Genomic DNA, 66,555 nt, shown 5'->3' with positions numbered 1-66,555 from the left:
ATGAATTTTAAAGACATTATGCTAAGTGAAATAAGCCAGACACAGAAGGACAAATATTGTGATTCCGCTTACATTAAATATTTAGAACAGACTAATTTATTAAGACAGAGATTAGAGGTTTCCAGGTACTGGAGGGAGGGGGGAAATGGGAAGTTATTGCTTAATGGGTACAGAGTTTCTATTTGGGATGATGAAAAATTTTGGAAATAGATCATGGCGGTGGTTGCGCAACAGTGTGACTGTAATTAATGCCACATCGTACACTTAAAAGTGGTTAAAATGGCAATTTTTATGTTTTATCCATTTTCTTTATTTTTATTTTTATTTTATTTTATTTTAAGATTTTTATTTATTTATTTGACAGAGAGAGATCACAAGTAGACAGAGAGGCAGGCAGAGAGAGAGAGAGAGAGGGAAGCAGGCTCCCTGCCGAGCAGAGAGCCCGATGTGGGACTCCATCCCAGGACCCTGAGATCATGACCTGAGCCGAAGGCAGCGGCTTAACCCACTGAGCCACCCAGGCGCCCCTCTTTTTTTTTTTTTTTTAAAGATTTTATTTATTCATTTGAGAGAGAGAGTACGAGCAGAGGGGAGAAACAAACTCGTAAACACGCCATTGAGCAGGGAGCCCGACATGGGACTCGATTCCGCAACTCTGAGATTAAGACACTTAACCATCTGAGCCACCCAGGCACCCCTATATATTTTCTTTTACCATAATTAAAAACACCCCACAAAATTATGGCCTCTTTTTTTTAAAGATATTTATTTGAGAGAGACAATGAGTGCACAAGCTAAAGAAGGGGCAGAGGGAGAAGGAGAGAGAATCTCAAGGTAACTCCCCGCTGAACGAGGAGCCCAATGTGGGGCTCTATCCCAGGACCCTGAGATTATGATCTGGGCTGAAGAATCGGACACTTAATGGACTGAGCCACCCCGGTGTCCTGATGACTCCCTTTGAAAACAAAACAACTTATGGGCCCAGTATTCAGTGCAACAAAGGAAACATCTACTGGAGGATTTCTCAGATAACAACGAACCTCTCCTGTGTACTTCCCTTCTCAGTTTACAAAGAAAACACTTAAATTTTATCCTTACAAGAGGCTGAGATAGGCATTGTCATATTCATTTCACAGATGGGGAAACTGAGGCTCATTAAAGTCCCAAGGGCATACTGTGACAGAGCAGTACCCAGGCTTCTGGCTCCCAGTGTCGTACTCCTCAGTGTGACCTCCTCCCAGCCCTCAGAGCTGTGTTTGGGCTTCTTTCTAAGCAGAAAGGCCTACTTTTCTAACCAGAGCTTCCTGAGCTCAGTATTGCCTCTTGGCTGTGACCAGGGGCCCTCATCTGTTGCTTTACTCGGCTTGATGTTTGCTTCTCCGGTCTCCTTCCTCAGCTGCCATTCAGGCTGCTTGGCTGGTGACAGGCTGGGGTGGGGGGTGGGTTCTGGCTTATGCCTCTGGCTGGCTGGAGATGACTGAGGAGGACAAGTCTGGGTGTAAAAGTATAAACTTGGAGTTAGATTTGTTGAATTTGAGGATTTGTGGGGCAACTGGGTGGTTCAGTCGTTAAGTGTCTACCTTCAGCTCAAGTCAAGATTCCAGCGTCTTGCCTCATGCACTCTGCTCGGCAGGAGGCCTGCTTCTCCCTCTCCCACTCCCTCTGCTTGTGTGCCTTCTCTCACCACGTCTCTCTCTGTCAAATAAATAAATAAAATCTTTTTAAAAAAAGAATGTGAGGATTTGTGAGATAGCCAAAAAATATCACAATTGTATATGTAGCTGGCATTCAGAGTGCTATTTGGAACCTATAAGATGTGCAGATCGGGGGCACCTGGGTGGCTCAGTGGGTTAAAGCCTCTGCCTTCAGCTCAGGTCATGATCCCAGGCTCCTGGGATCGAGCCCCACATCGGGCTCTCTGCTCTGCAGGGAGCCTGCTTCCTCCTCTCTCTCTCTCTCTCTCTCTCTGCCTGCCTCTCTGCCTACTTGTGATCTCTGTGAAATAAATAAATAAAATCTTTAAAAAAAAAAAAAAGATGTGCAGATCGGGTCATGGGCAGGAGCAGTGGGTCAGAGGAGTGTGGATCAGGCTGCGGGGTGGTCTGCTGCTGGCCTCTGGTGTGCGTCTCCCATAGGGGGGCACTAGGGGGCAGCATGCAACAGTGGAAATTGCCAGAACTACTGAGCTACGCTCTGAGTCTGAGGCCCACATGAACATCTGTTTAGGGGCACTATGAATTGAAGCTCTTGCAACCTCAGCATGTCTCATCTGAAAATGGGTTTCCTGTGAGGTAGGATAGTATGGTGGCTCAGAGTGTGAATTCTGCAGCCAGGGGGCCTGAATTTGTGTACCTGTTCTGCCGCTTGCTAGCTGTGTGACTTTGGCCAAGTTATTGAATTGATTACAACAGAGACTGGCAGGTAGTAAATGTTAACTAGATGATAGCTATATTATTTTAACCCCTTCTTCCTTCTCTGCCTCCCCAGCCATGCTGGGGGCAGGACTCTCTGGGGCAAGGCCACCGCCCCTGAGAATAAGCAGGAAAACCTGTTACTGCCCATGACCACCTGTTACGTGTTAGGTGTCTTCTGTGCCTTATTCCGTAATTCTCACCATCACTCAGTGAATAGGTCCCAAATCCCCATTTTATAGCTAAGAGATCAGAGGCTCAGAGATTTACGCTGCTTGCCCAAGGTCACACAGCCAGTAAATGTTAGAGCCCAGAGTTCATTCCGCACAGAGAGCCTGAGCTCCTGCTGGGGCTCCTCTGGATACGCCAGAAATTGGGCCCTGGACATTGTTCCAGGCCCCCAGTGGGGGAATCTGCCCTCAAGAATTCCCTTTTGTAATCAGCTCTGGTTCCGCTCACCATGTCTCTCTTGTCCAGGTAGGATTTCCTGAGATTCCAAGTAGAATAAATGGAATGGAACCAGCGAAAGGGAACCCCTCCATGTGGAAGGGGACAGAATGGTGGAGCATGAGCGGAATTGGAATATGGGAGCTGAAGCCATCTTGGCTCCTCTGGTTAGTCAGATGTGTCTGTACAGATCAGAGAGTTGGCCAGTGAGTTGCCTCTCCCCTTTCCTTCATTGGCCAAAGGGTGGTGTGTCCTGGAGGCTGAGGAGAACCCAGGAAGTCCGAAAGTTACGTTGGGGAGTGAGGACCAGTGAGTTGGGGTCTGGGCTGAGAGGATGACGTACATAGAGATACATAGAGATGTACATAGGGATTCTAAGGAGCTGGGCTGTGGTGGCTTCTAGAACTCTGTAGACAGCTGGGTGGGAAATCCCAAGTCCGCGTGACACTGGGGGATTCCTGGGGCTCCCTGGCTTCTGTTAGCACAGCTGCCAGTTGCAGGTCCTCGAGGGACCTGCAGGCCGAGGAGCCCTCCTGTATCAGGCTGAGGCAAAGGCTGTTTCTTTGGTCCTGAATTTGATTCCAGTAGAAGTATTTTCTTCAGAGTCCTTGTGTTAAAAGTATCTTCATCCAGTTCCCTGGAAATGAGGCCCGTGAGGGGAATGACCTTAGCTGAGATTGGATAGTGAATAAGCAGCAGGGCCTGGAGGGGGTGGGCTTCTGCTCCCACACTGCTCTGTGCAATGGCAAGAGAGGTCTGGGTTCCAGTCCTGCCTTTATCACCTAGTGGCTTTGTGAGCTGGGGCGAGAGGCTCAGCCTCTCTGGCTTTGAGTTTCCACATCAGTAAAATCTGTTTATTCATTCCACCCTTTTCTTGTCTATCCTCCACCTCGCCCCGGTACTGCTCCCTCACTCTCTTCACACACACACACGCGTGCGCACACGCACGTGCACACACACACACACACACACACACACACACACACACACACACACAGTAGGCATGGATACCCATGGCCGGTGCTGAGTCTTCTGGTCACTTACAGGTAACAGTCAGGGCAGGACTTACAGGGCAGTCAGCTCAGGCCACTGAACACCAGCCCTACTTTCTGGCCGTCCCCCCCAACCAACCTGGCATCCCCATTAAGCCTTCCTGGAGAGTTCCCAGCTTGAAGGCTGCCTTCCTGAGGTATCCCCAAAGGCTACCTGAACCCCTCTGTTGCCCTTGACCTCCTCTGCTGCTTTCTCTGTTCCCAGATGGGAGCTCCAAGAGGGCAAAGTCTGGTTGAATTCATCTCTGGGTCCCCAGCACCCAGCCCAGGGCAGGGTCCAAAGGCTACAGCCAGGAGTGTTTTTAGAAGGAGTAATTGAAGGAGGAGGCCCCTCTGACCCCTCTCCTTTCTCAGGTGCCCACGACCACCACTGTCATCCTCCAAAACCGCTGATGTGGCAGAAAGAGCCCTATAGTGTGTGGGCGGGGTTGGGGGGGGCGGTCATACAGACCCTGGATGGACTGTCACCCCGGCCTCTTCCTAATTGTGTGAACATGGGAAATGACCTCACTTCCCCAAGCCTCAGTTTCCTCTTCTATAAGTGGCCTTCCTGAGGGGACATGTAAGCTGAGAACAGAAAGATCTAGACAGAAAGACCTACAGCATAAAGCCCCCAAGGTGGGTATATGCTTGACATGTTCAAGAAACAGAAAGGAAGCCGGTGTCGCTGGGGTGCAGTGAGCAAGGGGGAGAGATCCTGGGGTTGGGGATGGTGACGTGGCAGGCACGGCTCTACTACACAGGGCTTTGAAGGCTACAGAGGACTCTGTGTGGGGAACTGACTGGAGGGTCTTAAGCAGGTGTGTGGCTTGATTAGACCAAAACCTCAAAACCTTCATCTTGGTCACTGGAGGGTGACTGGAGGCAAGGGTAAGACTGGAAGCAGGGAGCCCAGTGAGGAGGCTGTGGCTGTGGTCCAGGCTAGAGATGATGGCTGTCTGGACCAGGCGGGCGTCTGGAGATGTGGTGTGAAGTGATCAGACATGACGTATTCTGGGAATGGATTCCACAGGACTGTATGTGGAGGAGAAGGACAGAGAAGAGGCAGGATTGGGCCTTGCTTCAGTTATCTATTGCTGGGAAATAAGCCATCCTAAAACGCAGTGGCTTAAAACAAGGATATATTATTTCTGGAAAGTCTGTGGTTTGGCTGGGGTTAGCTGGCCGGTTCAGCTGGTTTCGCCTGGGGTGGCTGCTGTGGTTGCATTCAGCTGAGGGTGGCTGGGGTTGGCTCACCAAATCACCCAGGACCTTTCCTTACCTGACCTGTCATCGTTCAGATGTCTAGCTGACCGTCTTACAGGGCAGCAGCTGGCTTCCGGCAGGACAGGCAAGTGCCTGTCGAGTCTCCCATTCACGCTTCTTGATGTCCCATTGGCTAAAGCAAGTCATAAAGCCAAGTCCGGAGTCAACATGGGAGGGTGCCCACAAGGGGCATCCATACCAGCAGACCCGGTTCATGAGAGCCACCAGTGTGACAGTTGGGCACCTCCCTCCACTCACCCCGAGTTTGTGGCCTGAGGAATGGGGTGAAATTCAAGGGTAGGGGAGAAAAACCAGGGTTCAGGGGTGCCTGGGTGGCTAAGTGGGTTAAAGCCTCAGGTCATGATCCAGGGTCCTGGAATCGAGCCCCACATCGGGCTCTCTGCTCAGCGGGGAACCTGCTTCCCCCTCTCTCTCTGCCTGCCTCTCTGCCTACTTGTGATCTCTCTCTGTCAAAGAAATAAATAAAATCTTTAAAAAAACAAACAAACAAACAAACCAGAGTTCAACAGAAGTCCTGGGGTGGTGCATTGTTCTTCCCCAGGACCTTCCAAGTGAGACACTGAGGAGGACAGTGGGCCCAGGAGACTGGCAGCAGTGGAGACACGAAGCCCTGGGGCAGGTATGGCGAGGCACGGGTTGGGTAGGTGTGGGAATCAAGGCAGAGAACATGAAAAGTGTCCAGGCCATTCTCACTCAACAGGTATCACGGAGCGCCTACTCTATGCCTTGCCCTGGCCTGAGCACTGTGGACACAGAGAGGAATGAGACTTGGCATGTGACCTCAGGGAATGCACAGTGTGTGGGGAAGACAGATCATTCCCAGAAGCGCCAACAGGGCGTGAGAGGAGACGGCTTAGTGTGGCGGTGGAAGTGTGTCCAGGGTCTCAGGGGAGGGATTCCTGAGTGGTTCCCAGCGGCGGAGTACTAGAAGAATACATAGTTAGTTGGTCAGACAAGATTTGGGAGCTGGAGCAGGTGGAATCCAGCCTGGACCCCAGCCTGGGTCAACTGCCCTCCAGGTCTGGCAGCGAAGGGGTGAAAGTGGACCCACAGGTGGGCTCTGGGAAGACCATCTACAGATGCTTTTCTTCCCATTGATGAGCAAACTGAGGTTCAGAGTGGGGAAGCCGTTCTACCCAGATCTGACTCCTCACATCTTGTGCTTTTTTCAACTATGTTCAATTCTTGCCAAAATCATAGGGAAGGTGTGGAAAGGACGGCTTTCTCCTGAACTTGCAGGAATGCCTGGAGGGGCTGGTGTGGGAGCTGTGGCGGGGTGCCCCTCCCTGCTGTGTGTCCTAGATTTGTGCTTCCTGAAGCAGGCAGAGCCCTGTGAGGGGACATAAAGGGAGGTGGTGACATGGACTGGAGATGGGCAAACCCAGACATGGAGCCCCCAGTCAGAGGAGGGAAAACCCCACTCTTGCCCTCAGGGCCCTCCTGTGGAGTCCAGCCCTCGGTGGGTGGGTGGGGGGCTTCCCTCTCTGTGGAGGTGGGAGAACATGGTCTGAAGGATGTAGGATGGAGGGGAACTGTGTGGAAGTTAGAGGTCAGAGGTCAGGGTCAGGGGAGGGCCTGGGGTACCTCTGGCTAGCTGGGAAGGGTCAGGGCTTGTCAGGCTTAGCTCTGGGTGCTCAGGGGCAGGCATAGAGGGAGGCTAGAAGCTTGGGGGCTGGTCTAGCTCAGCCTCAGCCTGAGTGACCTGGAGTTTGTCCCACTCTTCTAGGCTGGTGCCCAGAGTCCCCAGAGCTCTGCCAAGTGGAGCCACCAGCCCAGGAGCTCAGTAACACAAGAGCCAGCTGGGCCCCCCAGCAGCCCCCCCTTGAGCGCTGGAGCCCTGTTGCTCCTTCCTCCCAGCCTGTCTGGAGGCAGCAGGGCAGTGGCTGCTAAGTCCAGGCCCAGGCGGGGGAGGGGTGGAAGAAGATGGAGGGAAGGGGGAGGGCAGGTCCTGGCATCTGACGCACTCACAGCCAAAGCCTCTTTTCCTTGGACCCAGAGTGCTCTGCAGTGGGGCTGGAAGCCAGCCCCAGGGAGATACTGGGAGCAGGGTGCAGGGGCAGGGGGGGGGGGTGGGGGGGGGGGAGAGGGGAGTTGGGTGGAAGAGAAGGCAGAATCAGAGAAAGGCCTGGAGAAGGAGGTAGAGATAAAGAGTCTGAAAGAGAGAGAAGGGGGGAAAAGCAGAAGCAGGTGTAGTGGGTATGACTATGGGTACATGCATTCAGGTAGGCAAGAAAATAGGCTGTTTTTATTTACATTATTTTTTAAAGATTTATTTATTTCAGATATAGAGCGAGAGCTGGCCCTGGACACGAGCAGGGGTGGAACAGAGGGGGAGGGAGAGGGACAGACTCCGCCCTGAGCCCTACACAATCTGACTCTGTGAGATCTTGACCCAAGCCAAAATCAAGAGTCAAATACTCAGTCTGCTGAGCCACCATGTGCCTGAAAATAGGGTATGTTTAAAAATTTACTCAGAGGAGGGGCACCTGGGTGGCTCAGTGGGTTAAGCATCTGCCTTGGGCTTAGGTCATGATCCTGGGGTCCTGGGGATGGGCTCCCTGCTCAGCCAGCTGGGTCTAAAGTCTCCAGGCCCTGGAGGGTTTGCTGGGCTGGCTCTGGCTGCTCAGCGATAGGCTGCAAAGGAACAGGGACTCTGCTAAGGGACAGATAACCCGACTCAGGGGCCAAAGGGACAGACAATTGCCTAGGTCTTCTAGGGACCAGAATGCGAGAGTCTTCCCCATCCTTTTCTCTGGGGCTGGGAGTGGCAGTTCAGGCTCCCCAGTCCCTAGGAATAGGTGGGTCTAGGCCCTGGGCTCAAGGGGAGAAAACGGTATATGAGACAAATAACACACAAAATATGTGTTAATTGACTGTTTGTGTTATTAGGAAGAAGAGTAGGCTCTTAGTAGTTAAGTTTTTGGAGAGTCAGAAATTATACATGGATTTTTGACAGCACCCCGACCCCCACACCATTCAAGGGTCAACTGTATATATATTTATACATGTCTCTATATAAAAGCATATGTACCATTTAAAGAGTAAAGATAAAAGGAACATCCTGGGGGCGCCCGGATGGCTCAGTCGGTTAAGCTTAGGGAAAAACAAAAAGGAGCATCCAGGCACCCCCCACTAGTTTAATTGGACATGTCCGTACCTTTGAAGCCCATGTATGGCCCTCTTCTGTTGCCTCCCCTTTCTCATCCTCCCAGAGAAAAATACCATCTTGAAAATGGTGTCCATCATTCCCTTAATGGTGTTAATCATTTGGGCAGATTCATCCATTGGACACAGCACCTAAGACCCATAACACTTTTAGAAGCCCATAAAAATGTTTCCTTCTGGGGCACCTGGGTGGCTCAGTGGGTTAAAGCCTCTGTCTTCGGCTCAGGTCATGATCCCAGGGTCCTGGGATCCAACCCCGCATGGGGCTCTCTGCTCAGCAGGCAGCCTGCTTCCCCCTCTCTCTCTGTCTGCCCGCCTCTCTCTGCCTACTTGTGATCTCTGCCTGTCAAATGAATAAATAAAATCTTTATTTTTAAAAAATATTTTATTTATTTATTTGACAGAGAGAGAGAGAGAGAGATCACAAGTAGGCAGAGAGGCAGGCAGAGAGAGAGGGGGAAGCAGGCTCCTCGCTGAGCAGTGAGCCCAACACAGGGCTCAATCCCAGGACCCTGAGATCATGACCTGAGCCGAAGGCAGAGGCTTAACCCACTGAGCCACCCAGGCACCCCAGTAAATAAAATCTTTTAAAAAAATGTTTCCTTCTAAAATCAGAGATGATTGAACAAATGGGTTAACAGCGCTTTATGCTTAGGTTGCTAAGAATTTTTAACACAAATATTGAATTATCAAGTGCATTTTCTGTATAAGTTGAAATGGTTACTTGGTTTTTCTCCATTAGCATGCTGATATGATTAATTCTACTAGTAGATTTTCTGATGTTGAATCAACCTTCCTAGAATAAGCTCAACTTAGTCATGACATGTTTATTATCTTTTGAATACATTGCTAGATTGAAGTTGCTGATACCGTTGAGGAAATTAACATCTATATTCTTTTTTTTTTTTAAGATTTTATTTATTTATTTGACAGAGATCACAGGTAGGCAGAGAGGCAAGCAGAGAGAGAGGAAGGGAAGCAGGCTCCCTGCTGAGCAGAGAGCCCGATGTGGGGCTCGATCCCAGGACCCTAGGATCATGACCTGAGCCGAAGGCAGAGGCTTTAACCCACTGAGCCACCCAGGCGCCCCATAACATCTATATTCTTAAGTAACATTGCTCTGTAATTTTTCTTTCTTATACTGTCCTTGGCTGTTTTCTTTTTTAAAAGATTTGTTGATTTATTTTTATTTTTTTAAAGATTTTATTTATTTATTTGACAGATAGAGATCACAAGTAGAGAGAGAGAGGGGGAAGCAGGTTCCCCGCTGAACAGAGAGCCCGATGTGGGGCTTGATCCTAGGACCCTGGGATCATGACCTGAGCCGAAGGCAGAGGTTTTAACCCACTGAGCCACCCAGATGCCCCTGTTTATTTATTTTTAGAGAGAGAGAGACAGAGTCCACACGTAAGTTGAGCAGGGGTAGGGGCATAGGGAGAGGGAGAGAGAGAATCTCAGGCATACACCATATCCCCCACTGAGCTTGGAGCCCGATGTGGGGCTCAATCCGAGGACCCTGAGATCATGACCTGAGCTGAAATCAAGAGCCAGACACTCCATCGCTCCAACTGACTGAGTCACCCAGGCACCCCGTCCTTGACTGTCTTTGATGTAAATTTTTATTTTTCCAGGCATTTGCTGAGTTTACCTTTGATTCAAGTTCATTGTCATAAAACTATCTGCAATATCCCTCTGTTATCTTTTAAATTTCGGCTTCTGCTGCAGTTCCCTAGTCTGTTTTTCAAGTCCAACACTGTTGAATTGTGCTGCCTTCCTTTTCTTTCTTGATTTTTTTTTTTTAAGATTTAATTTATTTATTTCACAGACAGAGATCACAAGTAGGCAGAGAGGCAGGCGTGGTGTGGGCAGAGCAGGCTCCTCGCCAAGCAGAGAGCCCGATGCAGGGCTCAATTCCAGGACCCTGCGATCATGACCTGAGCCGAAGGCAGAGGCTTTAACCCACTGAGCCCACCCAGGCGCCCCTCTTTCTTGATTTTTGACCAGTCTTTCCAGGAATGTCTCAGTTTTGTTCCTGTATCAGTTCAGAATTAGTTTCAGCTGGAAGCAATAGACCCCCACTGTTCTACTATCCCCAGAATGAGACCTTTGTCTTAAGGTCCTCGCTGACACCCGTTTCTGGCAGCAGGATGGGGAAAAGGAGAAAGAGCTGCTTGCCAGTTGCGTGCCCAGGCTCAGTCCTTGGGGCTCACTCCCTCTCTCCCTTCTTCATCCCATGGTCCCACTAAAGACTGCCTATGTCGTGAGAATTTGGAATTCACATCTGTAGCCTACTCCTCTCTCTTGAGCTCCAGACATGCAAATCCAATGCCCACTCAAAATTTCCACTTGAATATCTGTCTAATAGGTATTTAGAACTCCACAGGGCCAAAATTTCACTCTCTAGGGAAGAAAAATCCAACAAAATGCTGGAACCTCAAAGGGTCCCTTTCTTCTGAATGCTTCCTGATTGCAGCTTGGAACTTGATCGTAGCTTGGCTCCCCCTTCCCAGAGAGAAGGCTCTGCAGCTCCTGGAATAACATCATTTGATGGAGCTCAACCAGAACTTTTTTTTTTTTTTTTAAGATGTTGTTTTTAAGTCATCTCTACAGCCAGTGGGGCTCAAACTCACACCTTGAGATCAGGAGTCACATGCTCCCCTGACTGAGCCAGCCAGGCGCTCCAACCAGCACTTAAAAAAAAAAAAAAAAAGAGGGGCGCCTGGATGGCTCAGTGGGTTGAAGCCTCTGCCTTCGGCTCAGGTCATGATCCCAGGGTCCTGGGATCGAGCCTTGCATCGGGCTCTCTGCTCAGCAGGGAGCTTGCTTCCATCTCTCTCTCTCTCTGCCTGTCTCTTTGCCTACTTGTGATCTCTGTCAAATAAATAAATAAAATCTTAAAAAAAAAAAAAAAGGAAAAAGAAAAGAAATAGAATAACACAGAATAGATTAGACCGGGAAATAGAAGTGTGTCTCACATGTGAATAGGGTAAAGTATTGTTCATGAATCTCCCATCTGCTTACTGAATCCTATTGTAAAATGTCTTATCCTGTGTTGAAGTAAAAAATTTTGGTGAGGCTTTGGGTTTCAATGGGTGCCTTTAGGGCAAACACCAGCTAAAAGGCTCTTTTATTCCTGAGGAATTGTCCTTGCTTGTCATTTCTGGCCTCTCTTATTTCCCTTACTTTGTGGGCAGCTCATTGATGCTTTACAAAAGATAATTTTTAAAATGTATCCACCGTCTTTTAAAGAGGATATATGGAGAAGTGTTTCTCTGCTTCCCTTTCTCCCACTTTGTTAGAAATGGAACTTTCTTCCTGTGGTTCTATCCCATTTCATTCCACCACTGAGTTCATTATACTCCAGCTTCACTTGCTTCCTTTGTGTTCCCCCCAATGGCCAAACTCTGTTCTGCAAAGAATCTTACACATCCTGCTCCTTGCACCTGGATTGTTTCTCCCTGGCACTTCTAAGTCTGGCTCCTTCGCATCCTTCAGAACTTCTTTATCAACCAGGATTTGTTCAGTTATAAGTGATAGAAACCCTAGCTCAAAATAGCTTAAGGGAAAACAAAACAAAACATTTAAGAGAAAAGGCCAAATGAGAGACTATGGGCTCTGAAAAACAATCTGAGGGTTTTGAAGGGGCGGGGGGTGGGAGGTTGGGGGAACCAGGTGGTGGGTATTAGGGAGGGCACATATTGCATGGAGCACTGGGTGTGGTACAAAAACAATGAATACTGTTACGCTGAAAAGAAATTAAAAAAAAATAATAAATAAATAAAGAGAAAAAGGCCAAGGGGCATGCCACCTTCAGGTATAGCTAGAATCAGGTGCTCATGAAGTCTCTCTGTTTCTGGGCTTGCCTGCCAGGCACCAGGCAGGTAGGTACTTCCTTTGTGGTGACAAGCTGACTTCCTGCAGCTCCAGGTCCAAAATCTGGTCAACAATTCCTGGGCAAAGAAAGTCTCTCTTCCCCAGAAGTTCTAGCAAACATCCTAGGGTTGAGTTTCGTTGGCCGGGCCAGGATCACAAGTCCATTCTGGAGATGGGCGGGGGTCAGTCCCACAAAGAACATGCATTGAGTTTGTCAGAGAGTTTGTGTCCCCTCAAAATAAAGGCACTGTTGTCAGAAGTAGGATAAGTGAATGATGGGAAGGCAAAAACCACAGTTGCTCACTCCATCATCCTTGACTCCTTGATCTAAAGGACATCCTCTTGGTTACTCCCTGTCACATCCCCCTGTTTATTTCCTTCAAAGCATGTAGGTAAGCTGATCTGAAATGGTATTTGTATTGATTCCTTGTGGCCTTCCTCTTTCCCTCTGCATCAAGAGTGCTCAGAGCACAGGCACCACGGCCCTCTTGATCACTGCTATATTCTAGCTCTTAGAGCACAGAGTAAGCACTTAATAAAGGCTTTGGGCAAGAATGAGCTTGCCAGAAAGCCATGTTCTCTTGCTTTCTTAAGCATCTCCCAAGGGGGGTTCATGCCAGGCAGCCCGATGCCCTTCGCCACTGGATCAATCCCATCAGCGTATCAAGGTGTAGCTTCCATTTTACAGAATTCCTTTTCAACCCTAGTTTCTTGCCTGTTATCAGCCCACTTCTCTGTTTCTTTCCAAAACAAAACTTCACAGAAGAGTAGTCTACTTTTGCCAGGATGCTTCCTCACTCTCAATTTATTCAGTCACTCTCTTATTTTACCTTTTTATTACCAACCACTCTTGCTCAGGGTCCTTTGCTGGTTCCTCACCATCACCTTGACATCTAAATATGGCACCTCTGCTTCTCTCCTCTATCAGCACTTTCTCCCAAGGCCATTCATCCTGCCCCATGCTTTCAGTGCCCTCTATATGTTGATGACAAATTTAAGCCTCCAGTCCTGACTTCCAGATGCATCTATACACCTGCTTACTTATGGATATCTAATTTGGGTGTTATGAAATAAAAGAAGAAAAAATATATATATAGGTCTGTACTCCTGGTTCCTGGGACAGGACTCTTAAAATCCTTGCAATTTCCCAAGTGATGAGAGCATAAGAAACATCCTTTTGCTCCAATATTCAATCTTTGACCCCAGTTCCTGGCACAGAGCTCCTAGAGCCCTTGGAGTTTCCTGGGTCACAGGAGCATATTTTACTCTAATGAGGTGACTCTTGGTGGGCTCCTAGATAGCTTCAGAGAGGGGAGCAGGTCACCAGAAACACCAAGCCATGATTAGAAGCTTGAAACTTTCAGCCCCATCCTCTGGGAAGGAGAGAGAAACTGGGTGGCTCAGTCGGTTAAGTCTGACTTCCGCTCAGGTTATGATCTCAGGGTCCTGGAATCGAACCTCACATCAGGCCTTTTGCTCAGAGGGAAGTCTGCTTCTCCCTCTCTCTCTCTCTCCCACTGCCTCCCTGCCGCCCCCCACCCCAGCACATGCTCCCCTCCCAAATAAATAAATAACATCTTTTAAAAAATAGATCATGGGGCACCTGGGTGGCTCAGTGGGTTAAGCCTCTGCCTTTGGCTCAGGTCATGATCTCAGGGTCCTGGGTTCGGGCTCTCTCCTCAGCAGGGAGCCTGCATTTCCCCCCCACACCCCCCGTCTGCCTCTCTGCCTACTTGTGATTGCTCTCTCTGTGTCAAATAAAATCTTAAAAAAAATAAAATAAAAAATAAAAAAATTGATCATACCTCCATAATGAAGGGTCCATAAAAATTTCCAAAGCATGGGTTTTGGAGAGCTTTGGGTTGGTGAAAATATCCACATGCTTGGAGGACAGTACACCCTAATTTCCGGGAGACAGAAACTCCAGCGCTTGGGGCCCTTCTGGATCTCGCCCTATATATCTCTCCTTCTTCTTCTTCTTCTTCTTCTTCTTCTTCTTCTCCTCCTCCTCCTCCTCCTCCTCCTTCTTCTCCTTCTTCTTCTTTTTAATTTTATGTATTTATTTGTCAGAGAGAGAGAGAGAGAGAGAGAGAGAGAGCACAGGCAGATAGAGTGGCAGGCAGAGGGAGAAGCAGGCTCCCTGCCGAGCAAGAGCCCAATGTGGGACTCGATCCCAGGACGCTGAGCCGAAGGCAGCCCCTTAACCAACTGAGCCACCCAGGCATCCCGTATCTCTTCTTCTGACTGTTCAGTGGTATCTTTCATCACATCCTTTATTATATAATAAACTGGTCAAGATAAATGTGAGCCTCACTTCTGTGAGCTAGTCTAGCAAATGACTGAATCCAAGGAGTGGCTCCTGGGAAACTCTTATTTGTCAAGTCCATCAAGAGCTGTGGGGAACCTGAGGTCCTAGTGCTTGTGACTGGGGTCTGAAGTGGAGAACAGTCTTGTGGAAAGGAGCCTTGTCCTGGGCAGTCTACAGATCTCCAGTTGGTACCAGAATTGAATCGAATTACAGGACTCCCAGCCGGTGTTGGAGAATTGGTGGGTGTGGAAACTACTAGGAACTGGTAGAATTGGTAAGTGTGGGAACTATTAGAATTTACCAGAAATATATTTTTCCCTATTTTTTTTTCAGTTTTGCCTTTCTACATTAGACTGATACTTAATGGACATGATTTTACAAGTTATATTTCCATTTTCCAGCGCACAGTAACTCAAACCTTATTCTCTGAATGCTGTGTTAATGCCACTTATTTTTTTTTTTAAGATTTTATTTATTTGACAGAAAGAGATCACAAGTAGACAGAGAGTTAGGCAGAGAGAGACGGGGAAGCAGGCTCCCCGCTGAGCAGAGAGCCCGATGAGGGGCTCGATCCCAGGACCCTGAGATCATGACCTGAGCCGAAGGCAGAGGCTTAACCCACTGAGCCACCCAGGCGCCCCAATGCCACTTATTTTAAATAATCTTTTGCCTTTGAAAATGAGTGTATAACCCCTGTAAGATATATTTAGCTGGGCTAAAAAATGGGAAGATATAATGGGTTATTCCCATAGACCCCCTTTGTTCTTATTTTTGTGATAAAGCAGTTAACATTTAGAGAAAATAAAAAGAGAAATACCTCTTGACCTTGATTTCTCCATGAAACCTGTCCCTCCCTTGCTCTTTTCCATCTCAGTCAAGGGCACCACAATCCATTCTGCTGCTCTGTCTACAAACCTGGAGGGCATTCTCTGCCCTAACCCCACCCCCACTCCCATTAATAAAGCTCAAATCCATCCTCCCTCCCACCTCTTGCCATTACTCCTGGCCTAGCCACATCCTCTCAGCTGGATTACTGCAGTAATCTTCTAACTGTTCTCCCTCATCCTCCTCCTGTTCCCTTGCAGATCACTCTCCACACAGCAAACAGCACAATCTTTTAAAAACAAATCAGATCATGTTGATCCCCACTTAAGCCTTTCAAAGGCTTCCCCTGCACTAATCCTCACCCTGACCTCAGCTCTGACCCCATTCTCCTATTGGTTTACCAGGCACTGAGCACACCAATCTTTCTGTCTCAGGACCTTTGCACGTTTTTGTTTTTGTTTTTGTTTTCTTCCTGCTGGGAAATCTCTTTCCTTAATTCCACAGGACTGACTCCTGCTCCTCTCTCAGGTCTCTGTTTAAATGTCACCTTCTAAGGAGAAGCCCTCCCTGACTCCTCTTTCTATCATGTCACCGGGTGATTCCTTGTTCATCATTTCTAGGGAAGCACTCACTGTAGATAGCATCATGGTTGAAAATAGATTCTGCAGGCAGACTGTCTGGGCTGAATCTTAGCTTGGCCACCCCTTGTGACCTTGGCCACACTTACTCAATCAGCTTGTTCTAAACTTTCTTCATCTGTAGAATGGGGTGTGCTAAGAACAGCGGCCGCTGGGAAGATTACTTCCTGGCGCAGAGTAACCACTAGGTAAAAATTAGCAGGTAGGGGCGCCTGGGTGGCTCAGTGGGTTAAAGCCTCTGCCTTTGGCTCAGGTCATGATCCCAGGGTCCTGGGATCGAGCCCCACATCAGCAGGGAGCCTGCTTCCTCCTCGCTCTGCCTGCCTCTCTGCCTACTTGTGATCTCTGTCTGTCAAATAAATAAAATAAAATCTTTAAAAAAAAGTTAGCAGGTATTTTCTTCCTGGCACCCTTCTTGGGTCTTCATTATTTTGATTTCTGAAATTTAAGCTTTGGGGAATTAGGGATTGTGCTTTTTTTATTTACTGCCGTGCACCTTGCCCAGCGGCTGGTTCCTAGCAAGTGCTTGATTCCGTTGTTGAATGAATGCATGAACACAGATGCAATCTCACTCATGCCTTTTGGAGCTCACAGTCTGGAGATCCCGGAGTCTGACTTTGTTCTACTTACCCTTTGACACCTGGCCACTTTAGAGATGTAGAAACAGAGATCCATAGAGATCGAGCAGTTTGAGCAGAACTTTGAGGAGGAAGGGGTAGTGCTCTTCCCAACTTCCCAGAAGGAAGTACCATTTCTATTTGTCAGAAATGTGATGGAGCCCCAAATGCATGTGCCCTGATATAGGGAAGACATTCGGGTTCGAAGCCAATGGCCAAGAAAGAATTCTTGAGACATCTTTGGTGTTGAAAGGTGGTTTTATTAAAGCACAGAGACAGGACCTGTGGGCAGAAAGAGCTGCACTGGGGTCATGAGGAGTGGCCTTTTACATGCTTTCAAGTTGGGAGGGGGTTAGGGATAGTGTAAGCCTCCCAGGTATTTTGGAAACAAGGTTTCCAGGATCCTGGGGTTGGGGGGGCTCGGGGGCTAGCTATTTTTGGGAAATGTCATTTATTACTGTTTAGTAAAAGCTGAGTCATGAGACTCTTCAGATATGTATCAGTGGGTCATATGCTTGGAAGATATTTATATCCTGGCATATATCCTGGGGTGGAGGAGAGTAGAGATAAAGGAATTTCCAAAAGAATTTTTAAAAAATACTTTATTTATTTGAGAGAGAGAGTGAGTGAGAGAGCACAAACTAGGGAAGGGTAGAGGGAGAGGGAGAGCAGGCTCCCGCTGAGCAGGGAGCCTGATGCAGGACTCCATCCCAGGACCCTGGGATCATTGTCTGAACTAAAGGCAGATGCTTAGCCAACTGAGCCACCCAGGCACCTCCCCCAAAGGAATTTGTGTATGTTGAAGTAGATTTATAGGATCCTGGAGGGTTGAGCTAAGATTGCCTTTTGTCCTTAGCAAAGTATTAACATGGGGGAAGTTGAGTCCCTAGAGGAAGATAGTGCACTGTTTGAAGGACTTGTCAATGGGCTGTAGGTAGTAAGGAAATTTAATAATTTTTCTTCTCCCTTTGTTTCCCACATCAGACCTGTTGCATCCACTGTGAACACAAGTCATAGCGTTTTTTTTTTTTTTTAAGATTTTATTTATTTATTTGACACACAGAGAGAGATCACAAGTAGGCAGAGAGGCAGGCAGAGAGAGGGGGAAGCAGACTCCCTGCCAAGCAGAGAGCCCAATGCGATGCGGGGGGGTTTAATCCCAGGACCCTGAGATCATGACTTGAGCCAAAGGCAGAGGCTTTAACCCACTGAGCCACCCAGGCGCCCCAAGTCATAGCCTTTTATCCTAGGAATACAAACCAGGGCAAAATTTTCATCACAAGAGAAATGAAAAACAAAGAAAATCTGTGAGCTCTCAGGAGGGAGCGGCAGGGTGGGTTGCAGTGTTGTTGACTGAAGCAGAACTGACACTGGACTTGTGCCTTCCTGGGAAAGAGGTCCAGTCCCCAGTCCAAATAATTGCCACCTTCCAGACATTTTCTTTATGCTACATCTAGGAATCTGGAGGCCTCATTTTCTGACTGTGCGAAGAGAGGCTTAGAATGATGGGACTTGCTCAAGGCCTTGTGACTTAAAGCCGAGATTCCTTTAAGCCCTAATTAATATGAAAGCTCTTAACATGAGAATGGAGAGAAGAAGGAGGTGAGTAGGAGGGAGGAGATGGAGAAGGAGGTGTCACGTGCTCTTGGCAGGCTGGGGAACTGACAGGTGTGGGGCACCCGGAAACCTTTCGGGGAGGGTAGGGGAGTCTGTTGAGGAAAGAGGAGATGGAGGCTGGGGCCTAGCTGGTTTATTTTCAGAGCTGCTATCTTTGTCTGCATCTGCTAAATTATTAAACTGATATCACATCCTAGGGGGGTGCCAGGCCAGGTTGCCAGGAAGAGACTGAAAAGGAGGGGCTGCATCTTTTGGTGAGGCCTTGAATCTTCTAGGCTGAGACTGGGATGCCAGCAGACTCCTCAGGCCTCGACCTCCTGCCCCACTCCACTCTCAGCTGATGCAGGGGAATCCTGTCTTGGGCCCTAGCTTCTGTCAGGATCTGTCTCTCTCCACTGGCTTCTGTCCTGGTAGGAGCGTGAATATAATAATGGACAGGACTGGGCACCCAGGTGGCTCAGTGGGTTAAAGCCTCTGCCTTCGGCTCGGGTCATGATCCCAGAGTCCTGGGATTGAGCCCTGCATGGTATCTCTGCTCAGCAGGGAGCCTGCTTCCCCCCCCCCTGCCTGCCTCTCTGCCTACTTGTGATCTGTCAAATAAATAAATAAATAAAATCTTAAAGAATAATAATAATGGACTGGACTCTAGAGCTGCCTCTTCTCTTACCTGTCTCTGACTCAGACCACAGACAGATATGACCAGCTCGTGGGACCTTGGACAAATCCTTGCATCTGTGTCCTTGTCAGTGTTGGGGGTATGGTCCAGTCCATTCCCTAGAGCCTGAAGGTCACAGAGAAGTACCTTTCTCAGGGCTGCATAGCTGGGAACAGACTGAGCTTCATTCAATTCAGACTGAAGTCTCTCTAATTCCAGATGTCTTTCCCCTCCCTCCCTATTCTTTTAATTTAATATGTTCTTTCTCATTTTTTCTATAAAAGGAATGTATAACTTTTATAAGATCAGAAAAGCCAGTAATCATTATAGTTTAAAAACCTGTTCCCTAATTCCAAATGTCATGTTTGCCAGGCTGGCTGTGTCCTTACAGGTGGTTGCTTATAGCCCCGTCCACTCCCAGGCGCAGAAGTGCAGGCCAGTTAAGGACTCCAGGAAGGAAGCTGGCAGGTGCCAAAGGTCTCTCACCTCTGGTCCTGTGTACATAGTTTCCCTTCCTCCCTTCCTGTCCCCGCCCCCACCCCCATCTGGTCACCTCTCTACTTGACTCATCCTCTGGTCTCAGTTTAAATATCATCTCCTGCAGGGAACTCTCTTGAGCCCCTCCCCATCCAGCTGGGCTCAGTGTCTGTTCTATGTCCCCATAGTCTCTGTGTCCCCACCCCCATCCCAGTAGATATCTCACTGAAATGCCATCACCCGGTTGTGTCCCCTCGACTAGACTGTGTGTTCCCTAAGAGCAGAGCCCCATCTGATCATGGCTATACCTCCAGCAGTCAGCCTGACAAAGAGATAATGATTAATTTTTTTTTTTAATTTTATTTATTTACTTGAGAGAGAGAGGGAGCACAAGGGGACAGGACAGAGGGAGAATCAGAGCCTGAAGCTGGTAATCCCAGGACTCTGAGCAAAAGGTAGACATTTAACCAACTGAGCCACCCAGGTGCCCCTCAAATTTGTTGAATGAGAGGAAGGAAGGAAGGGGGGGAGGGAGGAAGGAAAGAAAGAAGGGAAAGAGGTTTCTACATTCTTTTTTTTTTTAAAAGATTTTTATTTATTTATTTATTTGACAGATAGAGATCACAAGTAGGCAGAGAGGCAGGCAGAGAGAGAGAGGGCGGGGGAGGAAGCAGGCTCCCTGATGAGCAGAGAGCCCGATGTGGGGCTCGATTCCAGGACCCTGGGATCATGACCTGAGCCAAAGGCAGAGGCTTTAACCTACTGAGCCACCCAGGCACCCCGAGGTTTCTACATTCTTAACAAGCTCTACCCTTGCATTATTTTTCAACTCAAATAAACATTTATTGACTGTCTTATGGGGTCAGGCACTCTACTTAACTTGAGGTGATTCTAATGATAAGCAAACTTGACCTAGGGAGAGAGACTATTTAACAAGTAAACAAATATATAAACATAACCTGTGGGAAGTGCCATAGAGAATAGGAACATGGGACAGATCAGAATTATAGGGAGGTGAAGGCTTTGGAGTGGGTCAGATCCATGTTTGAATTGGTTCTTGGCCACTCATCTGCTGTTTGGTCTCTGGCAAACCTCTTCACTTCCCTGGGCTTTGGTTTCTTTTTCTTTTCTTTTCTTTTTTTTATTTATTTGACAGAGATCACAAGTAGGCAGAGAGGCAGACAGAGAGAGAGGAAGGGAAGCAGGCTCCGGCTGAGCAGAGAGCTGGATGTGGGGCTCAATCCCAGGACCCTGGGATCATGACCTGAGCCGAAGGCAGAGGCTTTAACCCACTGAGTCACCCAGGCGCCCCTGGGCTTTGGTTTCTTATCAGGAAGAAGATGTTGCCGATGCCTGTCTCTAGAGGATGCCTTGAGGATATAGAGAACATTCATCCATTCAATAAATATGGGTTGAGTATATCCTATTGAGAGAAACAACTTGCTTAAATAGGCAATCTGTGTGGGATTTGAACTCAGGTCCGGCTGGGTCTTTGGATCTGGGTGATGATGGGGGGCAAATTCTAGTCTTATTCCCCTTGATTTGTCCCCCAGAAGTTGGGAGCAGTGATCTGTCTGATGATGAGCCAAGCTTTCTCACGCACAAGTCCCCCTCATTCAGTCTAAGGCACCTGAAAGTACTAAGAGAACACAGGAGCGGGGGAGGGTCCTCCATCCTCCTCCTCCACAGGAAATCCTCCTCCTGGACATCAAGTGAGTGCTGCTCCCCCATCAGCTTCCTCTTCAGGCTGGGGCAGTAGTCACACTGGTTACACCTTTTTGGCAAGTCCTCCTGAGTCTAAGGTTTGCTGGGGTTCTTCCCAATCAGTCTCAGAACTGGTTCCTGGCCCTCCAGCCCCTGCCCCACCCACAACAGACATCTCCCATCTCTCATGGCATCTTGGAGCGGATGGAAACTGAGGCAGGGCCGTGGTGTCTGGGCCAGTGTTTGGAGGTGGTAGGGCAGGGTCTCCTCTAGTTCAGAGAAAAATGGGCTGAGCTCAGTCCTACTGTTTTACCAGGATGACTAAAGTCCCATTTAAGGAGGGTACCTTAATGAGGGGAGACGCAGGTATCTGAGTTCCCAGAGGGCATGAATGGTCCAGTTGGTCCCATTCAGTGGTCCAGATTCAGCCACTGACCTATAATGTGGCCTCGGGCAAGGCACCTCTGTACCTTCTGTGTATGTTTCCCTCCTCTGTTTCTAGATGTGGGGATGCCTACCTACTGGGAGGAGCAAAGAGGAACAAGGACGCAGAAAGAATTTTGCACACCGTCGGGTCTGGGGCTCCTTTGAGAAAACCGCGCCAGGCTCAGCGGCTGCGCTGTGGTTTGTTCTGCAAGCGAAGGGCTTCCTCGGTGGGGAACCAACCGGGCCAGATCTCCATCTGAACGCCGGTTACCGCTCTACATTAACCTTTTCACTGACCCAGGGAGACTGAAGATGGGGTCCTGGAGAGACTTGTGGCCCAAGAACCGATTCGGCCAAGCGGCAGGTGCGGTTCGGGAAGGAGCACTGCGCAAGGAGTCAAGTCTCTAGAGTTCTAGTCCAGACTCTCACTGGCACACAGTTGGCCTCAGGTACCCTCCGCCCGAACTTTCGCTGCGAGGCGACTGGAATCCATGATTTCTAGGCATCAACTGCCAGAGCTTATGACTCAGTGACTAGACCAGAGAAGATGCGGTCCTCTTCTACCCTAAATTTGGGGGAAGGTGGATGGGGACCGGATGCCCCGGCTCGGCAGAGCGGGACAGAGGACCAGGGACCCGAAGGGTTAGGGAGGTGTCCTGGGAAGGCGGGGCAGGGGAGGCGGGTTCAGGCAGGCCAGTCTCTGATTGGCTGTGTTGCCCTTCGCTCCGCCCCGTGTTCTATAAGATGCACCCGCGGCTCGCGCGGGGGCTGCCGCGGCATCTCTCTCGCGTGCGCGGCTTCAGTCCTCCCCCTCGCGGGGGCAGCTGGCCTAACCCGAGGACAGACAGCAACAGACCGCCGGGGGGCGGGGGATGCCGGGCTGCCGCATCAGCGCCTGCGGCCCGGGGGCCCAGGAAGGGACCGCGGAACCGGGGTCCCCGCCGCCGCCGCCGGCCCGGGAGCTCGTGTCGTCCCCTCAGCCCCCGCCCCCATCTCCGACCTTGACTCCGACCCCGGCTTCGGTCTCTGCCCCGTCCGACTCAGCCCCGGTGTGGGCGGGCTCGGCGGAGGGGCAGGAGCTGCAGCGCTGGCGCCAGGGCGCTAACGGGGGCGCGGGGGCTACCGCTCCGGCAGGGGGCGCGGCGGCGGGGGCAGCCGGGGGCCGAGCTCTGGAGCTGGCCGAAGCGCGCCGGCGACTGCTGGAGGTGGAGGGCCGCCGGCGCCTGGTGTCGGAGCTGGAGAGCCGTGTGCTGCAGCTGCACCGCGTCTTCTTGGCGGCCGAGCTGCGCCTGGCGCACCGCGCCGAGAGCCTGGGCCGCCTGAGCGGCGGCGTGGCTCAGGCGGAGCTCTACCTGGCGGCGCACGGCTCGCGCCTCAAGAAGGGCCCGCGCCGCGGCCGCCGGGGTCGCCCGCCCGCGCTGCTCGCCTCGGCGTTAGGCCTGGGGGGCTGCGTGCCCTGGGGTGCCGGGCGCCTGCGGCGGGGCCACGGCCCGGAGCCCGACTCGCCCTTCCGCCGAAGCCCGCCCCGCGGCCCCGCTTCCCCCCAGCGCTGACCTCAGCGTCGGGGGCCCTGGTCACCCCCGACAGGCCGTCATCGAGGGGCCGGCCGACGGATTGGGACGTCGGCTGGATGGACGGCGTCACCGACGCGGATGGAAGGACTGACGGATCCCAGGAAGACACAGTCGGGGGGCCAAGGGCCCAGTAAAGGAGGCTGAGGTGCGGTCTGAGCGGCTAGTGCATCTGAGGGGGCGGGGCGGGGTGGTACCGGGCCCCGGATCTGCCTTCCATGGGGCTTCTGGAGTCCTCTGGGTCCCCAGTAAAGCTGGCCACTTTGTAACGGCCTCTCCCAGTCCTCCCGGGGGGGTGAGGTGGTAGCACCAAGTCCCCATTATAGAGTTGGGGAAATTGAAGATGCTCAGATTCCAAGAGGGGTCTGCCGGCAAACTTTTATTACCAGTCGGAGCCTGCTGCACTGACCCAGGCCTCCTCCCCTCCCTTCCCCTCCCCGCCGCCCTCCCCCCCAATCCGCTTTGCCTTTCCTGGGTCCCTTGTGGCTGTAAGAAGAGTCTTGCCCTTGAGACTGCTGCTTTCTGGCACTGCCCAGCTCCACACCTTCGGGGAGGGCAGAATAAACAGGTCCCAGAATGGGGTGGGGTGCTGGGCCAGCGATGTACCACTGAATTCTCTCCTAAGCCCCTGCTTCCCATTTGGAGGGGGTGGCATCTCAGAGAGGTTATGGATTTGTTTCCATCATACTTAGGCCCTTCCACTTCGAGGAGACAGATCTTTTCTCATTGTCTCAAGCAGTTTTGCCAAAAGTAACTTAGATAACCAGGGTGGGGTGTTTGGTAACTGCCTAAGGCCTCACCTGCTCTCCTAGGGGACCCCCTCCCAACCTGTGTCTAAGATGGCTTTGCCAGGGATGGAACCAGGTTACATCCTTTAACAGGCCCCAAGGGGGCAGGTATGTCATTTGCTTCTAGAAAGGGGGGCCTTAAAGGGCCAGACCTGAAATGAGATTGACTTCTCTTCCTGTCCACATGCCCTTCAGGACCACCACCCCTCCCCCCCCCCCCCCCCCCCCCAATTTCCCGGGGGTGCTTTGCCCCCCCACCCCCTCCTTGGACTGCAGCCTCCCTTGTCAGCCTGTGAGGTGGTTGTCCTCAGCTCTGGGAAGGGCTGTCGTGAGGTTAACACAGGGAGAGGTCTGTCTTCTTCCCCCTTAAGTCACAGGAGGAATGGTTTATTCTTTCAAATCACACCTAGAAACAGACACTGCTTTTGCTGCTGGAGCTAGGAGCTAATTAAAAGTCCTCATTTTACAGAGTGGCAAGGTCACATGCCAGCACTGGACAGAACTAGGTCCCAGGCCTGTGTATGTCTTTCCCATGGTGTCTCCTTCCTGCCCAGGGGCAGGGGCTACAGGGAGCTGGTGTCCAGCCTGTCTGCTGTGAGACCTAGAACAACTCTGCCTCCTCTCTGGGCCAGATTTCTCAGTCCCTCTCTGGATATAGCTGTCCTTCCTCATGTCAGGGCTTGGGAATAGGGGAGAGGGGGTAGGATGAGAATGTCAGAGTCATAGGAATCTGGTTTAATTCTAGAGTCTTGAGGGTCAGGTGCACTGCTATGAAAGGCAGACCCCCGGGGGCCCTCACCTGACTCTCTTTAGCCCTTCCTTTTCCTCTCCTCGGGTACAAACTTTGGGGCTGGTTTCTAACATCCAGGCCTTTCCAAACCTCATTCTTAGCTGGAGTAGGGAAGTCCAGGAGGAGGTCTCAAGGGGTCTGACAGCATGGGGACCAGGAGAGCAATGAGGGGCCCTGGCATCCTCTGGCCTCCGTGGAGAGGAAGAACCTTCTGAAACTACTCAGTTCATTCAGGGTCTAGAGGCCCAGAGAGAACAAGGACTTCTTGGAGGTGACAGCGAGGAGCTCCAGCTGCAGCGCTGGGCTGCCGCCAGGACTGGTGGTTTTCTGCGTTGTACGGGAGAGGGATGCTTGGTCCAGAGAAGCTTTTAGCTAGTGGTGTAAAGTGCTCTGTGCCATCAGTGTTGCCTTTCTCTGGGATTTAGCATCATCAGCTTTGTCCTGATTTGGAGAGGGGGTGGGGAATGAGGGATTAGAGATGGCTCTTGATGGAGAAAGTGATGCATGTGTGTGGGAGATGGAGATTCGTCCTAGTGTCACAGGCAGCCCTGTCCCCCTCCCCCCTTCTAGATGTTCCACTGCCTTTCACCAAGGGCCTTGACTGGGGAATACAGTGCTCAGTGACTTGAACCTCAGCTCATGGTTCAGTGCTCTGCCCACTACTCCTCAGCCAACTAACAAAAGTCATTTTCCCACCCCTGTCTGAGCCTCCCAGCCTCCTCTAGGAGGCTCTGTTTTCTCCTCAGTCAACAAGCACTGGTATCTACTCAGTCCAGGGGCTCAAGAAGGGGCAGAGGGTCTCTGCTTTATTAAGGGTTCCAGCCTTCATCTAGGCAGCCTTCCCTGGCAATCACTATCCCAGGAGACCCTCTGGGGCTGGGCAATTTGTGTTGTTAGAGGGCTATTTTTAGGCCTTCACAAATAACTATAGCCCCTGGGTCTGGTGACTGACACCCCTCCAGCCCCCCACCCCCGCGCCGCCCGAACACTTTCTTGATGGCCCCAGCGTTGGGGGTCTTAAGAACTTCGATGGTCAGCAGGGAGTCTGGGGTTTCAGCAAGGGGAAATGAGATCGGGAGCCCTTCTTCAGGCCAGCTTTTGGGGCTGAGAGAGTGTTCAGTGTTCTAATTTAGAACTTGCCCTTCCCCTGGATGAGCCCTTCCCTTTTTTGGAGGCCCTTAGCCCAGTGAAGGCATCTCTGGGCGGTGCCACCAGAGGGCAGTGTGGGGCTGCTTCCCGGGGCTTGGGGGCTTGGGGGCGTGGCCTGGAGCAGGCTTGGTCCCCGGGGTCCCCACCCCCGACCGGCCCCCTCCGGTCCTGCCTAGCCTTGCTAGGCCTTGAGTTAAGGATCTGGCAGAATGATCGGGGCGTGGCAGTCGTTCGGAGAAGCGTAAGTTTGGGCCTGTGGTTGGGCCCGGCCCCGGACTTCAGGAGGAAGGTTCATCTAGAAAGACTTTCCTGGAAAAAAGGTTGCCCCTGTTGGCAGTCTCCGTCTGATTTGTTACACTGATAATTGATCAGAATACCGCATTCTGCAGCCATCTGGGGACCACAGTGACTTCCTAGAGATCAGGCTTAAACAGGTCACAACTGCGGTGCTCCAAACCTGTAGCGGGCAGTCTCAAGGAGGCTTCCACACCCGCACCCCTTCCCCCCAGCCCCGCGCCGCCCTCGCCAGGTCCCTAGAGAAAATCCAATAGCCCAGTCTTCTCAGAGATAAAAGAGAGGCTCTTGCTTTACAGTCAGGAGGAGGGGGGAAATCAGGGAAATCTCCAGCCTATTTCTTCCTGCATTAGTGCTTGACCGAAGCCTGGCCAGATTCCTTGGTTCTGGAATATATTAACCATCTCCATGCTAGGCACTGTGCTGAGCACTTTATCTGTTTTATTCCTCCCAGCTACTCTGAAAAGTAGGGGTTACTATCCCCATTTCCATGGATGAGGAAACTGAGGATCAGGTAGGGCAGATGACTTGCCTAAGGACCTAGAACCTGTAATGAGGGGTCCTTTAAACATTATGTAGCTTTTCATTTACCAGGATAGTAAGGGCTCCATTTGAGGGGCTTTTTGGACTCTTACCCTTTATGTCTGAATACCGTGGTCCCTGGTCCTCAGATCTGGGAGAGATGTGATGAAATGCTGGAAGGGTGGCCAAAGGTGTACCCCTCTCCCCAATCACCACCGCCAAGGTCTGGGCACATACCCAGAAGCTGGCTCCTGTCCCTGGTTGTTTGGGCTCTGGGGGGGGGGTGAGTCAGGTTGAGTCAGCACACCTAGCTTCAGGCAAGGGCAGGCCAATGATGCTCAGGGCCTGGGCTTGCCTTGGAGGGCTACCTCCTCTCCCTGCACACCTGGCTGTAAGGTTTCATGCCAAGGAGAGTAGAGAGCCTGGGATGGCAGGAGAGAAGGGTGACAGGCTCCATGGTGAGGGCAGAAAGCACCCCAAGCTTGGAATAAGACAGATCTGGGATTCAGTGTTTGCCTATAACTTCTCAGCTGGAAGAAGTTGGACAAATGACTTCCCTTCTCTGGGCCAGTTGTGTGTGTGTGTGTGTGTGTGTGTGTGTGTGTGTGTGTGTGTGTTTTATTGGGCAGCTGGAGAGAGGATAACTCCTGACTGTTGAATGAGAGGTCACACTAAGCACATAGTGGAGATTCATAAATGTTTGGTAGAGGCAATCTGCCTAGCCCAGGAGAGGCTGCTAGGACAGAGACCCCAGGCATCGCTTTGGGGCTTTGCTTTCCCAGAGCATCGCCATATCAGGAATCCCTGGAATGATCCTCCTCCCCCCACTGTGGGCCCTGGGGAACTCCATAAGGAGAGAGGTGGAGGAGGGGCAGGCTTTTCTTCCCAGGAACATTCCATTCCAGCTGCTCAGACCCGTGGGGATCTCAGCCAAGGAAAAAGGCCCAAGGGAACCTCTGCTTACCCAGGAGCCCCCAACTCTTCCAGGACGGGAGCCATGGAGCCCTGCTCCATAATATTATCCTGTACCTTGTCTCTACAGTGGGCCCTCTTGACGCAGACGTTGAAGGGTTTGGGTGGGGCTGGTCACTGTGGGAAGGAGGTAATTAAAGCTCTTGAAATTATTCTTTCCAGTTCCTCCCAGTTCCTCAGAGCCTCCACTCTACGGATCTGGACTCCTGGATTGAGCTCCTGCCGTGGGCATCTCCTTCAGGAAGACGTCCCACAACCCTACCCAACGGAATTGATCCCATACAATCTTGGCACTGTCCTCCCTTCACAGAGGCCTTGCACTCAACAATGGCAAGGCACTGGGTTCTGGGGAAGGTTCCTGTACTCTGAGTTAGTTTCCTTAATAAGCCACATTTGATTTTGGCTGGCACTGTATGCTTGGAAATGTTACAACAGGTCCTCTGAGATGCAATCAGATTATTTAAGAAGGCAGCAAACATTTCTAATGTGAACATGAAAAGGATTTCTTTTTAAATATAGTCGTCGTTCTTAAGTCACAGTGCAGCTGGGGTCTGCATTTTGGTCAATGTCACGGCTTCTCACTCTGACAATGCTGGGAGGCCTATTTGAGAGGAAACGTTGGTCTGAGAAATCCCTGCTTCCTTCCCTCATTGTCCTTGTCCTCTCTGACTAGGGAGTGGCTGTGGACTCTCAGAAAGATGGCCTGCTGCTGGCTCAGGGGGAGGGGCACCTCTTCCTCAGAGAGACACAGCGGCAATGGCAACGTAAAAATTGGAAGCAAAGTTTAAAATGAAAAAAGGGAGCATATTTATTCAAATATCCTGATAAAAAAGGGAAGGGGGGCACATTTACTCACACACAACCCAGAATCTGTATTATTCACGAAATGAATGTCTCTTGAATCAGTCTCCTGATTTATACATTCAGGAAGAATAAATTTCAATAATATGAGACAAAGGCATGTGATTTTGAGGTTTGCTTTGCAAGTGTCCCTACTGCCTTTCCTTTGTATGTGTCTCTCATGACTCTTTAGGTTAGCCGTTCCTTGAGGCAATCTGGCCCTGTTGACTGACTTCAGACTGCTTTCCCCCTGGATCTGGCTCTGGGCTGACCCTCTCCAGGAAGTCTCCCCCAGTGAAGGATGTGATGAGGAAGCTGGGGGAGGGGACTGGGACCCACGCAGGAAGGTGGAACCCATCTGTGATGACAGAGCAGTGTGGTGATCCGTGAACGATTGTGTGTGACTGTGCTGGTGACCACAAGGGCCTGTTTGTCCGTCAGGGCCCCAGTAGGAGGCAGGGCACCCTCACACTGGGAAGAGACTTCAAAAGGGATTATTTCCAAAAATGTGGGCTTAAGAAAGGGACAAGGGATGGTGCAGCTCTCCAGGGCTGGCAATAGTGGGGAGCCTTTACGGTGGGGAGGGAGGGCACGGGACTGAGGGTGTAGCTGTGTGGGGAGCGCCCCTGATGGGGAGCAATGGCCTTTGGTTGAGAGATGCAGCCAAGCATGGCAGCCTGGTGGGGAGGAAGCTGGCGGAATAAACACCCCATTCTCCTTTCAGTCTCCTGGCGGGGCCTCTCACTGGCCTGCCGAAGGCAACAGTTAGGCTGAGAACAAGGGAGTCATTGACGCACAGTCCACAGAGGTCAGCCTCCCGGGGCTCGGAGCTTGGAGAAGGGTGGAGAGCTTGGGGCTGGAGGGGCCAACACATCATATCGCTGCCTGAGGGCATGTCTTCTGCTCCCCAAAGTTCACAGCGGTGCCTCTTCTCCCTTTGGAGCTCCCCCACCCTCCGTGGCCCATAGGGGCGGGTGAACTGTGGCTGGGGAGCTCTGTGGTATGACGGGGGTGGGCTTTCCTCCCTCAGCCTTCCCCTCTCTGGCTCTGATTCCTAGTTCTGGATTTCCGCCTGTCCTGGCGTCTGAGGTGGCTGCGGGAACTGTCCATGAGAGAACAATGCCAGCCACTGAGTCATTGTTTTTCTCACACCCAGAAACACTGCACCAGCCCCAAACACACCCACAGGCGCACCTGCTGCCACCATGGGCCTTTGGCATCGTCACCCCAAGCCACGGCTGGTGTCATGTACATCAAGAAAATGTACCTCTCCCCACACTGCTCCACTGCCCTCCCCCAAATGGTCAATGCACAGAAGTACAAACCGTCACCTGCCAAGCACGCCTCATCATGGACGTGGGCGGGGGCAGAGGGACCCGCTCAGCCACATGGAATCGGAGCGGAGGGGCCGGAGGGCACAGGGGTTGACGGGAACATGCCCACACCTCCCTGACCCTCCGGCACCAGCTTCCTTGTCTGTAAAAGTGGAAATAATCGCTCTTCTCTCAAGGATGAAGTGGGAGGTAGTGACCGTGAAGACTTCAGCTTAGTGCTTGGCCCTGAGAGAAGACTCCAGAAAGGGCAGGTGCTCCTGGGAGCTCCGGGCTCATGCTCTCCCACATCTCACACCCGTGTGTGTCGCAGCGGCAAGAGTGTGCACGCCTGTGCAAGGCCAGCCAGACACCCTCAGGCACATGCGCCCTCCCCCAGACACGCCTGCTGGTTGCATGTGCCCATGAACAGATTCCCTCTGCCCGGAAGCTTTCTCCCCAGACATCGCAGGGCTTGCCAGCCACTGCCTTTGTGTCTTTGTTTGATCAAATGTCACCCTCGATGAGGTCCGCCCTTTTTAAAGTCACGTACCCTGGCACTTCCAATCCTTTACCCTGCCACATACTTTTAAGCATCATTGACCTTCTAAGACTGTATCATTTTGTTTATTTTCTGTCTACCGTATTGGAGTGTAATCTGCAGGAGAGTCGGGAATCTTGGTCTTTTGTTTGCGGATGGATTCCAGCTCCTACTGCTTGCTTTATATAAGGCGGACGTCCCCTCATGCCCACACCAGGATCTGGGAGAAACAATCTCTCCCAAGCCCCCAGCTGGGTGGGCGCAACCAGGGTTGGGGTGGGAGGGGCTGTTTTCAGTCACCAAGCCAAGAAAGTCTTAACTACTCACCCTTCTAGCCCTTTTGAGCCCTGAGGGGACTCACCGAGCAGATGAGGTGACTGGACTCACCCAGGTCACCTGGGGCCTCCTCGGAGGCCTTGTTTTTTTCAGCCTGGATGGAACCATCAAAGCCACCACTTCAGAAACCACTAATGAGGCTGAATATGTTAAGGGCTTTGCCATCCCTGGATCAAAGGGGCTGGGTAAACAGTGGGCAGCGTCCAGGCCAGTGACTGGCTGATGGCCCGAGGGAAGAGCTCCCAGGGAGCCTGGCATGGCCCCCAGCTGGGTTTGGAAAGGAGACCCTGCCCTTCTAGGGGACCCGTTTAGAACAGGCCAGAGTGTGCCCATTGCACTTGGGAGTAAGAGAGGACGGATGGAACCTTCCTCCCAGGTAGGGAGGCCAAACCTGGGCTCTCGCTCTGGAGGACGCTAGAAGTCCCCGAGTCTCAGAGGCCACAGCTGAAGGGCTCTCCAATCCACATTCACTCAGCTTGTCCTCCACCGGCTTCCCGAGAAGGACTGGGGCTGGGTGGGCCAAGGGTCAAGAAGCCCTGAGCACTGGAGTGTGAGGCCAAGCCCAGGGTCATTAGGACTCCAGGTGGGAAAATGCTGAAATATTTACTCTTTAACAAGAGACTTGCAATTTGCAGGTACAAGTCACATGTGTAGACATGAGCTCCTAGCACAGTTCTCCAGCTGGGGCTGGTGTTGAGGGAAGGAGGTGAAACTCCCCAGCTACAGCCCAAGACTCAGACTCCAAGCCACCCCAATGTCCCTAACCCCCAAATATAAGCCAGAGGAGGGCTGGGAGAGGCAGCCAGAGCCCCCACAGCCATGGAAGGTCCTTCTCCCAGGAGAAATCATGGTGCTAGGTTTAGTGTAGACAATCTTTATTGGCAGGTGTTAAGAGTGCAAAATGGTGACAAATCCAGAGGGATGGGAAAGGAGGTGGGGCATGGTTCCCCACCAGGCCACTGGGGTGGGAGCACTTGACTGGTCACTTTGGGCCCAGCACCTTTCAAAGAACGAACTCCTAGGCGGAGGGATCCCCACACCATAGGGGAAGGGAGCAATACTCTAGAAGGGGCGTGGGCCGTGTCGTACGCCGGCAGCTCAGCTCCTGCTCACCCGCACACCTGGATAGCTTGGGGTAAGGGTGGGCTAACCCTATCCCTCTGCAAAAGCTGCGTCCTGCCTCAGCTTCCCTCTTCCCAGTGCTTAGTCTGGTTGGATTGCCAGGTCCCGGCAGGGGTCTAGCCCAACCCAGAGTACCCAGAGTGAGTAGTTCCTATAACATACCATATTTTAGGCATTGTATGGGCTGCAGGCCTTCTGAGGCTGCTGGGATCACTGTGGGCTGGCTTTCCCCAAAAAGACCCTTTCCGGGCCACAGAAATCAACCTGAGACCTTCTAGGCCACAGAAATCAACCTAAGGTGATGAGCATTGAGGCTGCCAGCCCAAACATGCTTTGTCTCCTGAAGGCAATGGACCCCCAAGACAAACAGCCCCTGCACCCCACCATCATGCTGGTCCAAAAGTGGGGTACAATAACCCACAGGTCTATCAAGAACCCCGGCCTGGTCTGAACCCCCACCAGGGGCCTCATTCGGGGATGAGCCATGTCTGGTCTGTTCAGTCAAAGGCCCAACCCTGCAGCAGTGCTGGGCCACTCGGCACAGGCTGCTGGTCTCTGGTCACATCTCCTACACACTCCTGGGGGCCCCACATCCTGAGGAAAGGCCAAGCACCTTCTGGCCAGGGTCTGAGTCAGTTACAAGGCAGCCAGGTGGGATACGAGTGGGCCCGAGCCAGCAGAGGCTGCACAGGAGTCACGTAGTAACTGACGGTGGCAGGCACGACCCCGTCGGGGCCTGGGGGGCGCCAGGCCAGGGCAGCAGCTGCAGCCGGGCCCTGCTCGGCCAGCGCCTGGAGCGCCAGCATGGCGATGAGGTCCAGTGTCTGGCGACGCTCGTGGCTCATGAGGCACACAGTGCTCTCGTTGACCACCCGGTGCAGCGTCATGAGGCAGGCGTAGCGGCGGGCCGAGTCGGCTCCGCTGAAATGGGCCTCCAGGTAGCGCTCCAGTGTGCGCTGCTGCTCCACCAGGTCTGGGAAGTCGATGAAAAAGCGGGAGCACATGTACCGTTGCAGGGCGCGCGCGTCGGTGCCTGGCTGAGGCCGGAAGCCCCGCACCAGCAGGTGGCAGTACTTGAGGAGGCCACCGCCACGGATCTCTTCGGGACTGCGTGTGGCAATGATGCGGCGCCGCAGGTGGTCCAGGGCCTCGGCAAAGTCCCCGTACAGGCTCTCACCAGTCACGGTCGGGTGGAAGGCCTCAGACATGGGCGTGGATGAGCACTGGCCAAAGAGCAGCAGGGAGTCCAGGATGATCTGGAAGGAGTCCACGCTGAACTCAAACTGGCGCCGGACCGAGTCCACAAACTTGAGCTCCATGTTCTTGCCGCTCTTGTTGGACAACGAGATGAGGCTCCAGCGGTCTGTGTCTGTGCACACCTTCACCAGCTTCTGCACGTACGCCTCCTTGAGCGTCAGCGGGGTGATCTTGGCCCGGTTCACACCGGCCGGCAGGAAGTCCAGCAGGCAGGCCAGCACCACCTCCTTGGTCAGCTGGAAGGATGCCTCGCTGCGCAGGTCCACGCGGAACACGAGGTCCAGGTCCTTGTAGCCCAGGCCACTCTCAGGATGCAGCACGTGGCTGGCGGCTGAGCCATGTAACCGTACCCCGTGCACGTGTAGTCCACGCTCCTCCAGGCGGCTGCGGACCACCTGCGGAAGAGATGGCAGGGCGGAGAGGTGTCAGAAGCCTGGGCCCCTGGGTTCCCCTCCATGCGTCCATGTAATAATCACGCCAGCTGCCATGCCTTTGGAAAGTCTTTTAACCCTCTAAAGCTTTGATTTCCTAATCTGGAGAATGGCTCCTGGGAGCAAAGACTCCAGAAGAATAGCACTAATGACAGCAAACACATACACAGAATTTACTAAATGCCAGGTCCTGATCCAAGCACTTTATACATTTATACATATAAACTCGTATAATTCTCACAGTTACCTATGCTATAAGGTAGGTATTATTATTCTCATTTTACAGAGGGAAAAATAGAAGCACAGAGGAGGAAAGTAACTCGTCCAAGGTCACACAGCCAGGGAATTAAACTTGGGGAGTTCAGGTCTCACTCACTGCGGTATTCTACCTTTCTAAAACTTCAAGTAAAACACTTTGCTTTGCGCCAGCCATGATGCTAACTGCTCAAATGTGTTAGGCATGTAATTGCCATTCATGTGCATTACTACATTAACCCTCACAATAATCCTGCATTTAGGCATTATTGTCCCAATTTACAGATGGGGGACCACAGGCACAGAGAGGTTAAGTAACATGTCCAAGGTCAGAGAGTAGCCAGTCAAAGACTAGAACCCAGGCCAACTGGATTCTCCAGTCCACATATGTTGTTTTGACTAGCACATATTCACCTTAATGCATCTTTACAAGGACCCTGTGAGACAAATGTCGCCCTAGTTTTACAGCGGAGGAAACTGAGGTTTGCAGTGGTGCAACCCCTGAGATTCGAGGTGGGGAGGCATTAAGAAGTGGCAGGGCTGGCAGTGAAAACCCAGACCCTTTCTGCTCTTGGGACAGGAGACGGGTGATCATCTCAGAAAGTGCTCAGCGCCCAGCCCAAGTGGGAAGAGATGCCGCAGACCCTGGCAAACCAATCATCTTCCATCTTGAATCTGTTCCTTTGGCCGGAGGCATCTTTCTGGGCCTAGGACCATGTGGTGGGGTGGGGGGGGACGGAGCTGGGCCCAGAGATTCAGTTTTCTCAGCAACCCAGTGTATTCCAGGCACTGTCCTGAAAGTGACCAGGCAGCATTCCTGCCTTGAGTGATTCTGCAACCCCGCCTTGCTGCTAAGTCAGCGCCCAGCACTGAGCCGGGCCGCCCTCCTCTCTTCTCAGGGAATTACTGCAAAGAATGCACTTAAGTGCTGAGGAGGCAAGCCGCCGTGGGGCAATCTGAGGCGGGCGGCTCCCTCCAGGGCGGCTCCCTCCAGGAAGGCTTCCGGGAGGAGGACCCAGACTAGGGGAAGGTATTGTAATGGCTACCAGGGTAAGCAACTGGCCATCAGGAACATGCTGTGGGAGGAGCTGGGGGCAGGGAGGAAGGGGAGGAACACCCATTAGGCACCTACTGAATACCTGGACTTTCTCACCAGAATCTATGGAGGAATCAATGTTCTCTCTCTCTCTTTTTTCTTTTTAAAGATTTTATTTTTAAGTAATCTCTATACCCCACATGGGGCTCCAACTCACAACCCGGGATCAAGAGTTACATGCTTCATTGACTGAACCAGCCAGATACCCAGATGGGTGACAGCTCTCTATGATCTCCAAGTTATAGCTGGGGAAACCAAGGCTCACAGAAGTGTCACCATCTGCCCGAGATCACGTAGAGGCGCCTTCGAATCCAGGTGTGGCTGATTCTCCTCCCGTCATATTGCCACCCCAGGGTTTGGAAGGAGCAGAGACTAGACCCTAGGGTTCTAACACTCCCTCTCTTTCAAAACTTCAAAGTGAGGACGACCCTCCAGTCACTAAAGTGAGTCAAGGTAGTCAGGAATGGGAGGGTGGGGTTGGGAGATGCTTTGGCCAGATAGACTGGGAAAGCTGGAGGTAAGGGGCCAGTTAGTTGCTATAGCCCGGCCTGTGGGACTTCTCACCCATACCCTGGAAGCTGGCAGCTGTGCCCATGTAGGCCAAGGAGAGAAACAGGCAAGACCTCGTCCCAAGGACCCTACCAGACTTGCAAAGTGGACCAGCCCCTCCCCAGGTCCCAGTAGAGCTGACGGAGCCTTACTCAGCGCCAGCGCCAGCTCCCAGGGTGCTGCTCACCCCAGGGCATGGCATCTGGCCTGGTGAGTAGGTAGCAGTCCCCTTGTTAAACCACCTGCGTCAGGCTGTTGGGCTGGCAGCTGTTGTCCCTGTCCCAGGTGTGACTCCAGCCAGCTTGGCAGGCGGACCCCAGATACCGCCACACCCAAAGACTGCAGGGCAGCTTAGAGTCTCCTGAATCAGACTTTCCAGCCATGAAGGGGGCAGTGGCTGCACCCTCCTTTCTCCTGTGCCAAGGGCCTCCCCAGAATCACTCTGTTCCTGGGCCACTGCCAAGACCTGCAGCGGGTGACGGGGGGGGTGGGGGTGGGGGACTATGGGTGCTGTCAGGGAGCAGGCTCACAAAACTCCAATCTGGAGCTGACTAATGCAGGCCCTCTGGCTGCAGCTAGAGAGATCAGATTGTCTCATTCAGTTCCCTGGGCCCAGAGAGGGCGAAGGACTTATCCAAGGTCACACAGCTAGTTAAGTGGCTGAGTTTAATTAGAACAGGGCCTCTCAGAGCTATGGGCAGGGAAGACTCCTACAGGGGAATGGGTCCCTCTAGCTCAGGTCCAAGCAAGATGAGCATCTCTAGCTGCTCAGATTGCTGCTGTAGGCAAAGTCTTATGGGAATACAGAGGGAGAAAGGTTCTAATTCTTGAATCGTGGACAACCAGCATCCCGCACTACACACACCTAGCATCCTTCCCTCCACCCCACCCCAGCAGCCCCCACCTCCTTATATAGGCAGCCCGGATGGCCCTCATCACCATGCACACCAAGCACCACTCTCCACGCCCCATATACACCCAGCACCCGCACCAGTTTGTGAAACTGCCAGCTGCAGATTCCTGCCAGGAAATGGATCTTCTTCCCTGGGGATGCAACTGTACGGGCCAGGGGAAGGCACTGTTCCCTTTGGATTCTGGAACCTGAAAGGGTGTGGTAGAGTAGTCCAACCCCTCAGCATTGAACAGATAGGGACACTGGGCCCAGCAAAGGGAACAGACGACAGTCTAGGCCCTGAAACCAGATGTCCAGCCTCCTAGGCCAGCTCTGAAATATCGGCTGCCTCTCTCCACCACAGCCAGCAGCTCCCTGCTCTGTGATATCTTTGACCTTAGTCTAGAACACTCTCCTATTAGGGGCTCAGGAAGTCAGTTCCTATGGGCCTGCATCCTCACCACCTGGCAGGGAGCACCTGAAGGGCAGAGAGGCTGGGTCCCAGGCATATCTAGAGCCCTGGTGTCCCGACTAGGGATTGGCACAGAGCAGACACTAGTAAAGGCACTGGGCAAGGACTTCCCCTCCAGGGCACCCTTCATCCCTGCAGAGGGGAGTTTCCACATGGGGCTCCTCCTTCCCCCATGTCTGAAACAGTCCTGGAGAGACAGCAGTTGGAGCCCCAAGGTTGACCTGAGTGTCCTGGGAAGAAAAGCCTCAGCTGGTTTCCTAATTACCCCATGACAGCGGGCAGCAGAAGAATGCCTCACTGAGCACCACTGGGGCTGTGGGTGAGTCAGTCCTGGGGAATCTGCCCCCACCCCCTCCCATTCCCTGGGAGGGAGGGCAAGGTAATCCCTTAGCAGACACCCCTCCTCCTCAGTGGAGACTGAGGAGACAGGGGAGTGGCTGGCTTCACTAGCTTCTATGGATAGCTCCCCAGAAAGAAAGTCCGTCTACTGGCAGGAATACACAAGAATTGTGGCTGGATTTTCTGGTTTCTATCAGAAGACTTCCCTAATACTTAGAAGTTGAGTCTTGGGAGGTGGGGAAGAGGTAGGAAGCCTTGAACCTGAGCAGGTATCTCCCAGGAAGATCCATGATTCTCCAGGTTTGATTTTCACCTCTTCAGGTATTTTAGACAGCTCACGGCCCCCTTGGAGCCTCAGCTTCCCCAGCCACAAAATGGGTACAGTGATTGCCATTCTGGCATTTCAGAGTATACCAGCACCTAGGTTATACAGATAAAAGAGCAATTTGAGGGGCACCTGGGTGGCTCAGTGGGTTAGGCCTCTGCCTTTGGCTCAGGTCCTGGGATCAAGCCCTGCATCGGGCTCTCTGCTTGGCAGGGAGTCTGCTTCCCCCTCTCTCTCTGCCTCCCTCTCTGCCTGTGATCTCTCTCTCTGTCAAATAAATAAATAAAAATCTTTATTAAAAAAAGAAAAAAGAAAGAGCAATTTGAGGGGTGCTGAAAGTTAGATAAAGGGTAGAGGGAGTCTGAGGAAGGGGAGAAGGCTACCAGAATTCTCTTTTTCTGCTCCTCAGGAGACACCACGGCCAACGTTCACTTCCATTTCTGGGGAAGGGAAGAAACACCTACACTGGACACCTGATGTCACCCTCCACCATGCAGGCATCAGGTCTGGTTTGGTGCTTAGTTAATCTCCTGCCACAACCCCAGCTGAGAGGGACGGAGTCCTTTTTGAGATTTCTGGGATTTTCCACTTAGCCACAAAGTTCTTGAGCGAGGGCTGAGGAAGCACAGGACAAAGTCTGCCCCAAGAACCTCCAGAGAGGGAAGGAGTGAGTGTGTGTGTGTCTTGGGGGGGTGGTGAAGCCCAACGATGAAGATTTGGGGATGAAAAAAACCTATTTTGAACCCAAGCATGCACACCTACCCATCCAGGGCTTCCTGGTATCCTTAGTCTCAGCAGACAGGGCCGCTCTCCTGCTGGCCCCCCCACCCCCACCCCAAGCACCACCGCAGCCAAGTCTCTCCCCATTCTCCTCCCATTTCCTAGCCAGGGCCAGGGTGAATGGTGCGGGAGGAATCGAGGCTCTCCTGAGGCAGAGGAAGGGAAAGCCAAATGGAGGGAGCATGGTCTACTACTCATGCTCTGTGCGATTTTGTTACAGTCCCTGTCCATCTCTAAGTCTCATTTTCCCTAGCAGTGCAGAGAATCGAACAGACTCTGGGTGCCTCGGAGCACAAGAATCTGTCAGGCTGGAGACCCCATAACTCCCCACCCCCTTCCCAGGGCCCGCTCACCTGCACAATCTGCCGGGGCTGCACGCTCAGAGTGGGGAAGTTGCCGCGCCCGTGAATGGGAATCGGTTCTTTCAGGAGCGCGTCCAGTCGCTTCACCTGTGGCCAGCCTAGCCCACTCAGGTGCCGTCCGAGGGAGGCCGATGAGGCCTCCGGGTCGGGGCCGCCGCCTGCCGGGGCGGCCGTGGCCACCGCCGAGGCCGCAGCCGTCCCCACCTGCGCAGCTGCCTGGTCCAGACTCTCAGCTCCACTCTCCGACGGCATCATTAGCCCGGCCCCGGGGCCCCGACGGCAGAAACCGGGGGGGGTGACTAAGGGGAGAAGGGCAGGGAGAGCGGCTGGGCCGGGGCCAAGGCGAGGGGCGCGGCTGCAGGGACTGGATGGCAGCGACGGCGAGGCAAACTCAGGGCACACCTCCGACGGCGACGACCAACCGACCCTAGAGCCTGTAACCCAGGGCCCAGCAGACTCTTATAGGCCGCGGGCGACATGCCCATTGGTCCAGACAGCTGTCACACAGTGGGTGCGCCCAGCCTCTTGACTCCCCTGCCATTGGTCAGCGGAATTTGGCACGTGAGTCACTAGTAGCCAGGGAGATTCCGATTGGCTGGCTGGCATGCCCCTGCCCCGCCCTCCGGCCCAGGCAGAATTCCCTCCTTTGGTCCTTAAAGAACTTCTGTTCGCAGTGATTGGCCCGCGCGGAGGCAGGCCGAGACTTAAAGGGACTGCGCCCTCCAGCGGCAGGCGGGAGGGAAGTGACCCGTGGAGTCTGTAACAGAGTTGGACCACTAAGAAGCTCCAGGATTCCTTTTGACGCTGGAAGGGATTTAGAGTTCGCCTGGCCTGGTCCTGGTCATCCGCTATTTTCAGAAGCCCAGAGACACTGCGCCGCCTGTTCAACTCCACACAGCGCTCCTCCTGTTCTTCCAGAAGCGAGGAAAGGTAACAAACTCTGTGTATACCGAGGTAGATGCTATTTAGCTCACTCCTGATTGGCCCTTGTCAACCACAGACTCGCCAGCGTTAATGTTCCTATTGAGGGGAGGGGACATCTGTTCAGAGAGGGGGCGTGACTCCTTCAAGGTTACACAGCAAATGAGTTGGGGCCCCCGTGTGAACATAGAATCTATAGCACATGCTCTTTCTGTTACGTTTGTGCAGACCCAGGGCCTTTAGGGGCTGGAGGATGGAGGGCAGCTGGAAATGGGAAGTTGGTTTTCTTGACCCTGCGTCTTGGCCTCCTCTGTAGCCCGTTCTGGTAGGGGCTTCCTAAGCAGCTGGTGGAAGTCTTTCCTTCCAGCTTCTCAGCCTTATCAGGTCCTGTGTGCCCTCAGGCAAGTCGCTAACCCCTCCTGAGCCAGTTTCCTTTTCTGTCCCAGAGATGTTCAATAAACATTTTTAAAAATTTTGATTTGATTACTTATAGTTGGCAAAAACATTTTCTTTTCTTTTTTTTTTTTTTTGAAAACATTTTCAGGGGCGCCTGGGTGGCTCGGTGGGTTGAAGCCTCTGCCTTTGGCTCAGGTCATGATCCCAGCGTTCTGGGATCGAGCCCCGCATCGGGCTCTCTGCTTAGCGGGGAGCCTGCTTCCCCACTCTCGCTGCCTGCCTCTCTGCTTACTTGTGACCTCTCTGTCAAATAGGTAAATAAAATCTTAAAAAAAAAATTTTCATATATTCTTTTCTTCCCCCTAAATATTTATTTATTCATTTGACAGAGACAGTCACAGCGAGAGAGGGAACACAAGCAGGGGGCGTGAGAGAGGGAGAAGCAGGCTCCCCGCTGAGCAGGGAGCCCGATGCGGGGGTTCAATCCCAGGACCCTGGAATCATGACCTGAGCGGAAGGCAGACGCTCAATGACTGAACCACCCAGGCGCCCCCATTTTCATATATTCTATTGAAATAATATGTTTACATGTTTTTCTTTCCCACTTTACAGAGCCTAGAGGGATGAGGTTTATTGTTACTTTTGAATTCACTTTTTCTTCTGATTTTAAATCTATGTACCAGAGGTGGAATTTCAGAAATTGAATCTGCTTGATTTAACACTAAAATATTTTTTCTTAGATTAAATATCATTCTTCTAATACTGCCCTGTTCTACAAGGCAGGCCCAGCAGGGAGTAATATTCCCAATGTTACAGAAGAGGAAATCAAGACCTATGGATGATAAACTACATTGCAGGGTCACCAGTTTGTCTCCGACAGACCTGGACCTAGAACCCAGGAGCCCGACTCTCAGACTAGAGCAATCACTTCCTCTTTCTGAAGGCCAGCACAAGCAAGATCCTGCCTTTGTCCCCTCCCTCCCTTTTGTCTGGGATCAGGGGCTTCCTCCAGCCCCCTGGTAGGGGACCTGTTGCTCGCTCTACTGCTTGATTGTGTGACTATGGGCAAGTCATTGCACTGTACTCAGTGAAGTTGCTTACTGTTTTGTTTTACCTTCTTTTGAAAGAGAAGAAATATATGAGAAACCTCCTTTGCTAGACCCAGAGTCTCCAAACACTTGACTTCCATGGCCCCAGCAGAGGAAGAAAGAGAAAGGAAACTAACATATACCGAAGACCTACTATGTACCAGGTCACTTTACATACATGACCTCTAATTTCTAAAATACAGCTCAAGATGTGGGATCATTATCCTCAATTTGCCGATGAAGAAACCGGGGCTTAGAGAAGTCAAGTGACATGGTCATACAACCACTAATTGGCAGGGTGGGACTTGAATCCAGGTCTCCTGACTCCAGAGCCCTGTTTTCCAACTGCTACTCGTGGAAGAGTTGGCACAGAAACAGTACCATGTTTGGCACAGCCCTGGTACCACCCTCAAGATGTATCCATTCATTCATTCATTCGTTCATTCATTCATCAACCAACACATATATACTAAGCACTGTGAACCAGGTGCTGGGTTAGGCCCAAGATATGATGGGCAAGGTCCCTACCCTAGAGCTGACATTCTAGTATAAAAAGAATGTAGTTAAGTAAACTTAGTTTACTTAAAACTCTCCCTCTCTCACTCCACGTATACTCATGGTTGCTCTCTTTCCCATTCTGTTTTATTTTCTTCGCATTATCTGAAATGTCTTATTTCTTTGTTTACTAAACTATGGGAGTTAACTAAGGGAATGTAGGAAGGAAAGAAGGAAGGCGAGACAGCAGGGGGTATACTCAGGAGGGTTTTTACCTTCACCAAGAGCAACTTCTAATTGTCCCAGTGAATGGCGAAAACGACGGCTGGGGTAACTTCTGAAGAGTCCATCTGGCTTTCAAACATTATATGTGAGCCTTTTCCCTCCTGTACATATTTCCCTTCTTAATCCTGACTCTGATTTTCATTACTCTGATTTAGTTACTCTCTATGAAAACTGAGTTGTAGTGACATAGGTAAGTCACTCTCCCTTTCTGGGCCTCAGTTTCCTAGTCTGTAAAATGGTGGTGAAATAGGAGTCAGGTTTTTCCATTCACCTGTGATTTGAAGTGATGGGAAGGAGAAGGGGTCCTGAAGAGAGTGTTGGCCTCCACATCGGGCCCCCCCTCTGCTCTGGACTCCAGCCAAGAGCATTCTGGAATCAGCCCACGTTACTGAGCACCCTGTTTGGAACCACACGAAGGCTGTTTCCATACAGTTTCTTAACCAATTTTTGGAACACAATCTTTTTTTTTTTTTTTTTTAAAGATTTTATGTATGGATGTATTTATTTATTTATAGCATGAACAGGGGGAGGGTCAGAGGGAGAGGGAGCAAGAGAATCTCAAGCAAACTTCGTGCTGAGTACAGAGCTGATATGGGGCTCTGTCTCATGATTCTGAGATCATGATTTGGGCTGAAATCAAGAGACAGACGCTTAACCAGCTGAGCCACCCAGGTGCCTGCAGAACACAATCTTTTGACAAAGGAGTGATCTCTCACTTTGCATGAAAGGAAACTAAGGCTCTGAGAAACAAATTAATTTGTGCAGGGCCCCACAGTTGGAAGGACAGGCTTCACACCCAGGTCCAGCTGAACCCCAGGCCCATGCCCTACCCAGGGCCCTGTCTCTGAGCATGACTTGGTTTGTTCAGAGATGGTCCCTCTATGGTTCTAGTCCTCCAACCTGCCTCAGCCCCTCATGGCCAAGGCACTTTGCTGGACCTTGTCAGTATCCTGTGTAATTTCAATAGCAAGTATCCCGTCCTCCTAACACCACCTTCTGTCTTTCGTGCTCACTGCTTCTAGAACCTCGACTGCAATGGCTCCCGATTCCCTAGGCTCTTCAATCCATGGATCCTCCCACCTTTCCCCACTGTTTCTAGCCTCCTTAACCAGCTTTGCTTCCATGGACCATCATTATAATTACTGCCTTGCACACACCCTCACCCCCTTGCTGCTCTCACCTGGCAAAACCACACCCTGGTTAATCCAGCTGGGTTTGTATCCCACAGTTGACTGAAGTTGGACAAAAACAGCCCTGCTGACAGGTCTCACCTGAACATCGCATCTGGGTCTCTATCCTCTCCAGGGGCCCCGTAGCACACTCTGGCAAGCCTACCATAGGACCAGCTGCTTTCACTCCCCTGAGGTCCTGAGACAATTCCTATCCCCCCAAAACCTCAACCCTGGACAGCTCCTCCCCTCTCCCCCCTCAGTGGAGGACCTTGGTTCCTACATTGAGAAAATAGAAGAACTCAAAGGAGAATTTCTTTTTTTTTTTTAGTTTATATTTATTTATTTGACAGAGATCACAAGCAGGCAGAGAGGCAGGCAGTGGGGTGGGGGGTGGGGGGGAAGCAGGCTCCCCGCTGAGCAGAGAGCCTGATGCGGGGCTCCATCCCAGGACCCTGGGATCATGACCTGAGCCGAAGGCAGAGGCTTTAAGGCACTGAGCCACCCAGGCGCCCCACAAAGGAGAATTTCCATAGACTCTCAATGCCTACCCAATCAGTCCCTGGGTCTGTGCCTCATTTGTAGCTTGCCTCCTGCTGCCTTGAGTGAACCTGCTTGTTCCTCCCCGCGGCTTCCCAGGCACTTACCTGGGTGCCAAGTAAGTCGCCAGGGTGAAGAAATCCTTGAGCAGGTGAGACCACCTTCACCCTGGCCATTTTCCCTTCTCTACTGGAACATTCCAATTAACGTGAAAACAGTATTTCTTGCATCTTAAAAAACAAAAAACAAAAAACAACAAAGCGCAACAAAACAAAGGTGTCCTTCCTATTTCTCTATATAGCAAATCGTCAATGTCTGTGCTTGCGGTCTTCAGTTATTTGTTCTTTCTTGAACACAATTCAGTTAGGCTTTGTCCCCACCACTGCACCAAAACTGCCTTGTCAGGGTCCCCTGTGACCTTCACATTGCTAAATCCAATCATCAATGTCTTTTAGTAATAGCTTTATTGAGATATAATTCGCAAAGGGTACACTTACCCATATAACGCATACAATTCAGTGGTTTCTTTGCGCACTCACAGTTGGTCAGCCAGTACCATAATCAATTTTAGAACATTTTTTATTACTCCTGGGGTGCCTGGGTGGCTCAGTCGTTAAGTGTCTGCCTTCGGCTCAGGTCGTGATCCCGGGGTCCTGGGTTTGAGCCCCGTGTTGGTCTCCCTGCTCAGCAGAGTCTGCTTCTCCTTCTCCCTCTGTGCGCTCTCTCTCTCCCTCTCTCCAATAAATAAAAAAAATGTCTTTTCATGTGTTTATTAGCCATCTCTGTCTTTGGAGAAATGTCTGTTAAATCCTTTGCTCATTTTGTAACTACATTATTTTAACGTTATGGTTGAGTTTCAAGAGTTCTTTACATATTCATAGATATAAGGTCTTTCTTTATTGGATATATTATTTGTAAAATTCCTTCCATTCTAATGGTCAATTCTTAATCCATGTATTTCACTAAACCTATAGATTGCCTGTGCACAGCTGATCACTCCTTCCTCCTTGAAATAGTTTTTAGCACTTGACAAGTAAGACAGTCTCTTGCCCTGATTTTGCTGTTTTGGTGTCTCCTCATTCCCTCACCAACTAGACAGTGAAACGCCCAGGACTCACTCCCTGGTCCTCTTGTCTTTTCTGCCTGCACTCATTCCCTTGGTGATTTCATCAGTTTCAAGCTGTAAATGCCATGTGTGTGTGGGCAAATCCCAGCTTTACCTGTTCTAGCCCAGAGCTCTCTCTCTAATTCTAGGCTCATTTATTAATTGTACTCAACATCTCCATGGCTCTTCCTTGACTTACAATGGGGTTCCATCCTGACAAACCCATTTTATTTTTTTACTTTTTATTTTTTTAAAGATTTAACATATTTATTTGACAGACAGAGATCACAAGTAGGTAGAGAGACAGGCAGAGAAAGAGGAGGAAGCAGGCTCTCCGCTGAGCAGAGAGCCCGAAGCGGGGCTCGATCCCAGGACCCTGAGATCATGACCGGAATCAAAGGCAGAGGCTTTAACCCAACTGAGCCACCCAGGCACCCCTTTTTTACTTCTTTTTATCTCAAATCCTATGTCAAGTTTGTCAGCAAGCCTTGTTGGCTGTACCTGCAGAACACAGGCAGAATCTGCCCCCATCTCACCCCAGACCGCAGCCCACTGCCACCTCACGGCTTTTGCCCTTCTGCCCGATTGGGCTTGTCTCCTGTAGTCTGCTTTCAGCCCAGCAGCCTGAGTGATCCTTTAACTTTTCTTTAAATTTTTTCCTCCAAGACTTTATATAACATTTATTTATTTTAGAGAAGGGGAAGGGAGGAACAGAGGGAGAGGGACAAGTAGACTCCAGAAGGGAATCCAATGTGGGGCCCAACCCCACAACCCTGAGATCAAGACCTGAGCCAAAACCAAGAGTAGGACACTTAGCCAACTGAGCCCCCCAGATCATGCCATTTTAATGCCTCCATCTCACTTGGAAGCAAGCCAAAGTCCTTCCAATCACAAGGTTCTACAGGATACCCCCAGCCGTTTCTCCTCTTCTCCCCTCACTCCTCTGTTGCAGGAGCACTGGCCTCCCGATGCTCCCGTCCCACCTCAGGGCCTTTGTGATCACTCTGTCATCTGCCCGACTCACTCCTGAGAGCCACCCGGCTTCTCCTCCATTCCTCCAGCTTCTTCTTCTCACTGAGGCCTCACTCACTAACCAATGAGCCTGGCGACCTCCCACCCCAGATACCCTCTCCTCTGCTTTGTTATTTCCACAGCCCCCAACACCATCCACACATCAGACTGTGTTGACTTACTCATTGCCCTTTTCCCTGTCGGAACAGAAGCCCCAGGAGGGCAGAAGATTTGCCTGTTTTTGTTTTCTGTGTACCCCAGTTCCCGGAACTGTAGTTGCTGGTTATTCGGCATTCAATAAATAGTCATGGACTAAGGGAAGGGGTGCTTGAGGAAAGGAGGAAGAAGCACCTTCTAGAAGCAGGTCTTGCAGAGAGGGGTACTATGTGGCCACAGCCGGATCTCTGAGGCAGGTCTTGAATCTGAGTGTTCCCCAAGTTCACTGAAAGTTGGTTCCTGTTTTCCAGCTGAGGAAGCCTGCTGTAGTGAGAGCCCAAAAGCTTGAGTTGTAACTTGGGCATAAAAGACCCAGTGTGTGAGTGCTGCTCTTCCTGGAAACAGTGCTAATTTGCCAAATGGGAGCAAGGTTCAGACAGGTGATTTTGGGGACGTCAAAGAGGAAGGAAGAAGGGTAAGACCATAGATGAAGATGAGATTCTAGTGGGGAGGACCAGGAGGGCTGGGGGCTGGATCCTGAAGGACAGGAAGAGGCCCCAGAAGGCAGAGCTGTGAGCAGGGCACTCTGGGACCTCACTTCCCTCAGGTTCAAGGCTGCCCACAAGGCCCCTCCCTGTCCCCAAGCTGGTTAGAATCTGTCAGAAGCAGCAATGACTGAGGATTAATTATGCCCATTTCATGGGTGAGGAAACTGAGGCTCAGGAAGGTAGTGATATGAGTCTGTCTCTTCTGTCACGCTAGAGTAGAAGCTCCTCAAGTTCAAGGGCTGTTCGCCTCCATTTCTGTCTCCTCAGAGCTGAGGTTGCTGTCTGAAAATAGGAGTGGGTTCTCATCAGTGGGTTTCCAGCCCCACCGACTCCACATTCCACTTTATAACAAATATTCTTGAGTATTTCTTTCCTGTAATGGAATACAATTCATAGGTAATGTATTCCATCTATATATTCCTAATTTGGAAAAAAAAAAAAGATAATGCCCTATCTGAAACATAAAGGAAAAATAAAAGGAAGGTAATCTATGTCTTTTTTCTCGTGATTTAATTTTTTTAAAGATTTAATTTATTTGAGAGAGAGAGAGAGCATGTGCGTGGTGAGGTGGGTGGGGGGAGGGTGTAGGAGCAGAGGGAGAAACAGGCTTCCTGCTGAGCAGGGAGCCCTAGCCCAGTGTGGGGCTTAGGGCTCCATTCCAGGACCCCAGGACCTGAGCCAAAGGCAGATGCTTAACTGACTGAGCCACCCAGGCACCCCTCATGGTTTAATTTTTAAAATGGAGATATATGGACAACTGGGTGGCTCATTCGGTCTTGTGCGCTCTCTCTCTCTCTCTGACAAATAAAATCTTTTTAAAAATTTGAGATATAATTGACCTGTACCATTATATAAGTTTCAGTTACAACGTGATATTTGTGTATACTGCAAAACGATCGCCACAACAAGTTTAGTTAACATCTATCGCCAGTTACAATTTTTTTCTCTTGTGGTGAGAACTTTCAAGATCTGCTCTTAGCAATTCTTAAATTATAGTACAGTAGTCTTAATTCTTCTCACTATGCCGTACATTACATCCCTTATGTGACTTATTTATTTTATAACCGGAAGTGTGTAGGTGTCTTTTCTTTAACCTGTAAGTATACAGGCAGACTCTTGTTAGAACAGGACTTCTCAAATTGGAATGTGCATAGGAATCACCTAGGGATCTTGTTAAATGCAGATTCTGAATCAGCAGGTCTGGAGAAGGACCTGAGAGTCTGCATCTCTAACCAGCTCCCAGGTGCTGTCCGGCTGCTGCTTCTTGGCAGGAGAAGGATGCTTCCAGCTCCCTGGGCCCACGCAGCCGCCCTCCCTGCCGGCCTCCGCCCAGAGCCGCCCCCTCTCCAGCTCGAGCAAGGGGCAGCCCTGTCCAGGCCCGCCCCTCCCGCTGCCCAGCCTCATTCCTGGCAGCCAGGTGGCCGGGAGCTCGCTGCCGCTGCAGAGACAGCAGTTCCCACGGGAGGAGCCCGCCCTGGGGAATGGGCCGCGGGAGAGGGAGGGAGTCCCCGGGAATTGACGTCCAAGGGGGCGGGGCTTCCGTGTCCCCCGCCTCGCCAGCCCCACCCTCTTCCCTGCGGCCGCTGGGATCCCTCAATCCCAGGGCACTGAGCACTTGCTGTCTCCTCTTCTCTTGTTCCCTTTGCCCTCCTTTTGGGGTAGGCTCCTGTGGTGGGGAGCCCAGATGAATCCAGCTCTTGTCTACCCTGAGAAACTCCGTGTACGGGCTAGCAGACAGGCAGGCAGACACCGTTCATCTCACCGTTCATGTCAAAGGAGGGAGGTGGGAGGAAACTCACTTTCAGCTTTATGGGTGCCAATCAGGGGAGGCTTTCTGGAGGAGGCAGGACCCCAGCAGAGCATGAAGGCTGTGGAGGGGTGTCCTGGACAGCCCGTCTCTCCCAGAGACCCCAGCCTGTCCAGGGCCTGCTGACTTGGGGACATTGTTTTGGGGTCCGAGATTAGATGAAAGAGTATTGTAGGACGGAGAGGCCTGGCTTTCAGCCTCACTGCCATAAACATGCTGTGGGCCTCCTGGGAAGCCCCTTTCCTATCTGGGCTACTATAAAGTGATGGGGGGCACCTGGGTGGCTCAGTAGGTTAAGCATCTGCCTTCAGCTCAGGTCATGATCCCAGGGTCCTGGGATCGAGTTCCACACGAGGCTCCCCGCTCAGTGGGGAGCCTGCTTCTCCCCTAGCCTGCCGTTTCCCCTGTTTGTGCTCTCCCTCTCTCTCTCTCTGACGAATAAATAAATACAATCTTAAAAATAAATAACAAAAGTGATGGGATCTGAGGATCCCCAGGGCTGGGCCAGCTCCAAAGTCTGTGATCCACAGGGGCCAGTGAGGAAGATTTATCTAATTCTGAGGTGGGGAATCCGGGTGGAAGGCTTATGCTGGGCTCAACATGGTTCTGGGCAGGGCTGAGGTAGTGGATCCTGGGGAGACTTCGAGGAGGTCTCCCACTTGAGAGCTTAGGCAGACTAATCCACTTTCTGGGCTCTGCTGGAGCATTAACCCAAAACGACGGCAATAATAAGTGCCCCTCTCTCCCAGAAGGACTGCACTCTACAGCTTACACCATCTCATTTAACCCTCACAAACTTGGTATTATTGCCATTTGACAGATGAGAAAACTGAGGCCCAGACACGTCAAGTCACTGGCCCAAGGTACTTGAGCTAAAAGGGTATGCCTAGACTTGGATCTGGTATCCTGTACGTGTTTTAGGAAAAATTTCCTGGGTCTCATGGATCCCCTGGGTCTGAGTTATCCAGAAAATACGACCCTTCCAATGTTTGAACATGGGACCCTAAATTTTTGTCAGGTTCCCTAACTTTGGATATCAGGGTCAGAGGGCTAAATCTCTCACCGTGCTGATGGGAAAACTGAGATCTGGAGAGGGGAAGAATCTTGCCCAAGTCTTTAAGCCAGATCGGATCCTGGCCTCCACCCCTAAGGCTCTCAAATGAAGTTCCCAGGACTCTCACAGCCTCCTGGCAACAGGGAGCCCTGTGTTCCCTGGACAGTGGGGAGGGATGGTTATGGCAAGAATCCTCTGAATCAAAGAGGGAGCCTGGCAGGGGTGGGAAGGGGTTAGGCCTTAGAAAATGTGCTTTGCCTTCAGGCTTTATTTCCTAAGACAAAGATGTGTCACCAAAGCCAGGAGGAGCTAGTGGTGAGTTTTAATTTTGCTTTGTTTTTCACAGTTTGCTTCCCCAAGCAGGAGGACAGCAGAGGTGACCGGTGCTGAGCCAACCTCTATCCAGGCCTACTCCCCTTTGGGCTCAGGGGCCGTGATTCCAGGGCTGAGCCAGAGCCTGAGTGCAGACGGAGGAGAGAGTGTTTTCTGCGGCCGATCGAGCCCAACCCAGAACCAGGGTGGGGCTCTGTCTAGGCCTGGGTGGAGATCTTTGTCACCAGGCTCAGGCCCAGTTTGTGACCAGGGTCAGGGCTTATCCTGAGATCAGGGAACAGGGAGAAGCAGCCCTTCAAGGACGGAGCCAGCCCACGATTCTGACTCTGGGACAGTGAGTCAGGCAGTCTGGCTGGGAGCCCACAGGCCTTTAGGGTCCTGGGCTGGGGCAGAGGCTCTGGTGAAGGCGAGGTCCCAGAGCTAAGGTCCAGGGTCTCTGGTCCCCTCTCAGGTATGTACTGGGGGCAGGTGACCTCCTGTCTCCATCCACACCCCTCCAGGCCCTATGGATGGGGTTGGCTGCCTCCTCCCACAGATCCTGCTCCAGGCTTTGGAGATTACATGGGCCAGTGGCGGGCTCGGCGTCTCTCACTAACCTCAGGGCTCCGTCCAGAGGTACAATGGCGAATGCATTACTAAAAATCCTCCACTCTGCTTGATCTCAGGCTACCCGGGTGATGATACAGAGCTGGGAAGACATTTCCAATACCGGCACTCACAAGCCAGAAGGCTCCAACTCCAGGGTACCGCCCTCTCTGTCCCAGGACTGCGCCTTCCGCAAGGCCCAGCAAGCTAGCTTACAGGGTCCTGTTAACTCACAGGTCAGGGACAGGACAGCCTGTCCTCGTGAAGCTGATGGTGAGTATGATGGTGGCTGTAGCTGACATTGTGCTTGTGATGACTGAGGCTTTCGTCGCTGCGGCTGGCCTCTTTTCAGTGACAGGGGAGGGGCGGGTCAAGGACGTTCCTCCATTGCCCTGAGAAGCCGCTAAGAGGTGCCCAGGAGCTCGAGGGCAGGGCGAATTAGGCCCCGGCCACTTTGGGGCTGGATCATGACTCCATGGGGACACTGGAAACCTGAAGGGGCCTAATGGACACGTGTCCTGCTCCTAGCCCCTCCCCCTGCCCAGTGATGACCTAGCCTCATGTCACTGGGGAAAAGGGAGCGGAGCGTGGGGGAAGCCCTCACCTTACCACCGCTGGACCCGTGCCTCTCCCTGGACTGTGTGCATCTCCCTTTTCTTCCAGATTTCTGCTTGAGGACAAGTCCCTCCTCTTATTTAAAAAAAAAAAAGAGAGAGAGAGAAAGAGAGAGAGAGAGAAAATAGCCCTGGGGCGCCTGGGTGGCTCAGTCAGTTAAATGTCTGATTCTTGGTTTCAGCTCAGGTCATATCTCTTTGGTCTTGAGATCTAGCTCCTCCACGTCCAGCTCCACACTCTGTGGGGCGTCCATTTGAGATCCTTTCCCTCCGCCCACCGCCCACAGTTTCTCTCTCAACTAAATAAATACATCTTGAAAAAACAAAGCAAAACAAAAAAATCCAGCCCTCGGTGGTGGCGTCCCATTGCCCGGAATAAGATGCCCCTTCTTTTTTTTTTTTTTTTTTTTAAAGATTTTATTTATTTATTTGACAGAGAGAGAGATCACAAGTAGGCAGAGAGAAGGGAGGAAGCAGGCTCTCCGGCGAGCAGAGAGCCCGACGCGGGCCTCGATCCCAGAACCCTGGGACCATGACCTGAGCCGAAGGCAGAGGCTTTAACCCACTGAGCCACCCAGGCGCCCAAGATGCCCGTTCTTAATCCAGTTGGTTTTTACCTCCACCTCTCCTCCCACTGGACTTCTTATATACTCCAGCTACACTGGCCCGGATTCTGTTCTGGAAGCTTGGTCCTGCCTCAGGGACTTGGAGCCCATGACTGACGCCAGTCTCTGCACATTTGGCTGCCCGTCCTCCCAACCGCAGCTGCAAGAGGCCTCCCCTGGCCTCTTCCTCTGAAGGGCTCCCCACTTCCCCTTAGTTCTGTCCTGCTTGTGCTTCAGGTCCCACAGTGGCCTCATCTACTTACGTGTCACCAGTTTAACTGTCTTCTCACGAGACAGTGAGCCCCATGGGATAGGGACTGCACGCTCCACCGTATTGGTACCCAGCTGGTGCCAAATAAGTGGGTGTGGAATCAGTCAATAGATGTCCGTGTTTCTTTCTTTCTTAAATTTTATTTATTTAAAAAAGATTTTATTTATTTATTTGACAGAGAGTGAGAGAGTACAAGCAGGGGAGCAGCAGAGGGAGAGGGAGAAGCACGCTCCCGCCTGGGAGCCCAAAGCAGAGCTCCATCCCAGGACCCCGGGATCATGACCTGAGCTGAAGACAGACGCTTAACTTACTGAACCACCCCGGTGCCCCTAGATGTCCATGTTTCTTTCTTCTTTGTTCTCCCTGGGCCATTGATGACATCTGGTTTGAATGTCTACACCTGGTTTCTGGGCTGTAAAGGGAAGGGGCAAAGTGTCCCATGTGCACTTGACCAGAGTGTAAAAGACGGACCAGTGTCCCACAGAGGCCCCTGAGGTGGTGGCAGTAGAAGCTGGCGGGTCTGATCTCAAGGGGCTTTGGGTCTGGCCAGGGTTGAAAGGTCCAGTCACCTTCCTCTTTGGTTTGGTTTTAATAAAGAAGGCAGCAGCTTCTTTATTCCTTCATAACCACCAGGCTTCCATACCGAGTGGACATCCATCATGTTTTGGCTGCCCTTCCTCCAAACCCCCTTTCCATTAGGGGGAAGGCCCCACCATGGGAGGCCCCATCACCCACTCCTGAAGCTGAAGGGGACCACAGACCTCTCCCGGCGGCCCTTCCAGGTCAGACAGGGGCCCAAAGCCTGGGCCCGGCCGAGTGGATGGTGTAGCCCAGGACTGTAAATCTCAAGTGAATCATCCAAGGACAGGAGGGCTTAGAATTTGCTCAGAACGTGGTGGCAGTGGTCAATGTAGTGTCTGATGGTGACAGTCCTATCCAGGTGTCTTGCAGTGGGGCCTGGTCTGTCCAATGCTGTCACTTCCTTGGTCCCTGCCCTTCATCTGACCTGGATCTCGGGCTTTGTGTCCTTTCTGGAATGCTGGAGACCCAGCACCAGAATGCTGCTGTAGAAAAACCTCGTGTTACCGCGACGTTGCTGTCCGGCAGGAGCAGCCCAGAGGTGGCAAGAAATAAAAACCGCATACAAACATCCCCCCACCCCCGCCCTGAACAACAGCATGAACAGCTAACACGTACACAGCGAGTGCTTGTCACGTGCCAGGCACTGTTCTTTTATTGTTCCTCTTTTGTAAATGAGAAAACGCAGGATCGTGCCTCTCCTTAGTGTTCTAGATCCAGCCCCGTGGAATCAAACGGATGGAGCTCGTTCCACATGGAAACGCGGCATGGGAGGAAAACGTAGTTGTTTGCTTTCCAGCCTTGCCGTCTGGAGGGTGGAATGGAGGCTGGGAGAACCCCTGCCACCAGGTCCACCTGACAGATCGTCACGGCCACCGTCACCTCTCCATCAACGCTAGGCTCTGCCACCCCCACTAGCCACCCCCTTAACCACCGTCAAGTTAATTACCAGCCCCGTCGCCCCCTCCACCGAGCCAAGATCTGACAGGGCCATCCGCTTCTCCGTCACTTGACAACGTCACCATGTCACTGTCACCACCGCCATGATTACCCTCATTACCTCTGTCCCCAGCGGCAGGGCGGTGTTGAGTGGCCAGTGAGGTCACTTCCTGGCCTTGGCGCTCATGGAGGTAATTGCCTAATGAGATGGTTAAGGCTCGGAGTATTAGTTACTAGGAAATCTTCCTGGGCTCTGACGAGGCTGAAGTGAGTTCATAGACTGGAGGGGTCTGCGGCTGTGGGTGTGGCTGGGCGTCCCTTGCCTTTGTGATGGAGAAAATCGACAGAGGGTTATAGTCGTCATTAAGGGTGCTGATAGAGGGGTTCCCACTGGCTCAGTCGGTGGAGCATGTGGCTCTTGATCTTGGGGTTAGGGGTTTGAGCCCCATGTTGGGTGTAGAGGTTACCAAAAAAATCTTAAAAAAACAAAACAAAACAAAGAAGAATGCTGATAGAGTCAGCCTAGGTCAACCTAGGCAAGTGCTTTCATTTTTCTAGGGCTCAGTTTCTTCGTCTGTGAAATTGAAATAATGAGACCTATCTTATAGAGGAACGTGGGGAGTAGAGGTGATATAAAGAACCCGGCCCAGTGCCCAGCACCCAGCGCCCAGGAGCCTCCCTGATGGAAGTCGCCAGTATCTTTCATTTTTAAAATATTTATATAGTGCTCACTTTGTGCCAGGCACTGTTCTGAGCACCCTACAAGTTTCAGTTTATTTATTTATTTGTTTTATTTATTTATATGAAAGTAGGCTTCATGCCCAACTCTGAGGTCAAGAGTCACATGATCTACTGACTGAGCCAGCCACATGCCCCTTCAGCTTATTAACTCAAACTTCATAAGAGCCCTAAGATATAGGTATTACTTTTGCTCCCATTTCACAGATGAAACCAAGGCACAGAGAGGTTAAGAAGCTTACCCAAGGTTCCACAGCTGATTAGTGACAGAGCTGGGATTTTAACCCAGGGAGTCCTGCTCAAGTCTGAGCTCTGGACGCTGATGCTTTTCATCAGCAAGTGCTTCCCCCTTTCTCAGAAGTTCCCTTTCCTTCCCCCTCCAGTCCAGGTTGGAGAATACTCTGCTCTTTTTGCCCACTGAATAGAAAGGGGGCCTCCAGAAGTCACTGCATCTGATGCCTTGTCCTGAGATAGAAATGTCCCCCTTTCACCTTGTGCAGGATCTCCCATCCCTCCCAGCCAGGAAGTCCTTCCTGTTGTCTGACCTGAATTTGGGTTGAGGCAACAGTTCTCAGGGAGGAACCTCCTTAGCTGGGAGACTTGTCAGGGGGACCTCAGGAGAGATGGTAGAGGAGGGAGGGGTATTGACCCTGGGCTCTGAGGGAGTGGAATTGGGGGCTTCTGGGTTCTTGAGAAAGGACAGAACCTGGGGCAGGCCTCCTTGTCAGCTGCTCTCCAGAGGGCCTTGTTTTCCCTGCCTCTTCCTCTAAGACTGCACCAGGGACTTCTCATGCCTTCACTGAGCCCCAAGCCCCTCACCAAGCCCCCCTCCCAAGCTTCCACACGCCTCCCTCAGGCCTGCCCTGTTCCCGAGGGGGGCCCCCTTCTCCGCCTTCTTGGTGTTGAGAGCATTACCCAATCCCTGGACTCTGAGACTCTGTTCTGTCCTGGTTCCCCTCTCTGTTGCCATCTCCTTGCCTCTTCTCCCTCTTACCCCATCTGGTGAGGCTCCTTGGGAGCTGGCATCGGACTCCGGCCTCAGGTGTCTCAGTCACACTGTGAACTTGGCATGTCCCAACCCCACACCAACCCCTCTCCCCAGTTTAGCCTCCATCTGAGCCAGGGGCCCAAACTGGGAAGAAAGCTGGGAGTCCCCCTCGGCTTGTCCTTTTCTCCTCTCTCCACATTCTGGTCTGGTCGTGCAGCAGTTAGTGAGTGCTTACTGCATATGAGGCTGAGTAGCACCCACAGCTGGGGCTGAGCAAGGTGGGTTCCTGGACTTATTAACCACCAAGTTCCCACAAATGTGGGGAATGGGGAAGAGCTTTGTGAAAGGTCTCAATTTTCCATAGTTAAACTGGGATCAGAAGAGCCCCTCTGGGGGGTCATAGGAAGGAACTGCTTATGGATGCTGGGGGCACCACCCAGACACTCTTCAGGACTGGGATACTCATTCCCCAGAAGCTACCTGGGACAAGATTATGTCCCTTCCCTGGGGGCAGCCTGCATTCAGTGACCGGTCACTGGGGACGCTCAAGGTCTGGCTTCTTTGCCTCAGTTTGGACGAGCTCCTCAGGGGGACAGGCTGGGGCCTCTGTTGTGGCTGCTACTTTCCTCACTCCCTTACATGAGTCGTGCCTGCAAGCAGCCCCCAGTAAGCCTGCTGCACAAAAATCTCACCTCCGTGTCTGCCTCAAGGAACCTGAGGCCGGATGTGACGGTGCCTGACAGCCATCCAGCCGTGGGTGAGGCTCCGCGTGGCACCCACCCGAGATTCCCCACGGCTCGGACTCCCTGCCTCCTCTCTCCATCTCCAGAGCCACCATCTGAGGCCTAGAGTCATCTCATGTGGGAATCACCGAAGATTCCGGGTTGGTTTCCCCTCCTCTCTGGCTTTTCCTCTGTAGGGCAGCCTGAGGGTCTCAAGGAACTTCAAAGCTAACCCTGCCACTCTGTTGTCTAGCTATCCCAGGCTGCCCATCGTCGTTTCTAGGACAAGGGAGCTCCTGACACCAGCAGCCCCACTCCCCTCCCACGGGCTCCCCTCACTCTCCTGTCAGCTGCCCCCATGGCTGGGCCGCTGCGGCCTCCCGGCTTTCACACAGACTCCTCTGTCTGCCCCGGGCGCTCTGTTCCACACAGTGGGTTTCCACTCAGAGGTCCCTTTCCCAGGGCAAGGCCCCATTCTCTAGGGGTAGCCCGTGACTGGTCAACAGGGAGGCTCAAAGGCTTGGCCCCCTTGCCTCAGTTTGGATGAACTCTGAAGTCCTGTCCCAGCTCCCCGGGGAACCGTTTCTGACACCCTGCCACCGATTAGGGGAGGCCTCCTGTTCCCTCATCTGTTAGGCCTCCTGTGCTTTTCATTGGAAGCCCTTACTCCACTCCATAATTGTCTTCCTCTTTGGTTCAGTACCTCCTACGTCCCGGGTCTGCTCTAGAAGAGGACACCGGCGACAAAACACACACACCATGAAGTGGTGATCCGTGCTCCAGGAGAACGGAAAGGACAAAGGATAGAAGGAGAGGACATGCTATCTGTTCTGAGAGCTGGCTGACGTGAGAGGAAACCACAGAAAAGTCTGGGTTGGAACATTCCAGACAGAGAGAACAGCAAGGGTCAGGGGCCCCAGGACCATGAATGTGAGAAACAGGGAGGCCAGTATGTCCAGAAGGGAAAGAACGAGGGCCAGAGCGACAGGAAATGAAGTGGCAGAGGTAAAAGGACGCCGGGCACTCAGGGCCTTGGAAGGCACAGGAAAGAGTTTGGATTTTGTTCCGAGTGGGAAGCTGATGGGAGGCAGAGAGAAAGTGTTTAGGAGGCTCTCAGCACTGTCTGGTGAGTGGAGAACCCAGCAGTGGGGAAGTGGGAGGCCTTGTGCTCAGGAGAGGGCCACCATCCTGAGGAGAGATGGTACTGCTGTGGGCTGGGCGAGAAGAGGGTGCACACAGTCTGGAGAAGGGAGAGAGCTGACAGATGCCCTGATGTGACTATTTGATTACTTTCTATCTTTTTTGTCCAGGAGAACAGGGACCTTGTCCGGTCTGTTTTGCTCACTGCACTCAGCCTAGAACCCAGTAAACCGTAGATGCTTCGTGAATGTTTGTTGAATGACTGAATGACAGACATCCAGCATTTGCTAGGACTTGAACCCCGGTCTTTCGGCTCCAGACCCAGTGCCTTTTCTCTCCCACCAGGTTTTTGGTGAGGATCAAAGAGATAAGAGTTGTGCCAGGGCTTTTTGGGTGGCAAAATAGCCCACAAGCTGGGGGGTCTGGGGTCATTACCAAACAGTAGCTCAACAGACTCAACTCGGAGCCCAGCACAGCCTCCAGCCTGTTCTGCCCACAAGGCAGGCGTGCTGCTGAGCTGGGCTGGCACAGCGTCCCCTGGGGAGCAGCCCTGCCCCTCCTCAGAGCCCCCAACCCCCGAGCCCATGCTCAGAACAGCTCTGCCCAAAGGGTGGGCACAGGTATCCAGGCTGATGTCCATGGGAGAGACCAGCGTCCTCTGCCTGTCAGACTCCGGGGGCCTGAGCTGGTCCCCCACCCCTCAGGGGAGGCGAAGCAGAGGTGAAGAAAATGCAGACGTCCACACAAGCTTGCTCAATTTCCCGGCAGCGCCCCCCCCCCCCCCCCCCCGCCATGCCTCGCTCCAAAGAGGAGCCTTTGGCGGATCTCTCCTTCCCCTGGGGCCAGCTTGCATGGGAGAAGGAGTCAGCTGGGTGTGCTGGCCCCTGGTTCCTTCCCCCACCTCCCTGGTTGTTGTCCTTGGGCAGGTCCCTGCCCTGGTCTGAGATTCGGGGTCTCCACCAAGGCAACGGGAGTAAGTTATCCTCGGCCACTACTGTGCGGTTTGGTCAAGATTGAATCAGGCCACCTGTGATTCTCTCTCCTGACTGTGTACGGTTCTCCCCCAGCTCTTAACCCAGTTTCTACCCATCCGTTCATTTGTGGGATGAGGTACTGATGTCAGCTCCCTGGGTGCCCGGACGGTGCCCGCCTCACTCACCAGGAGATACCCAGGACCCCACCCTGGGCCAGTCTATACAGGAGGCACTTGGGAAATGCTGAATGAATGGACAAAAGTGCTTTGAAAACTACAAAGCAGGAGTGGTGGGAAAAGTTGGGCTGTGACAGTCCACAGTGACAGTAACTGCCATCTCCATGGGCAGAGGAAGCAATTCAGGAGGAAGATACTAGCGCGAGGCTGTGGCTGGGTGGGGTGTCACCAGAGCGGCTTCCCTCCCATCCACACCGCCTCTAAACCCCAGCACTTGGTGGGACTGGAAATAACAATAATAACAGCCTTTTCATATGTGCTATCTCACCGAATCCACACAACAAAACCATGAGGTGAGTACTATCATTAGTCCCATTGTAAAGATTTGAAAACTGAGGCTCAGGGAGTTTTAGGAATTTACCCAAGGTAAATAAATGGTGGGGCTGGGATTCAAACCCAGGTCTGTTCAGGGTTAGCCATGGCGCCCTCCTGCTCCTCTCCTCACCTTTAAACTTTGAAGCCTTCCCCATCCCCATCTTGCTTCCTCCAGACCCTGCTCTGTCCTCAGCCACTTTGAGCAGGCACCTCTCAGAGCCTCTGTTTATCCTCCTGTAAAATGGACACAATAATCCCTGACCATTTTGTAGTGAAGGTCTGTGAGAATGGGGATGCTTTCTGTCAAATGTCAAGGGCTGGGCGAGTTGGGGCAGAGGTAGTAGAAGACGCGGCAGGGACCTGTCCACCTGTCCGTGGCCCCCCGAGGGGGCAGATGAGCAGGTGTCTGTCTTCTAGCCCTGTGTTCTGGCTGGGCACGGCGGGTGAGTGAGTATTGTGTGTAGCGGAGGGTGTGGGTGAGTGTGACGCTAGACTTGCCTCCAGGGGACTCTTGGAGGGTAAGAAAAGCCCCCCTCATCCCCCCCTTCCAACTGAAGGCTTCCAGTTGATTAAATAAAAAGGTAAAAAGAGCCACATAATACATGGTATACTTTAAATGTTTACATTTAACAAATGAATGCTTTTAACACACCAAATACAATGCAATATAATTGTGCTATTCACAAGATAATTACAGGATTTATAGAAAATATTAATTCATAGTGCACTGCAGGAGGTGTGGCTGGGGAATGAGACACAAGTTTAGTTGCCTGATGAGTGGCTCTGGGCTTCTCTCCCACCCTGTACCTCTGTCACTGCACGTTATACTCTCATTTGGGCTTCCCAGAAGCTTATAAGGCCCTAATCCATTTGGCCCCCACTGCTCCCCACTCAGCCACCCCTCTGGCTTCTTTACTGCTCCTTGAATGGCAGCAGGCACAATGCTGCCCCAGGGCATTTGCACCTCCTTTCTTCTCTGCCAGGGACCCTCCTCCCTCAGAGATCCTCCCTGCTTTCTCCCACACCACACCTTCTGGTCTCTGTTTGAAGGTCTCTTCTCCAGAGACTCCCCTGTACCATCTTATCTAAAATTGCAAACCATCAGTCCCTAGTCCCCCTCCTGTTCCCTTCCTATTTTTTTTTCTCCCTAAAAGACATTTTCCACGCTACACACACTACACTGGCTTACTGTCTGCTGCTTCACCAGGGCTTCTACCAGGGGGAACACAGAAGGTACTTAAGAAATAAGAATGAATTATTGGGTGGTCTCTATCCAGTACCCTTTCTGCGAGGCTCACCCCAATTCCCCAAACCCATGCCTTTGCCTTCATTACAGAGAGGATCTGCTGTCTTGTGGGGTTGGTTACTTGGACCCAGGGACCTCCTTTCTGAGCGCTGATTTAAACCGGATGGCGCTGTAGTCCCCTCCAGTTCGAGTCTCAGGCTGATTCCCGGTGGCCTGGAGGTGGAGCTGGTGGGGGGCGGGAGGGTGGGGCAGGGAAGACTGCCAGCTACTGGCCCCTGAGGGCATCTGGGGTGGTGGGGCAACCGCTAGGGAGACCTGAGTTTCCCTTCGGTGTGCCAGGCCCTGTGTCTCATTTTATCCTCATCTCATTCCCATTTTGTGGAGGAGGACTCTTGAGGCAGAGTCAAAGGAGGGATTTGCTTCTAGTGGCTGGCTGGATGACTTCCCTGCAGACCTCCCCTCCTTCCTCCACGTTCCTCCTTGAGGCTGAGAGCTCTCAGTGTCACCACGTGTCACCACGCAGGTTCTCCAGTCCAGGCCCTCGGGCGGTGTCCTCCACCTGCCATGCCTTTCCCCTTCCTTCCTTTATAGGCCTCAGCTCTGCGCATTGGCTTTGGGGCCTCAGGGCAGGGGGAAGTTAGGAGCCTCCTCTGGGCTCTGGTCGCTCTGTGCTTCCTTCTGAGAAAGCCCTGAGGGAACGAGGGGTGTGTGGGGGTGGGGGGAGGGGCGTGGAGGAGAGGGTTAGGAACACATCTGCCCTTTACCCATCATCCTTCCTTACTAGACTGTCAGTGCCTTGAGGGTGGGGACTAGTTTGTGGGTTTTATTTTGCTTTAGTTTTTTTTTTTAGGCTTGTTTTTGTTTTTGTTTTTTAAGAAATCCTGTATTCATTCACAAGCATTTATGGAGCACTTATCCTGTGTTCTGAGATCAATTCTGAGCTCTAGAGTCACAGCAGCTAAGAAAACAGTCTATACAGTTCCCTGCTCTCAGGAAACAGTCTTGGTGGGAGACCGACCTTTAATGAGGAACTCAGGCGGGACAAACGGTGATGAGTGCCATGGAAGGGACTAACGGGACTAAGAGGAAGACTGGAGGTCCCAGCGCCCCGTGTAGGGTCTGGCAGAGTCGGCACCAAAAACATATTTGAATTAGAACTAAATGGCCCCAAAGCCAACTGTCTGTTAAGCAGCAGGACCGAGTGCCTCACAGCCCCTCTCCTGTGTAGAGGGGAGCTCTTCTCTCCACCTCCTTACCTGCGCGGCCTTGGGAAAACTCCCTCACCTCTCTGTGCCTCGGTTTCTTCATTTGCAAAATGGTGCTAAGTATTACCTGCCTTTTAAGATTGTTCTAAGAATTAAATGTACTACAGGCCTGAAAGGGACTGAACACTGAGCCAGGAATATTATCCGGGAGAAGACGAGGACGAAGAGGATGGAGGCCGGGAAAGTTAGGGGAGTGTGGGCCCTGCTCCCCTCCCTCCTGCACCTCTGGGCTCTGCTCAGCTTGGATGGACAGTTCCAGGAATAGCCACGAGATGGCGCCAGAACTCCAGTTATTCCGGAGTCTGCTTTCTCAGCAGATGAAACCCCTTAAGGAAGTAGGGACCGGAGAAGCGAGTTCTGTGTTGTGAGATCCGCTGGGGCTGGGGCCGGGGCCAGGGCTGTGACTTTCGGCTACTTGAAGTCCAGCCTCTTCCAGCCATTCTCTTCCTTCAGTTTTCCTCCTGGGGTTCCTGTCCGTGTTCAGAGATCCAACCCTCCCTTTCCCCTCAACCCCCAGCACTGAAGTCCAAGGCTTCTGTTGGGTAGGTCCTGCTCCTTGTCTGCCCCATACGAACACCTTGGCCCCTCCAGTTATCAACCCTTTCCCCTTCTCATTCATGAACCAGGCAGGGGTGCTTAACTGAACACTTCTTGGGGGCCTTGCTGGGTAGAGAGCCAGAAGAAATGACCCTGTTTCTGTTCATAGTATCCTGGAGGGGAAGGGGAGGTGGCAGGAGAAAGCAAAAGAGGGAAATGGAAAACATGCAGCAGTTCCTTCCCATCAGCACGTAGGAAATAGCCTCGTTTCACACACGCAAGAACTGAGGCTCAGAACTGCTAGGCCACATGAATGCATTGCCCTTTCCCACGCACTGGCCTCCCTCGCCAGCAGCGAGGTGTGGTCCAAACTGAGTGTATTTGTAAATTCACTCAACAGCATTGACTGAGCTCTGCAGATCCAGCAAGAATCAGACCTGGCCCCTGCCCTCGGGAGCTGGCAGTCTGGAGGGAGACGCTGGCACAGAAGCATACAAGGACAGCTTGCCCTCGAGGTCCATGCTGGGCACAGTGGCAACCCAGAGGCTGCGGTTGCTGGTGCCACCTGAACAGGCTGGGGGACAAGGGGGATGGAAGGTGGGAGAGACTTTGTAGACTTCTTGAGGACCAATGAGCTGTGCAAATATCATTTCTTTCTTTTTTTTTTTAAGATTTTAACTTATTTATTTGATAGACAGAGATCACAAGTAGGCAGAGAGACTGGCAGAGAGAGGAGGAAGCAGGCTCCCCACAGAGCAGAGCGCCTCATGTGGGGCTCGATCCCAGAATCCTGGGATCATGACCTGAGCTGAAGGCAGAGGCTTTGACCCACTGAGCCACCCAGGCACCCCTGTGCAAATATCATTTCTAAAAGGTAAAATCACGACCCTCCTGCAGTCAAAATAAGGGCACGCATGTCAGAGATTTTCTCTAGCTCATTTTCTGATAAGGAACCCGCAAAATATTAACACAACCTCAAACGAAGACTCTACTGAGAGCAAATCTTGTTTGTGTTATGAACAGGACTCATTTGCCTGCGATGGGCAGAAATCATTTCCATAATTATCTGTTTTTTACAACTTCCCTCCATCCTACAGAGTTATATAGTCAATCAAATAGTCATTAGCATACAACTCTAAGCAATCAGGATCATCCGAAGACTTGTGGCCGACGCCCAGACTTCCTCTGAAAGGACACCATGACTCCCTCATGCCTTTTCCAAGGCTTTGATATGCTTTCTTGACGGACCCTTGGGAGGATCAGGATAAATTAGGGAGCAGCCATTCCTGAGGGAGTGGGTCACCTGGAGAGAGACTTGGTCTCAGCCTTCCGCCATGCCTGGCACCGAGGGCACAGACTTTCCCGGCGGGCAGGAGCCGGCCACCATCAGTGCTCACCAGCAGGTGGCGCTGAGCCACATTCTCAGGTGCGCCGTAGGGAGCTGTGGGGCTGGGAACTCAGTGGCAGCTCCCAATTTTTGACCCTTGCTGGTCTCCAGCAGTCAGATTTCACGATTGCAGAATGTCGGAGGGCTGTTTCCACCTAGAGGTGTTGGTTTAGTCATTCACTGATTGAGTAATTTTTTTCATTCAACACATGTGCCTGGGCCCACAAGTCATGTTCTCGAGGTTCTCCAGACTGAAACTCACATGTATCAAAGGATCAGTCCTTGTCTTTGCTTGCCTGACTTTCCTGCCGGAATTTGGAGCCGCCTGAAATTCTGAAATCTCGCTCCACCCCACTCTTGCCCTGCCTACCAGTGCGCTTGTCCCCAACCCCCCCTCCGGAAAATTCACCTCATCAGAGGTTGAATAAAAGGATTTACTTCTATAATCTCCTTTTAAGATCTTATTATTCCCATTTTCCAATGAGAGAGCAGACTCCTCCTCTCCCGGTGCTGTTCTGGCTGTGTGGGAAGGCCGTGCCTCCATCCCTCAAGGCCCGAGGACGGCTGAGATGCCGCCCTAGACCTCACTTCCCTGACCTTCCTATGCTGACACTCACAGATGCCTGCAGCATAAAAGGCACCTCCCTGCCCTTCCCCTGGGTCTCAAAATTTCTGCAGAATATAGTGTGAATAACTATCAACTCAGTGTCACCCAGCTCAGCAGACAAGGAACTCTGGAGTGACGCCACTTCCCTTCTCAGCTGAGGCCCCTGCTTTGCTAGAGAGGCTGCCAGCTCTCTATCAGGCTGGAGATAGGCAGGCAGGGTCCTGAAGGCCGTGGGTGGTGAATGAGGTCTGTGCTGGGGCACAAGAGCAGGGCCGGATTCGGGATCGGGGGTGGGGGATGGGGGTGCAGCGTGAGGCCACCAGAGGGCGCACCTGTCCCCCTGGGGACTTGCCAGCAGTTCCCAGGAGGGTCCTACTCTAGCTCCTTGGCCCTTCCGTGTATGCTGGGTCCTGGATTGTGGAAGAAAACCTTCCTCCCACCATGCGTGGGGAGTGAGTTAGGGTAGGCCCCCCCCGCACCATGACCTTGACACCAGCAGGACTGAAGTCACCAAATGCCATTGTCAGGTCCCTCAGGAATTTCCTGAAAGAAAATCTTTGAGACAAAAGAGTGGGACTATTTGGAAGTGGATCCTCGGGGTGTGGGGTGGGGGGAGGCCCTGGTATGTGAGCACCCTGGGCCTGCAGGCAGTGAGATGTGGTAGGTGTGAAGTAGAGATGAGGGCGGGGGGTGGGGCAGGAGGAGCATGAGAACGCAGGAAAGGGAGGAAAGCTCATGAACCCAACCTTGAGTCTCCCCTTCTTTCTGGAGAAGCATGCAGCCTGACTCAGCATTCTAGGAGGGCAGCTTGGGTCAATGGTCTGGGCTTCTTTGCTCTGACGAATCAGGACATCCCCGAGTTGTTCCTTTAGATAGATCCCTGGGTGTTTTGTGAAGGCAATATTTCATTTTCTCAGACGTGCTCTGAGAAACTGTCGGGACTTCCGGTTTGGGGAAAGCTGTGCACGTGACAATGGGCGCCCTCAGTGGTCTCATACCTGATTTTCTGGTTTCTTCTGATACCAAGAAAAATTAACCAGGATGGCCTTCCTTGGGCTGGTAGACATTCTGGGATCATTGGACTCACCTCTGGAGAAGAAATAGTGGACCTCACACTAGACTTAGGAAGGACACTCAGCAGTCCTGGTATTTTCTATGTTAGAGGAATTGTAAACTTAATGTGTCTATCATGATGATGAAGTAGGACATACCCAAAAAGGACATAGGCATTAGCATCTGTTTCCAGGGGTTTGGCCTCAATTGCTGAAAGAGTGTCCCTTCTTCTTCTCCCCGATATGGAAGTTAGGGGAATGCACATGGCGGCCTTTGGTGCCTGAGGTCCCACTGAAGCAAGTTTGGACCACACGGTCTTACTCTGTAGTCCCCTCTGTGACTGCTTTCTGGAGAGGTTCCGTGCCAGAACATTCTCCTCCTCAGTTTTTAGTTATCCATTGCTAGATTCACAGAAGACCCCAAACTTAGCAGCTGAAAACAATAGACATTTCTTCTCCCACAGCACCTGTAGGTCAGAAATCCCAGAGCAGCTGTGCTGGGCTTCTGCCTCAGGCTCTCCCATTAGGTTGTGGTCAAGAAGTCCGTTGGGATTGCAGTCACCTGACGGACTGACTAGGAGGTGGCTCTCTCATGCTGATGGTTGGCAGGTGACCACAGTTTCTCATTTCACGGGCATTTCTGTAGGGCTGCTTGTATGTCCTCACAACATGGTGGCTGGCCTCCCCAGAGGAGAGAAGGCTGGAGCTGTGATGTCATTTATGACCGGCCGCAAGAATCACATGGTGTCTCTCCTGCCATAGCCTACTGGTCCCCCAGGTCAGGCTTATGTAACGTGGGAGGAGATTACCCAAGGATCTGACCACCAGGGCGGGAGCACTGGGTGCTATCCTGGGTACCACTCCAGATTTCAGATACATTTTCAGAAATAGGAACCATATTCACTGAATTTTCCCTGTCTCCCACAACTAGTTAAGTGATCTTAAGCATCTCTTTTGTCCCCTGGTGGGCTCTGTCGGAAGAGGGAGGTGGGTGATACCCAGGGTGGGCCCCGCCAACCTCCCATTGGCTTCTTCCTATTCCCCTCACTGATCTTCTGTCTGCGTCTCAGCAGCAAGTTCTCGCTGCGGCACCAAGCATCTTTCCCAGGCTTCCACAGCTCTTTCAACACCATGTCCTTGGCATTTTGTGGTTTCTTCAGGGAACTGACCAGATGAGCCCGTTGCTTAGGGACAGCCCAGTATGGAATCATGGGGACCACATCAGACACAGTAGCCCTGGTCCCATCTCCCTCTGCCAGCCTGTAGTAGTTAAGGAGCTTTCGGAGGCCAGGAACAGAAGTTGACTCAGGCAAAAGTGGAATTTTGTAGAAGGATGCCAGAGTGTGTCACAAGATGGAGGGAAGCTGCAGAGCCAGGATCCAGGAAAGGCAGGGACCCAGCAACTCCGTCTTTTAACAACAGAGTTTTGTGGGCTGTCGCTGCGGAACACAGCCATCAGCGGACACGGTATCAAAGACCCTCACCTCTCTCCAATTTCCTGGCAGAGAAAATTGATTAATCCAGCTTGAGTCAGGTGCCCACGCCAGTCCAATCAGCAGTGGCCGGGGAACGGGTGGACTCCCTGCCATGACGGGTTTTGATGAGGACAGGTACTGGGGGGGTAATGCTGCTGAGGGCCGAGACCCACTAGGAGATACCCATTCAGGTTTGTTCTATGAAGAAATAAAGTATCTGAAATATTAGAAAGCTCAAAAATCACATAGTATCCCTTTCCCCTTTCTGGAATCTTCCTGGGACTCTGACAGCCATTCACTTATTCAAGCTTTCCTCTTGCTTGTTCTTCCCCTCTCAGTATCCTGCCTACAAGCTGGCACCAGCTTATGGGCTTTAAAGTCACTTCAAAATGTGGTTCAAAGACCACCTACTTCAGAATCACCTGGGAAGCTTGTTAAAAATCCAGATTCTAGGGGTGCCTGCATGACTCAGCCATTGGGCGTCTGTCTCCGGCTCGGGTCATGATCCCAGGGTCCAGGGAATGATTGATTCTGCATGGGGCTCCCTGCTCACTGCAGAGCCTGCTTCTCCCTCTCCCCCTCCCCCGCTTGTGTTCCCTCTCTCGCTGTTTCTCTGTCAAATAAATAAAATCTTAAAAAAAAAAAACAAAACAAAACCAGGTTCTAGGGATTGGGCCTCAGAATCTGTATTTAAACCCACTCTGCAGGTAGGTGAGCCCAACACACAGCAAAGGGTGAGAAGTGATGCATTTGAGTGCTTGGCAATCAACCTCATCCCAGCTCCCCCAAGCCCCATTCCCTGGCCATCTCCTTGATCTTATCAGGCACTCACCAGTGACCCTTCTGTCCCTCGCAGCAGCACGGCCCGCCGGACACACACACACACACACACACACAC

At 52.0% G+C, this 66,555-nt stretch overlaps 2 protein-coding genes across 2 annotated transcripts; one reads left to right on the top strand and one right to left on the bottom strand.

The window, feature by feature from the left end:
• The first annotated feature begins 22,353 nt into the window (after positions 1–22,353).
• On the top strand, positions 22,354–28,081 carry LOC111140154 (TMF-regulated nuclear protein 1-like). Its single transcript, XM_022492504.1, has 2 exons — positions 22,354–23,200; positions 27,730–28,081. The coding sequence occupies exon 1, from the start codon at positions 22,354–22,356 to the stop codon at positions 23,032–23,034; it is 681 nt and encodes a 226-aa protein (XP_022348212.1). The 3' UTR covers positions 23,035–23,200; positions 27,730–28,081.
• A 3,377-nt stretch (positions 28,082–31,458) lies between these two features.
• LOC111140153 (protein FAM46B) lies at positions 31,459–38,891 on the bottom strand. Its single transcript, XM_022492503.1, has 2 exons — positions 38,466–38,891; positions 31,459–33,368 (listed from the first exon to the last, which is right to left on the bottom strand). The coding sequence occupies exons 1-2, from the start codon at positions 38,727–38,729 to the stop codon at positions 32,349–32,351; spliced, it is 1,284 nt and encodes a 427-aa protein (XP_022348211.1). The 5' UTR covers positions 38,730–38,891; the 3' UTR covers positions 31,459–32,348.
• Between the last annotated feature and the right edge of the window lie 27,664 nt (positions 38,892–66,555).

The sequence above is a fragment of the Enhydra lutris genome, unplaced genomic scaffold (assembly GCF_002288905.1).
Source record: "Enhydra lutris kenyoni isolate GAN:26980312 unplaced genomic scaffold, ASM228890v2 scaffoldscaffold198, whole genome shotgun sequence".
Classification (NCBI taxonomy): domain Eukaryota; kingdom Metazoa; phylum Chordata; class Mammalia; order Carnivora; family Mustelidae; genus Enhydra; species Enhydra lutris.
Note: the sequence above shows the minus strand (reverse complement) of the source record. Positions and strands in the feature narration are given on the sequence as shown.

Excerpts from the sequence above, each read along its gene's own strand:
- LOC111140154 (XM_022492504.1), top strand. The coding sequence starts at position 22,354 with ATGCCGGGCTGCCGCATCAGCGCCTGCGGCCCGGGGGCCCAGGAAGGG.
- LOC111140153 (XM_022492503.1), bottom strand. The coding sequence starts at position 38,729 with ATGATGCCGTCGGAGAGTGGAGCTGAGAGTCTGGACCAGGCAGCTGCG. Across the intron at positions 33,369-38,465 it reads AGCCCCGGCAGATTGTGCAG|GTGGTCCGCAGCCGCCTGGA; the intron begins GTGAGCGGGCCC and ends TCTCTTCCGCAG.